Genomic DNA, 72,089 nt, shown 5'->3' on the forward strand with positions numbered 1-72,089 from the left:
TTATTCAACTTTTATATTGCAGGTGCGCTTGCAGCACAAATCTGGGTTGTGCTGATCTTCTACGCACAATTTGGGAACTCCTGAGTGGCAAGAGTGGGAGTTTGGTCTGACAGCTCAAGGGACACCATTGTTCAGTATTGAATTTTTAATTATCTTCTTTTGAGCAAAGTTAAGCTTTGCTGCTTGCTGTTCTTCTAAAAATAAATACCTGCAACCAAATTTACCACGTCACGACATTTTGCCTCTGCTCTTAGTGCTCCTGGTGAGCCTCAGATAAGAGCTTACTAGTGTGCAAACATCATGCTTGTTTGAAACCACTGACTGATGTAGACTCGCTGACATCCAGCATTCCAATGAAACGCTGGATGTCCACAGGTCTTTCTTGAACAATGCAAGCGGGAAAAGAACCATACAATCGTATCGTATTGGGGGCATTCTAGAGAGTGTTTTTTTTTTGTATGTTTTACAGATTAAAAAAAAAAAAACCGTAAAAGCTACATTTACGCGGTCTGTGCACGTGAGTTATATGACCAGGGCGGCATAGTATAAAAGGCTAATTTGTAATGATCAGTCAGCTTATTCCAGAGATGTGCCAGTCTTCTTTCAGAAAACTAGATGGAGGTTCATTCTAGCATAGTTTTATCTCGCGAATCTGAATATCCCGTTCGTTTTCCACAAAGATATAACTAAACGTGAGAAAACAAAAAAAACATCCTACCAATAGTGACATCGTAAGAAGACCTTTCGGCCGCCAAGCGTGTCGCTTAAGGGCCGCGCGTCCAATCTCAAATTTTCTAGGTATATCCTCCCGCATTGGCGCCAGTCGCGACACATTTTTCTGCCCTTTTAAAAAATAGCACGTGCGTGCATAGCTTTGATAGGTGCTGAAGATGCATGAGCAAAGATTTCGAAAGCCACTTTTGTGACGTCGCTCTCCAGGGAAGTGCTTTCACAGCGCTTTAAAAATGACTCTATGCAGCCTCGATTCATAAAATTACCAAATAATTTTGATATTTGAGATTCTGGAGGTCATATGAAGAAGATTTAAAAGTGTTTTCTCAAATACAAAACCGCTTCAGCCTCTCTCTAAGTATAGTATGTTCCTAAAATTTTTAATCAGTGAAAATAGACCCATGGTTCCAATTAGAAACTTGCTAAGCATCATCAAACACACTAAATCAACTTTCTTCGTGAAGATATAAAACAAGAGCAGCATTTTATGGCATTCTAAAAAAATGGTCAATTTGGACGCGTTTCCAGACTTTGGTTTCTTACCAGAGCGCATCTTTGCACCTGCGGTCCTGCTGCCCGGTGGCCACAGTGCGAAGCCGCCCCTCGCCTCCCTCGTAGGATGGAGGGAAGCAAGGCGCACGTGCGTTGCGTGTCTAGGGGGAACAGGACCTTGGGCGCAGAGATGAGCTCTGATAAGAAACTGAAACCTAGAAACTCGTCCAAATAAAGCGTTTTTACAGCACACGTAAAAGGCTACCCCTGCATTATATCCTTCTAAAAAGAGTTGATTTTGTGGTTTTCAATAACTCAGCAAGTTTCTAATTGAAACCATATTTTCATTTTCACTAATTTAAAAGTTAATTAACAAATAGTATTTAATTATCTGACTGATTGTTACGATTAGGTCCCTGTACGCCTGGCCTTATAACTCGCCTGCACAAACCGCATTAATTTAGCTTTCACGACCTTTCTAAACATATATGTAAAGCTTAAAACTAAATCGCCCTGTACAACAGTGAAGAGGCGAAACCAGCATGTTGGAGCCATATGGCTCCACCGTGCTGGTATCGCCTTTTCGCTGGTATAGGTTGTCCCATATTACGTTATGCATGTATGGTTCCACATGGTTCCACCATATTCCACTACGCTGGTATAGGATGTCCCATAATACGACACGCTTGTATGGTTCCGCCTACCTGTATCGTTCCGCCTTAATCCACTATACTGGATCCGCCGATTCGCTTGTATAGGATGTCCCATATTACGGTTACGCTTGTATGGGCCTTTTCCGTCATCTTTCCAACATCGAAATTTTCCAACAGGGTTACAGGGATTTGTAAACGGCTTTCACTTTTTTCTTTATATAAAAGTTATATGAAAAAAGTGCTCTTCCTAAATTAAGCCGCACCACTGTATGTACAATAGCGTGTAACGTTTATGTATGTTCTCAACAAAAGAAAAGGATGCATTAAAAAAAGGCAAATCATTTTGTTTCCTCTCTGCTAGAGCTTCTTTCGCGTACACGCGAAATGTAGGTGTCTACGTCTAAAAGACTGGAATTGACATTTCCTGCAGGGCTGGAAGGCCTGACTCAGTTTGGCTAGCAGCTTGAAACCTATGGGAACCTGGGGAACTGAACCACAAGAGTGAGGGTGATACCCACCTTGCACTTCCTGAATGATGGCACCATGAGGAAGGGGGAGCTGCCCTAAAGTGAATGCAATAGCAGGTGGGTCGTTCCAGTGAACCCCTATTCAGATGATACCAAGCAGAAAATTATTAATAAATGTGTTATTAAAAACATGGAATCTGAATGGCACGGACAAGAAGGAGGAGATCAACACAGCGCTGTGTTGTGTTCATATCCTCTGTACCCATATTCTTCATGATTTCTTTTCAATAATTGGCTACTAACTAGCCCAATCATCAGCACTAGTCAATAAAAGTATGCTGCTATTTATTAGTATGCATTAACACCGTGCTTGCAGTTGAATCCTACAGTCATTTATTAATAAACAAAAGCGAGGGTGCAAGCTAGCTAAACAGGCTAAACACATAATTTATTAAAGACGGGTTTTCTGAAGGATGACACAAGCGCAGAGAAGTATCAAACACAGCTGAGTATTAATGGGCAAAAAATGAATAGGCGACCCCCCCCCCCCCAAAAAAAAAAAAACGTAGGGGAAGACATGAAGTCAGTCTTTACAATTTTTCGTCTGCATGCCAACGTTTTACAAAGGAAATTCCTTCCTGGGCCTTACAGCGTTTTACTGTTCACAACCCCTGACATACCCAAGGACAGTGAACATAAAAGAGCAACCTACTAACATTTCGGTAGATGTGATTGAACAAACAACAGGGAATGCCTTGAGCTTTCAACCTAGGAAATAAAAAAATATGCACAACATCAAGATTTGAAAGAACAGACGGACGCATCACACCTGTTTCTCACAAAAATATAGGCCAAGAAACTTCTTCCACTCGATGGCAAAACACAGGGAAGGCACTAATAGATTTCTAGGTTTCATCATTGTTAGTGATTCTTTCAGTATACACTTGTGGTCACTCTCTTTAGTCAAAATTATTTCATCATCATCATTCATTAAATCATCATCACAGTTGTGTTCTTTAAAGGTGTACGGAAACAAAAATTGGAATATTCAAATTTCGTTCGGAAGTGAGTCAAGCACGACGGATAATAACCGTAAATGATAATCGCACGTTTGTATTTTGAACGACAGGCTATATTTTTCGTTCCAAGCGGTGCACTCGAGCAAGCGCTCGAAGAGAAGCGAACGGAGAGCGCGATGCGTCATGCGTTCGTGGAGTAGCAAGGTAGGGGTGGTTATGAGCTTTGCCCTTGGTGGCGTTGTCAGCGTTGTGGTGGTGTCAATAACGTCAGCGCGTTACAACCGAGCCGTTCGAAGTACTCGTGGCTTGACGAGCGCGTGGCTGGCCAACGTGGGCTGGCCCAGGGAACACATAGCTTCCACAACACTGTCGGCTTAGGGCTGAACGGGATGGGGAAAGCAACTTTTGTTCGAGTTTTGAGCGACGGGCTAATTTTTTAGGGGGAGAATGGCTGTTTCCGGTTGCACGAACGGGGGTCCGAGAATGAGGGGAGTCCTTCCTTTCCATCTTCTTGGACCGTTTGGTACAATGTGCGATTTGTGAGTTGAGCCAGGAGGAAAGCTAAGAAAGAAAATGTTGAAATTCCAAAGGGCGGCGCTGCTCCGAAGGAGTCTGCTACGTCACGGCTACGTAGCAAGTTCCTCAGTGTTGCTAGATTACCTCCCAAATAGGCTCCGCATGCATCCACCAGGTGCACATTGAGAGATCGTTTATTTAGCTTTAAAATTAGTTGTCTTGTGCCTTTTAACGGAAGACTGGTCTTTTTGAGGTTAGGGTGCAACATGCAACACATTCAAGCTAGAAAATGAGCGCTGAAATTTCGTTTCCCTAGCCCTCTAAGGCGACACAATTATTACATTAGTTCACGTGTTTTGACACAGCTGAATACAGATCCTTATTTTTCTGCAACATTTATACTAATTTCAATCGGTCCTTAACGCAGGGCTTTGTCGCATGAAGTGTTCTATGAGTCGAGCGAGAATTTCTAGCGGTCCTTGGGACATGTCGTGCTGTAGACTTATGTATTACTGGCTTTTCTTTGTTACTTTGTGGGATATGGCAAGCGGTATTGAATTTGTTGCAGGTCCCAGCTGCACCAAGCGAGTAGACTCACTGTCAAAGACCGCAAGCCGCTATCTTCAAGCCGCGCATAGTGCTCTATGAGGTGAGCAATCATGTTTGGCAGTCTTTGGTACATGCAGTGCTGGGGGTTTATGTAAAACTGGCCTTGTCCGTTTGATCCAGTTTTACTTCAGAAAAAAGTGGACCTCTATAGTGGGATGGTGCACGGCTGCATGCACATGCACCCGGTATTTATTATATTTATATATACATAAATACAAAGCTTTCTATTTTGATTCAAACAAAGTTTAAAAAAAACTAAAAAAAACGGCGTGAGTGTTACTTGGATGTTGACTTCAATGTGTGTTTGTGGGGCTCAGAGGACATTGCATAAGGGGAAAACCCTTAGCACTATGTTATTCAAAACTAATTAACCAAAATTCTTAATAATGGTTTTATGCGGTATGTTTCAATTCTAGTTTCAAAGGCAATGAATATTAAAGACTAGCACAATTGACACAATTTGCGAATGGCAACAAGTTTCGAAATATTCAGTGCTAAAAATCTGCCTTTTCGTCGCCCAATTCCAAAATCTTGCGTTCAAAAGGCCTCAGGATGTCGTGCGGACGTGGTTGCTTCGGCCGCACCTTCACTATCCTGGAAGTATGACGCCGATGCTTCCGCCAAGGACACACTGTCGAGATAGTGACGACGTACCCGGTATGACTAGGTCATTCTTCTGCCCATTATTAACGGCACGAAATCTTGAGCTCAAGCTGAGCACGGTTTTTGCATCCGACATTAAAAACGCAAAAGTTGGACAATGAATATCTCCAAGCCGCTTGGCTTTTTGTGAATGGTTTAAACAGGGATAGCCTTTGATATTGACTGGCTTTTAAGACTGCCGTTGCAACATGGTCCATAATGCCATGAATTACAAAGCTAACAGATTTTGGTCAATTAGTCAACGTACTGTGACAGTTATTCTCTTTACTAATGTTCCCCGAGTCCCACCAACACGCAGTGAAGAAGACATCGACAGAACTCTCACGGCCTTTTTTTAAAATTTTGTCAGCTTTCAAATAGAATGCTGTGCAAAGTGTATACACGTAAAAGAACTTGTAGAATGTAATCATGCACATAATTGTTACTAAACTTTGCTTTTCACCCAATTAAGTATTGCATTTGTCATTGCAACCTTCCAAACAAAAGCAAAGCATCCAGTTTGGTACTCAAAGTGTATTCTATTCGGCAATAAATCAACGGACTACTACTTGGTTCGCCTTTGGCTTCAATGTGAAAATAATATGCATGCGAATCATGGATTTTGGCTTAAAATGGATAGTAATTTGAGCTTATTAACTTTTCAGTTGAATGTCATAGTTTCTGCACCTCTCTCCAAGCCCGTGAATTCTGGGTCCATTTACATGAAGTCATCCAGCAGCCGCAGATTACCTTTTGGGCCACCGAGATTGCTCTTCTCTTGACGCAGACAGCTCGTATATTTTGTCAGAACACCTTTGTCTGTCACGGATTCGAGGGGTGCATTGAGGTCAAACGCAACAATGTATCATAGATAGCTGTAGAAATATATTATCACGAGCACCTTTTAATGTGTAATCACCCCCTCCACCGTTCAAAACCGCAGCCGTCAACCTCGACACGCTGTATGCTGGATTTTTGCTGCACCGGTTGGTGTTCGGACGGGGGAGTTCATATGGCCAGCGACTGTACTTAAAATGTACCCCTTGAAAATTAATTTCTACAGCTAGATGCGAAACATTTTTATGTTGGCTGTTTTCTGTAACCTTCATCTTTGGGTTTTTCAGTGTAGAGGAGAAGGCAAAAAAATTAACATTGGCCAAGGGACAAAAATGAGCATGTACCGTTATGGTCAGTCGGCAGCCCTATACGGTTCATAAATGCAGGGTCGCGAGGTGAGAAGGGTGCGTCTGTGGCAAACATAGATTGTAGCACCTAAGCTCGCCGCCTTCTGTTGGTGTTTGTCCCTTTTTTTTAAACTTGACTTCCCTTGGCTATGTTCGCTGATATCGAAAAGAACCCAATATCGCACCCAATGAACGCTGTCGACCGATGACACCGCCTGACAAAGCGTGTCTGCCCAAACGTCCCTGCTTTTTGCCTTCTACTTCTTTTAGACATTGTTTCTCATGTGTGCATTTGTTGGTGGCCTCTTACCCACGCAATAACATCAAATGTACGCAGGAAACCTGCTGTCAGAAGAAAGAAAACCGGCCGCTGTAGAAGTTAAAAGTGAGAGCAAAGCAAAAAATCACACATTGCGAAAATAAACCAATGATGCGTCGGATTTTTCCGTGGCTTTTTTTTTATCTCCAAACCTGTCAGCTCCTTTCTAACAATAAATGTAACAAGATACTAAGTCTCGCAGCGTATCATAATACATCGCAAAAGTATTTCACTACTGAAACACAAATAGATGTCGGAAATGCTTTTCGGTACAGAAATAGAGATACTCACAAGTGCCCCTAAGATACTTGCAACATGCAATACTTGCATGTTGTGATGTTGCCCCGATTGTAATTCTCCATTCGTTTTACATTGCTGCAGACGCCGGTTACTTGTTCCAACATAAGCACTGTATGCCTGTGTGGAGGCTTATGCTCATGGCCTTAACTGCAGCGAATAATAGCAGTTGACAAGAGCAAACATGTTTTGGCCTTCTACGTTAAAATATGTTTTGCTTTATCCTTTTACCTAACGCAGGGGGAGAACACCCCACCGGCGCCATGTGTCCTCTACAACAAGCAAGAGCTGGACGATGCAGACTTTCTTCACCTTGTTGAGGATCGTGAGCGCTTGTTCTCCGTTTTTAATGCAGAAGAGGGGCTGTGCATGTTGTTGGCAGCGTATTGGCTTTTCAGCATCCAGTACGAATGCGAGGCCTCCAACACACTGGTTGCTCCGGAGAGGATTTTCCTTGGCTTGAGCGACACCAATCCAAGGACAGGCGTAATTAAATTTTGAACAAAGTTTTCAGAAAGGTATGTGGTTGAAGAGATGTTTTGTGAGCCGTTTTAAAAGTGTATAATCCACTTTTCACGCCATTATTATCAGCTTAATTTTTATTTTGCATCCAGAACGAATGATAGAAGGTTTTATGGAGGCATGTTTTCTTTTTCTTTGTTTAAATGATGGGCACTTTCTGTGATAACTAATGCTGACCTCCTGTAGACGAGGTGCTTAGAATTTAGCTGTACGAGTTCCTTATCCATAGTCGTCTTTCAGAACTTTATAATTTTTTTTGTACGTGAGCAAGAGGATAGCGTCTTCTACTGAAACGTTTAGGTTTTTGCCATAGAGTGCAAGTTCGTTCTGTAATATTTTTTATTACATGTTTGGAGATATCATTCTTTATTTCATGGAATGGCATACATTGTATTTTCCATTTCGCAAGGTTCAATAAATGTTCAATTTAACACATTCTAATTGATGTCATAATGAGCTTCACCTAATGAAATACTGCTGTGGTTCAGTCAAGGGCTAAACTACCCCCCTCTACCCTGCTTCCGATTAGTAAACAGATGCGCGTAGGAGACAAGTAATAAGCGAAGCGTGTTGCCTGCAATCCTCTGAGACAAAGAAAACATGTCACTTGACCTCCAAACAGGAAAGCTTCACATGCTTCGTTTGTGGCAGACCATCATGTTCACAATGGTTCACCCGTGCAGTGCGATGCTTGGGGCCACTGCTTGCTCACTCAGAGTTCGAGAAAGGGGGGTGCCGTAGCACTTCCCAATTGCCCACGGGGTTATGATGTGGCTTGCAAGGAGCTCTTTTGTAATACTTCTTCATGAAGTGAGTTGTGTTTAGTGTGACTCATTATTTCTTTATCACATGCCTCGTATGTGGTGATGTGGCAATCCCTCTAAGTGAAAAAAGTGTAAATGTGTTCAGTAAACATGATAAGCTGTAAATCATATAATAATAATATAACAATATGCAATACCCTGTTGGAAAATTTCGATGATGGAAAGATGTTGGAAAAGGCTCCTACAAGCGTAACCGTAATACGGGACATCCTATACAAGCGAAAAGGCAGCTCCAGTATAGCGGATTAAGGCGGAACGATACAGGTAGGCGGAACCATACAAGCGTGTCGTATTATGGGACATCCTATACCGGCGTAGTGGATTATGGCGGAACCATGTAGGCGGACGGAACCATACATGCATAACGTAATATGGGACATCCTATACCAGCGAAAAGGCGATACCGGCATGGTGGAGCCATATGGCTCCAACATGGTGGTTTCGCCTTTTCACTGTTGTACAGGGCGATTTAGTTTTAAGCTTTACATATATGTTTAGAAAGGTCGTGAAAGCTAAATTAATTCGATTTGTGCAGGCCAGTTATATGGCCAGGCGTACATAGTATAGGGACCTAGTCGTAACGATCAGTCAGATAATTAAATACAATTTGTTAATTAACTTTTTAATTAGTGAAAATGAAAATATGGCTTCTATTAGAAACTTGCTGAGTCACTGAAAACCACAAAATCAACTCTTTTTAGAAGGATATAATGCAGGGGTAGCATTTTATGCGTTCTGTAAAAATGCTTTATTTGGACGAGTTTCTAGGTTTCAGTTTCTTATCAGAGCTGATCTTTGCGCCCACGGTCCTATTCCCCAGGGGCTTAGACGCGCAACACACGTGCGCCTTGCTTCCCTCCATCCTACGTGGGAGGCGAGGGGGCGGCTTCGCACTGCGGCCACCGGGCAGCAGGACCGTAGGTGCAAAGATGCGCTCTGGTAAGAAACCGAAGTCTGGAAACGCGTCCAAATTGACCATTTTTTTAGAACACCATAAAAGGCTGCTCTTGTCTTATATCTTCACAAAGAAAATTTATTTAGTGTGTTTTGATGATGCTTAGCAAGTTTCTAATTGGAACCATGGGTCTATTTTCACTGATTAAAAATTTCAGGAACATACTATACTTAGAGAGAGGCTGAAGCGGTTTTGTATTTGAGCAAATACTTTTAAATCTTCATTTGACCTCCAGAATCTCAAATATCAAAATTATTTGCTAATTTAATTAATCGAGGCTGCATACAGTCATTTTTAAAGCGCTGTGAAAGCACTTCCCTAGAGAGCGACGTCACAAGAGCAGCTTTCAAAATCTTTGTTCACGTATCTTCAGCGCCTATCAAAGCTATGCACGCACATGCTATTTTTTTAAAAGGGCAGAAAAATGTGTCACGACTGGTGCCAATGCGGGAGAATATACCTAGAAAACTTGCGATTGGACCCGCGGCCCTTAAGCGACACACGCTTGGCGGCCGAAGGGTCTTCTTACGATGTCACTATTGGTAGGATGTTTTTTTTGTGTTTTCTCACGGTTAGTTATATCTTTCTGGAAAACGAACGGGATATTCAGATTCGCGGGATAAAACTACGCTAGAATGAACTTCCATCTAGTTTTCTAAAAGAAGTCTGGCACATCTCTGTAATAAACCGACTGATCATTACAAATTAGCCTTTTATACTATGCCGCCCTGGCCATATAACTCACAAGCACAGACTGCGTAAATGTAGCTTTTACGGCTTTTTAAAAAAAAAATCTGTAAAATATACAAAAAAACACCCTGTAGAATGTCCCCCAATACGATACGATTGTATGGCTCCTTTCCCACTTGCATTGTTCAAGAAAGACTTGTGGATATCCAGCGTTTTATTGGAATGTCAGCGAGTCTCTACATCAGTGAGTGGTTTCAAACAAGCATGATGTTTGCACACCAGTAAGCTCTTATCCGAGGCTCACCAGGAGCACTAAGAGCAGAGGCAAAATGTCGTGACCTGGTAAGTTTGGTTGCAGGTATTTATTTTTAGAAGAACTGCATGCAGCAAACCTTAACTTTGCTCAAAAAAAGATAATTCAAAATGCAATACTGAACAATGGTGTCCCTTGAGCTGTCAGACCGAACTCCCACTTTTGCCACTCAGGAGTTCCTAACTTGTGCGTAGAGGATCAGCACAACCCAGATTTCTGCTGCAAGCGCACCTGCAATATAAAAGTTGAAAAAACATGAGATGAAATATGAGACGTTGACGATTCTCTGTAACGTGAAAATACAGTACAGATCTTGAAGAGGAAGATGGGAGGGTATGCCCCTCCTTTCCCTCCCCTCCTCCTCTTCTGCTCCCTTCCATTTAGGGGGAAATTTCCCTGAATTTAGCGGGAAAATTTCCCCACTGAATTTAGCGGGTTAAGTTTCCCACTAATTTTAGCGCGGAAATTGATGTCACATGACCTCAACACAAATGCAGTGTTTCCGCTAAAAGTAGCGGGGAAAATGACGTCGCATGACCGTGTCACGTCATCCATAAAAAAATTCAGTTTCTCAGCTAGACTTAGCGGAAATATTAACGTCACATGACCACAACATTAATTCAATTTCCTGCCAAGTTTAGTTGGGCGGTTACGCCGACAGCGACGCCGCGAAACGCGGAAACGGGTGCTAAGAGCTGCGCTAAAAACTAAATGCATCAGGTGAAATAAAGTGAACATTAGAGATACTGTAAGAAAAAGAAGAGAAATTAAGATACCGTTCTCAGATCCTTCCTTTTGTCCGTTCTCAAATGTTTTGATTTCAAGAAATGTTTATCTCTTTATTCATACCCAGAGAACCCCTCCCAGTTTCAGCATGAATGCAATAAATCAATGCAGACTAGACCTTGTAAACTATAATGCACGTGAAAATGAATGTTTGCCACATAGTCATGTATGAGTCGGTGGCTCAGATCTCTAAATACATTTGTATTGAGGAACATTCTTGAATAAAATTTCTGGGCTTCGAATTCAACAGTTTGTACTTCCATAAGGAACACTGTATGGCACTGATTTTTTTTTTGTGACACATCAGAAACAGCACAGCACTGTCATCCTTGCATACCTAACAATAATTTGTATTTTTTTTAGCATGCCATGTGCTATTCTAATGCTCATACAGCCTCCTTTAACAAAATTTCCTTTGTAGAGCTTTTTATTGGTTCTTATTTAGCTCGCACGACAGATTCGGTACCTTGAATTCTCACTCGGCATCAACAGTTTTATATATTAATGTAATAGCGAAAAACAAGATGTATGGACTTGAGTACGGCTCAACAAGCACAGATGTTGAGAAAAGTACTGAAGAAAACTCAAATGTCAAAATAAAAATAAGCTGGAATGTGGATACAATTATGGACAGGGTCATGAATACAGTTAGCAGATTCAATATGAAGAATATGTGTTAGACGCACACTCAAAGAAACCTGTTGCATCTATATTCATTCAAATTACTTTGCAGAACCCAGCGCTGCAGTCTCAGGTGGGAGTTCGCTGAATGAGTCTACTGAAAATGAGTGTAGACGGAACAAGCAGTTTGATCTGCGATAATGAGCATTACATAAGTGACATGTAATTATTACTGTTACAGTGCCGAATGTTCCAAACTGTCAGTCGCATCATTCTGTGAGTTCCCTCTGTACATTACAGGGTTTGGCTCTCTCGAATGCTTTGCGAGAAAAATGATGAACTGCAAATATCTAGAGTAGTTCTAGAAAAACTATTTCCAGAATCTTATCTCAGCATCGCAAATAATATAAAAAGTTTCTAAAGACAAGGTTAGTGCAGGAGTTGAATAAACTAAATACTTCGTTTTTCGAAACTATCTTGCCGTAGTAAACGTATGAAGTTCCCCTAGGTAGAGCTAGTCATTACGGATGATTGTGCCCATTGCGTACCATAAAAATTTAATTTGCGACCTACAATATTTACAAACCAAATAACTCTGAATAAGTGGACCACTTGGCATTAAAAATTGGCCTCACCATGACTGTCTGCCAACATCTACAGAATAATTTCCATGAGCCTATGTATTTCAAGAAAATATTTGGTGCGAGCTGCTTAAAACACAATAGCACTTTTTAACAAGTGCTGATTGTTGGGCAAGTTGGTACGGTACGTTAGAAAACATGATTGCGCTTTGAAGACGGGGACATAGGAAGTACAGACACCACAGATTGCTAACTTTCAACTAATGTAATTCAAGAATCTCAGCGCCGAGGAATAACACTTTTTTTTGAAGAGCAGAAGTAACAGAAAAAACAGACAGGTCTGTCTGTTTTTTCTGTTACTTCTGCTCTTCAAAAACAAACCCAGTCTCAGGGTAAACGACGAAATGGTTGACCTTCTAGTTGGACGCCATGGTACGTCCAGCTTATAATCATGTGTCATGCTGTTTTAGCTGCAATGGCTTCTAGTGTCAAAAGTGGTCCAGCTTAAAGAGACTAAAAGTATAGATGTTTATGAGTGGAGCCCTCACCTAGTCTGCAGCTACATTGCAAAATAGGACGTTCCAACCGGGATGTTTGCTGCCTGTAACCACACGACCAGCTTGTGCCCAGCGATTGTTCGAGCTGAATACATGTCCTCGACAGTGCCATTATTTGACAAGCATTTCTATGAATGTTAAACATGACTGACTTACAGAGAGACTCGGCCTCAACGACTAATGACTTGGGATACCTATCTGAATACTGATATATCAACTAAATGCAAAATAATTACCTGGCAAGCATTAAATTTTTCAAGAAGCTGGGTCGACTCCGCATTAAGTTGAAGGAGTCGATGCGTAATAGGACAATACAAACAAAAATATGCCTTAGAATTCCTTTTGCACCCCCAAAATGATGTGTTTTTGAAGGTACACTCTAAGAAAAAAGGGAGCGTGACTTGCTCCCTTAGGGGAGCAAATACGCTGACACAACCATCGCTCCCCTAGGGGAGCAACTGTAGCGGGAGCAACTGTTGCACCCCGTCCGTTAGTCCCTCACACTAGCACCCCCAGGACCAACTGTTAGGCCCTTGCACTTGGACCCCTGGGACTAACTGTTAGGCCCTTGCACTTGGACCCCTGGGACTAACTGTTGGACCCTTGCACTTGGACCCCTGGGACTAACTGTTACACCCTTTCAAATGAACCCCGAGGACCAACTGTTAAGCCCTTGCACTTGGACCCCTGGGACTAACTGTTAGGCCCTTGCACTTGGACCCCTGAGACTAACTGTTGCACCATTTCAATTGAACCCCGAGGACCAACTGTTGAGCCCTTGCACTAGGACCCGTGGGAGTAAATGTTAATCCAAGACATTTGGTCCCCGGGGACTAAATTTTAATCCTTTACATATGATCCCAAGGGACCAAATGCTTAGTCTCCTGGGACTAAATGTTCCCCTGTTTCGAACCGTGGTTAAAAGCGCTAAAAAGACGAACACAAGAGAGAATACAAACAAAGGAGCTTCTCTCTTGTGTTAATGCTTTTAGCACTTTTAGCCATGGTTCAAAACGTTCATCACCAACTAGCACAACAAGTACTTTTAGCTCCCCTAATGATGGACTCAATATTGCAGTGTTGGGAATGACATTGTGTGGTTCAAGACAAAAATAGCTTTATTTTTGCATAAACATGTGTTCGACATTTTAAACAATTAGTACATGGCGCAGCACTTCCCTTTAAACTAAGGCGAAAAAAATTGAGTATTACTTTTCCAGGAAACTGGACTTCATATATACCTTAAATCCTCATTTACTTCTTCTGCCACATGGCATACAGACGTTTAAAAAAAAAAGTCTAATTTCACATTTGGCAAAACAATAAAAGCATAAACTTGATAAAATGAGCGTGCTCGTCGAGTTATGGGATATTGAGGAAAGCAAGAAAATGGGACAGAAACGGGACGAGACATCTTTGCTGGTTTGTCCACAACTACAGCTTAGAAAGCTTAGAGAAGCCTCCCCCTTCATCCCACTTCGAGGTCAGTTCCTTCATTCCCTTCCCTTCCCCCCCCCCCTCCCCCCTCCCCCGCACCCCGCCTATCATTACCTATCTTTCTGAAGCAGGCTGTCGCCACGGCTACCGCGGTAGCTGTGGGCCAAACATGTTCCTTCCTCCTCATCCTCCCCTCCTTTCCCCTATCTCCTTGGGTATCCGCTGCGATGGTTGTCGTAGATGGACCAGCAGTAAATGTGTTTGCTGCCAGTTGGAAAGATGTCTCGTCCCATTTTTGTACCACATTTTGTTGCTTTATTCAATATCCCAGGAAAAGCATGTGGAAGGTATTCTTGAAATAAACTGAGCACCAGCTTAGCCATTGATTATGCCAATTGCCATCAGCACAAGGGGGCTGGCCACGAGCCCACTGTCAACTCCTATCATATGGGACAAGAGTTGAAACGTTCTGGTCGCCTTTGGAGGAAATTCCATATTCAACGCCCAATACAGCGCAGTCATTGTGCTCACTGCAGCCAGAAGAGTTGGTTCTGCGATTTGCAGCTCATCAACAGACACAACAGGTGAGGTGGCATCATAGATGCTGCTGCCTTCGTAGCCCACAGCTGGATATGTTGGAAGTTCTGCAGGGTCCTAAAAAAAGTGTAGAAACTAGACAAAATTATGTTAAGAGGCGCTGAAGTTCATAAAATTCTTGAGATTGCAGTTTTCTTTTTAACTACAGCCCTTAGACTGATTTTATAAAATTAACACGCAGATTGCATCCCCACATGCCTTACATGAGATGGCATTCTGGCCATGACACCAAAACACAAAACATCCCACAGTGAAATGTGTGCTGTTGCATACCTTCATTACCATCCTACTACATTTAATTATTGCTCTAGAAGGTCAGCTGTCATTATAAGTCGAAAGGACGAGGATGAAAGAGAAAGAAGTACACAAAAGAAGCGCTTGTGGTCACTCTCCCTCGTTTTTGCTCTTGGCGCTTGTGTTTATAATGAATAAACATATAAGCAACTAGCCTAACAGAGAATTTTTGGGCAGCTGCTGCATACCAAGCACATCCATTTGCATCACTACAACCTTGTAGATTTCCACTTCCTCAGAACAAACATTTTTCTCCCCATGAAAACATATGCTTGTTTAACAAAGATATTAAATTCCAAAAAAGCAAGAAATAAAGCATACAACATTACGTAAATACATTCTTAAGAGGGTACTCCACCAATTTTTCGAGCTACCCAGACTAATAACTTATTCTAAATACCCAGGCTTTGCTCTTCCAGGCCCGCTACTCAGTTTCTTTAAACTCAGCATAGCTATTGAGAAAATGCATAATCAGTTGATGCCAAAATCAACATTCAAGGTTCTGCGTGCTTACCAGTGGCGTGACGTCACGGGCGATAAGACTTAGATTGAGCCAGCACATTAGGAAACAGGCTGTGCCGCAACTTTTTAGTGAAGGCTGGAGTAAGCTTCCCTAGCCTTCATTTCACGCCATAAAATGTCTTGTAACCAGTAAGAAACCAGTTTTACTGCCTTCCCCTCTTTTACACACACACATACACAGCATCAAGTTTTAAACTTCAATAAGAAGATTAAGCGCAAAAAGAGAAAACTATTTAAAGCTTGTGAAATCCTGCCCCACCTTTTTTACTCAAACAGTGATTGTATGCAGAGGGCGAAGTGAAGAGGTTGCTCAGAAGAGCTTTTTCAGAATATAAGGTAAACTTGACGTTGGTTCAAGTCCCAAGTGATTCAATGCACTAGAGGGGCATTCGGGGCGAGAAGTGACCAAGAAGGGTAGCCAGCGCGTCGACCGGCCTGATACTAGCTAATTCATCACAACCAAACTCAGGGGAAGCAATTTTCGAACCCTCCCTTGGCTGCAACTCCCTTGATCCCTTCCGCAAAATAATCTAGAGTTAAGCTAGAGATGTGGTGTCAGTCCATCACTTTACTAACTTTCTTATATACAAATTATTTATCAACTAGCAAGTAGTCTTTATTTTAAAAGCACCACAAGGTGCAGAAGCCCTTTTAACTTTTATTTACCAGATTCTTGCTCCACAAACCCAAAGCCGGGGACGGCTTGTTGTCGTCAGAGCGCTTAGGAAACTTGGGCTTTTCTGGAGAAATGATTGGAGGATACAATCTGTTTTGACTCCACCGCACTGCTAAGTACTGTGAAACTGCTAGTAAACATTGAGGTACAAACTAAAAATCTCTGGACTCCTGTCAATCCATTATGTTTGCTACCGCACCGGCAATATCCAGCCACGAAAGTCGCCCAACAGGAGAGCCACAGAGTGCTTGGCGGCATCCGTTTTGCTGGAATCGCGAATGTAACGCAATATCCCGAGATAGCCCACTCAAAACTGAGGGCACATTAGGTGAAAATAGGGGGTGAGCTAACCTTCAGTGTGCAAAATTTAGCCCACCTTAAGAAATGGAGATTCATGCAGAAAATAAGGATGGGCTATATTTCAGGGGATGGGTCTTCTCTCGGGATATTAGGCTTCAAAGCTATGAAAGAGTATTAATGTCCTGTTCCAATTACATTGCTAATTGTTAAAAAGCAACTCCATTCCATTTTTACGACTACTGGGTTACAATTAATTTAACTAAGTCGGCGACCCCGAAACACGAGATATAATTTTTCCGGTGGTGTGTATAGTATTGTAAATATCAGATGTCAAAGTTTCGTGTGGGCGACTTGGCGAAGCCAAAACTAGCAGCGTAGCACGTTGCCAACACTTATAATGAGATGCCGTCGACGCTGTGACGCAATTGTCATCCAGCGGTCCCGCTGTACGCATGACCGGCTCAGTTGCACGAGGATTTGCAAGACATAGAGTAAGCTGCTCATTTCTTTTTCTCTTCCTGCTCCGCTTCATAAATGAACATCAAATGCAGTAAGTGTTAGTATGTATTTATAAAGTTTCCGCTTGTAAAGCGACTGCTATGAATAATAGGACACGTGCAGTGCAGGTGCAGCGCGGCTGTATCGGTATAATTGTGTGTTGCTCGCGAACAAAAAGAAGGAAGAATGGGAGACAGATGCTGTTCACAAGCAGACACATGAAGGCTGGGTGCCTTCATGTGTGCTCATGAAGGCACCCTAGTGCAGGGGTGGAACTTCTAAAATGTACTTGGGAGCAGCTGAAACAGCTGTTTTGTAGGAGGTTGGGGAGCAGCTAAAACTATGTTCTAGAGCAGGCTCGGAGCAACTCAGATCAGTTTTCACTGCACTTCAGCTTGTGCCTTAGACAAGCACGGGAGAAATTTCAATTGTGCTTAGCAGCATAAATGAACATGAGTAGTTAGAGACCTAGGTAAATGGGATAACAGTGTAACAGATGCGAAAACTTGAAACTTTGTGAGCCCTAATGAGAACCAAAAAGCAAGTACCATATGTTTCTGAAGATAGTGTCGTTGGTAATTTCTGAGTGGCTTTCAGCTGCTCAAAATGCAAACCAGCACTGCTTATCGCACAACCCACAAGTGCTCTACAAAATAATTATATGTGCGAACCACGTGACGTGCGTAAGCAACGGACGTGCAGTTGCACGGAGGAACAGGGCAACGAATTTTGAGTCTATCCTATTGTGCAACTCAATATCGAAGCAGCAGGCTACGATTAACAGAGTTATCGTATTTGAAGCGATAAGCATGAGCAAGGTTAAAGTATGCCGAGCAGATCTACCGCTCGCGTGAGGGCTGCTGGCCCGCAAGGTTTCGGATCGGACCGCATTTCAATTCTATCAAATCATGATTTATCTTGCGGGAATGCAGGTTCCAAGTTCTAACAATGAAGTACTAAAAGGAATTGTTTGCTCATTTGTTTTCGACTGGCTGACGTCCGGATCTTGGGCCGCAGAGCCTCCGGCAATCTGACGCTCAACGACTCGACCTCACCTCGGCCGACTCTCTTAACCACTTATGGTTCAAGAATAACAATCCAGTCGCAGGTTGTGTAGCGCTAAGAATGCGAGTTTTTTCACGCGCTTCCGACTCGGGATACACAGGAAGAATAAATAGTACAAAAGATTGCAAGGCCGACCAAGCTAAACACGCTCATTGTTGCCAATCGAGTCGATAAAAACCGAAACCAAGACAAAATACTATTTTTTTGAAGCATGTTTTGTGATTTAGCGCATAATGGCGCAAGGTATTGGTTGTGGCACAGTTTCTGCAACATGGCGCAGGATGGCGCTGACAAATGCGTCTGGCGCAAAATGGCACAAATGGCGCAGCCATGCCACCCCAGTAGTGTACGCTTGTTAGAGTTGCTGCGGCCGACAGTCGAACGGCGCTTGTTTATATCGGTGAAATTGTGCGAGTCTCACATACACACAACACTGTTAGCGCGAACACGACATCGGCACATTTTTGCATTTTACTTCGAAAGAGTATTGGCGACTACGAAATTTTATCACCTATATTATAGACCTAAATAAGCTATTTCCGTTGCAATAAAAAGTTTTGATGATATCACTTGGTTTCTAAGACAAAAACTGGAATAACCGGCGATCACTTGTTCGCGCTAACAGTGTCGTGCTCTACTTCAACTTTGTCGTAATTGTTTCGGACTTACGTACTATGCATACTATGTAACTCCAAAACACCTAGGAAAATTCTTAAAGTATGTGATAAGTGTAGGACGCCTATGGAAACATCTTGAAATACGTAAAATTTGTGGCACCTAAACAGTCGCTGATTGATGGCAGGTAGCCAGCTAACCTGCTTGTGAGCAGCATCTGTCTCCTATTTTTTTCTTTGCTGTGCGCAAGCAACTAACAAATAATAGAGCCATGCTGCACACGCTGCGCTGGCACTGAACACGTCCTATTATTCATAACAGTCGAATTCGCTCTTAGACCAGCAGGTTTATAAATACACACTAACACTTATTGTATTTGGTGCACATACACGAAGCAGAGCGGTAAAATAAAAAAGAAATGTGCTGCTTAATTAGTCTTAAAAGTTCTCGTGTGACGGAGTCAGTCGTGGCTACCACGGGATCACAATTACGTCACGGCGTAAACGCGCAGTTCATTATCAGTGATGTCAATGTGCTACGCCGCTAGTTTTAGCTTTGCCGTGTCGCCGACATAAACCTTTGACATCTGATATCTTCAAAGCTATAAACACTACCGAAAAACAAATCATATCTCGTGTATCATGATCACCAACTCCATCATATCCCCAAAATTGAAAAATGAAGTAAGGTTGCTGTTGAAGGGGCAAGCAGGTCTCCAAAACTTACACTTGGCCGGAGGAATGCCACACTCCTTTCCTTGACCAGAGCTGGCAGTGCACACAGTGCGGCCTTGGTCAACATTTCTGCAATAACAAAAGCCACAAAGACAATTAGTACAAAATCAAACAAGAAATGAGGCTGCAGAAATTTCGAAAGTCGAACAGTGTAAAAAAGTTCCCTTGTTAAAATTAAATTACAAAATCCTGGCTGTTTCCTGTGCACACATCAATCAAATTGAAATGTGGAAATGCAAAACTGTTCAGTCATATTAGCTTAGACACCAAAGATACTATTCGCTTCTTTGTGCGACACAATAAACCCTTATGTCAGGACATTGCATATCAAAGTTTTCACTGCAGTTACATATATATTTTTATAACAAATAGATCAAATCGAAACCAAGGCACTCATGCAGTATGGTGGGGTGCCACACCTTTCCAAAAGATGATAACCAGAAGTGCAATCACTAGCGCTCTGCAAATGTCTACACCAAAAAAAAAAAAAAAGATTTTGTGGTTAGAACGCTGGAAGTCACGTGAATTGCTCCACTCCTCATGGTCCCATGCTCCCCAAAACCACAAGTAAGCCTTTCCATGTGCCATCCTAAGAGACAAAATTTTGTTCCATTTGCTTTGCCGCACTGGAAGCTTTTTTGTGCTTTTTCGTAAAAGTTAAGATGTACTGGATGTTGTCAGTAGCTGCCGTAAGAAACCTACTTTTAAAGGGATACTACAACGAAATTTCGGCGCTCATTTTTTTGTCTATATGTGTTCAAAAGAGCAGTATCACATGGAACATACCAATATCTTGTTAAAAAAGTCTCGAAAAGGAATTTTAAAACGAATTAAACGATTAGCAATGAGCACCTGGTGGATGTCGCTAACGCCTCATTTCTAATGCTCGTCTAGGAACCTTGACAGCTAGTGACAGAGGTTGTCTCGACTCCGGCCACGACGAGAGAAGGGGGGCAGGAGGAACTCCCCTCTTCTCGAGAATCCCTTTTGTGTGTCGCAGAAGTCGCTATTGTCCCCCTAGAAGATTATAGAAGATTAACCCGTCACTCAAAATTCGTACAAAAGCAGCCGCTTCGGTGGCTGGAACGACTAGGCCATCCTCTCGACGTCAGCCTCGCCGTAGCTTTGCTCGTCCTGAGACGACCTACGTCACAATTGCATTGGATGTCACGTGCTCTAAGCTGGGCCTTCTCCGAGCGCTTGCCAGAGTGGGCCGTTTATAACGAAAAATACAGCCACCAGGATCAAAATACAAACGTGCGATTGTCATTTACGGATATTGTGGATCATATTCAACCTATTTTTGAACACGACGGGAATATTTCAAATTTCGTTGAAGTATCCCTTTAAAGGCCATCAATATGACAAAAATATGTTTAATACAAAATGTAACACCAATCACCGGAGGAAAGTGAATGTCATTTTCATAATGCTGGACGATGTGGTGGCAAGATAAATGTATTGCCAGTGTGAGAAGTGTACATGAGTGACTGCATTAAATCTGATAGTACAGCCTTGATTTAGATGCTGAACTGACCAACCAAGAGCTTTCAGAACAAAGTTTTAGAATGCTCGCAAAGGTAAGATTGTAGCATGAAAAATTCAGACAGGTAGGTCGCGTAGTCGTTGCCCAGTCTCCAAACTGAAAATGTTTGCTGGCTTGCAAATCCAAGAGATATGGCATATTTACAACTTGTTGATTAGGTCCGTTAAGGCGGGTGCGTTGGACTACTTGAATTGGAGCCTGGCCAGTTTGGCTGCTGCCGGGAGACGGGCAGAAAACTTAAAAGACTCGGGACGGCTGGTACCTGTTACTCGACACTTGAATTTGAATGGCTCTGCAGCACGCTCCAGAGAAATTTCAGGGAGCGGTATAAAACCAGTGCTGTTGCATTTGCATCCATCCTGTCACAATATGGCACAGACTCAAATATGACAGTGATTGAATGGTTGCATAAGCTGGCTGTAGCTTGAGGGGATTTTTATCACAAGATACGGGTGACTCAATGAAAAATCTAAGGCCAAGTAGATCGGCTTAACTGAAATTCCAATAAGAGCAGAGGCTGGATTCACAAAACGATCTCACAATGAAAAAAGTCTCTACAACGAAACTTGAGAACAAATCCGTATTCACCAAACAAAATTGTCGTAAAATTTGTGTGATGTGCGATGAAGTCCTACAACAACCTCCAAGGTGTCTTACTAACTTTTTAGTCAACATGGCTGCACGTCAATTGGATACCTTGCCGTGATCCCGCGACAACCGAAGAGTTTAAGGTACAAGCGAGGGCCATTTGTTTTGCATGTTATCGTGCGTTCCGGTTTCAAGCAGCAAGAGAAGAGAAAGGAGGATGCAAAAATACGCTCTCAGGACATAGCTCAGGATTCAGCCTAGCAACCAAATTTGTCCTACAAGGCCTAGAAGGGTGAGACGGCTAGACGCGCCATAGTGAATCAGTGGAAGGGGCCGCCCGTATGACTCTTGAGCGGAGCTGGTGGACCGTTCTCGTATGGATAGCGTGATATTGATTTGGTGATTAGAAGTGTCCCCTCCATCGCTCGGTAGTGATTTTCTAAAAAGGTGGACTGCGGTGGCGTCCCGGGTAATGTGTGTTGGTAGTGGACGCATTCGCAAAGTGGTATTAGGGTCCAGCACATTGGATGCGTCGTTTCATTCGACATAGAGCTCAAATAAATGCCGTACAGATTTCTTTTGAAGCATGTAGTATGTAGAAACGGGCAGGCAGGTCGAGCATTCATCCTTGCGTTACGACTCCACAATCCATGTTATGTCTGGTGGGCAGATTTGTGAGCATTTTGCGCGACTCCCTTTTTCAAATTGTTGAATTAACAGCGCAAATACGACAGGAAGGAGAGATAAGGGAGACAGGATAGAGCGCTGAACTAACAACTGACGTTTAATAAAAAGAGAAAGAGGATGAAGAACCGAAGAATGCTTTTAAAACATGCATAATGAAAACCCGCAAAAACATATGCTATGGTTTGAGTTGCCTGAAAATGAATTGCTAAGAATACCAAGCTTTAAGCTTGTCGCTTAAATGACTTGTTGAAATCGATTGAGTCCTGGGACGACGTGAATAGAAATTAAGGTAGAAAAAAGAAAGAGGAAGTTTACGTTTAAAATATTCACCGAATCTAAGGACCGTTAAAGATCGCGACTTAAAAAGTAAAGTTCTTTTTGTGACAAGGCCACGGACGGCGCGCTTACGCAGGCATCCCCACAGGACAGAATAACCTGTGCCTCGTAGAGCTCGCGAGTTCGTCGTTCCCCTAAACGTTTCAGGATTTTTGTTTTCCTGAACAAGGCGGAGCACTGGCAGTCCCTGACATGTATGGCAAAGTGGCCTGATGGCGACGACTTTAGTGACACGGCATGTTCTCTTAGACGATCGTTGACACACCTTCCTGTCTGACCCACATACACTTTCCCACAAGTAAACGGTACTTCGTAAACGACCGCACATTGGCATTCGACGTATCTTTGTTGATGTTGAACTCGCGGAGTTCGACATCAACAAAGATACGTCGAATGCCAATGTGCGGTCGTTTACGAAGTACCGTTTGTTGATGTCGAACTCGCGGAGTTCGACATCAACAAAGATACGTCGAATGCCAATGTGCGGTCGTTTACGAAGTACCGTTTACTTGTGGGAAAGTGTATGTGGGTCAGACAGGAAGGTGTGTCAACGATCGTCTAAGAGAACATGCCGTGTCACTAAAGTCGTCGCCATCAGGCCACTTTGTTATACATGTCAGGGACTGCCAGTGCTCCGCCTTGTTCAGGAAAAAAAAATCCTGAAACGTTTAGGGGAACGACGAACTTGCGAGCTCTACGAGGCACAGGTTGTTCTGTCCTGTGGGGATGCCTGCGTAAGCGCGCCGTCCGTGGCCTTGTCACAAAAAGAACTTTACTTTTTAAGTCGCGATCTTTAACGGTCCTTAGATTCAGTGAATATTTTAAACGTAAACTTCCTCTTTCTTTTTTCTACCGGAATTTCTATTCACGTCGTCCCAGGACTCAATCGATTTCAACAAGTCATTTAAGCGACCAGCTTAAAGCTTGGTATTCTTAGCAATTCATTTTCAGGCAACTCAAGCTATAGCATATGTTTTTGCAGGTTTTCATTATGCATGTTTTAAAAGCATTCTTCGGTTCTTCATCCTCTTTCTCTTTTTATTAAACGTCAGTTGTTAGTTCAGCGCTCCATCCTGTCTCCCTTATCTCTCCTTCCTGTCGTATTTGCGCTGTTAATTCAACAATATGATTAACCAACTAGCCCACCAGATGATCGTGATGCAGTCCCTTTTTCAATATCGCCTACGTCCTTTTAGATCCACGAGTTCTTGAAAAACTATGTGAAAATTTGTTTCCTTGCGCATGACTAAGTAAGCAAATGCGGCCCGTCTCCTTTTGCTTTAATGTCATTTGATGGCGCCAGTGACAAATCTTTTCTTGGCCTCGATAAAACTGAACATTCGAGACCGTTTCCCCTTCGGTAGGTACCGGCATCATACTGCATGAGCACAGTAAACAAACAAGCATAATGAGACGAGCATGCCGCGACTGGCGCCGCCTCTGTTTTTCTCGAAATGCTTGTCTGCACCAGCACGGTAAGCCTCCTGATTGGCTGTTTGGGACGCTCAAGATGCCATCACCATAGCAACAGTCTGCTCTTGCGGTGTTCAGAGACTGGCGAGATGCCGGAAGTTGTAGTTTTCCTGAACGAAAACGGCGCCTTCCTCCTCTCCCCTAAGAATGCGTCTGTGAATACCGATTTCGCCTCTTACAATGCTCGTAACTTACAAATTTCTTAGCTAAGATGTCGTAATATAAGACATTTTTTTTGTAAATCTGGCCTCAGGTAGCAGAATTGTGTAGACCAATCAGTATTCCTCTTCTTCGTTCTTAAAACTCGCACGTAGCGACATTGAGCACTGCAGTTTCCTGCAATCCATATCCCTTCTGTCCACCTTGACTACTTTGATCAATTCCTACCATCAGATGGACCGTCGTCGTCCATGGCAATCCTGCGGTCCAGGTCTTCAAAAAATTCGCCGAGATGGCGTTTCCCTCTAGGAGCCTCCAGGATCCGGAGGCTGCTCCTTGCCAGGGCGGCTGTGAGGCTGTCCTGGATTGATTTTCCTGTAGCAGCAGTGAACTCCTGCTGCAGCTAGAGGACCAAAGCAAACCAAATACAGTCAACACAATGGCACTCTTCCTCTCTGGCACCCAAGTTTTCAATCTCAATAGTACTCACGATGGTACCAAGCTGATACGCTGGGTACATAGAGAGGACAGCGGCGACAGTCGGGTGCTCCGTCGTCACCCAGAGTCGCCGTGAGGCGAACGTTCTCGCCATGGCGTCGGCCACATAAACCATGTTGGGCCTGGTTTTGCAGAGTTCTCTTTGCATTTCTAGCACATGGCCGTCCACGCTTTCTCTGTCCTCTCCATCCGCTGGGAGCACCACATTCTGCAATATAATTAATGGAAGTACAGAATTTGTGTCAAACTTCACTTGATAATATAATTTAAAATAATATTTCTCAAACAATCCTTCATACCGTGCCAGGCCTGATCACGCGTTTTGGGCAAGGAGTCCTCGGCACCCTCTGCTGCTTCGGTCGCGCTGGTGCCTCTTCCTCGCCCTCTTCCGCAGCTCGCTCCTGATCCCGGAGCTTCTTGCGCTCCCGTTTTGCTTTGAAACGCAAGGCAACGTGCCAAGAGTCCTGCGTGCACAAGCAAAAAAAGAATCTCAAACAGCTGCAGAAATAATAGTGCTGAAAAAACAATAATAAAATAAACTTAAAATATACAGCACACATGGTTCACGCTAAAACTTGAAACCGAAACTGTATAACAGGCCTCCTTTCGTCTGCCATTTTCGCCGACTACCGCGCCCTCCATTCGGGACTCCAACTATATAGACCATTCCATTTAGCACTCTCTGGGCAGCACCATTTTGTTCCACAGGAGCGCCCTCTCCATACATCCGGGAAATTCAGCAGGTTCGGCGGGGTAAAATGAGAGAGAGGGCACGTGCCCGACTCCGCTAGCAGATGACAAACCGGGAGGTTGCCATTCTCCATCTTTGGGCTGTACCAGCGGGCTGTACGGAACATCAAACTCTCGCTCGTGGCTGCTGTTGTGAAGTGGTTCGCATTCTTAGAATAGTTATGGCTACTACAAAATCAGCCTATGGCTCTATGTGGTTCTATTTCGGTAAATGATCAACTAGCATATCTTTTTTCTGTTACTTAAGTAGCAGTTGAGTAAGCCGGCAGTACTACCTTCAACTACTCCGTGTATTGCGGCAGGAGAGCATGTTTTTATTTATCATTTCGGACTTCCACTCATGGCCGTTAAAGGCCTGCAACAGTACGAACTTTGTATAGTAAAAAAGGTACAGCAACCGGATTTACTTTTCGCCAGAGACCGGCTAATCTGACACAGTTTTCCTTTTTTTTTTATTTGCACATAGGTAACAGCGCAGTTTGACCCTGTTAGTCTTTTTATCTAGCATAGTATTACACGATAACTGGCAAACCAAAATCTGCGCATCTGCACTTTAAATTTCCAAAATGACGCTATTTTAAACAGAGTTTGCATGCCAGCCGGATGATAGGTACAGCCCACTCGGCGGAGCAGACGTCATGCGGGGTGAGAGGGGGAGGGCATTTTCTCTCTCTATTACCGTCTCTGCTATGACCCTAATTGAACGGTCTATAGGTGGCGCCACCGATTTCCAAAATGGTGGACATAGGGAGGGTTGGAGATGCTAGGTGGGTGCAGTTGCCGAGATTTGCTGGTATTCTGGGTTTACTAGGCGACACAAAGTAATACCGCTTCTAGGAGGTAGAACTAGACAAACAAGGGCACATGTTCCCATGTGGGAAAAAAATCAGCGATCGGCCCTTACGTTGCTATATTTGCCTTATTGCCAACGAGCGCAGAGTGATCCTGTTGACAGCTTCTAAGATCCTATACTGCTTCTGGTATTTTGTGATCTGGATCCCTCTCTTTTTGAAGCATGCGACAACACAGTGGTGCCACGTTAAGGCTCCTTGCTCAGCCAACGTATGTGGCCATGTGGTGGAGCGCGGTGGACGAGGCGAGATTCTATGCAAGGGGTGGCCAAGCTGCGGCTCTTCGCGTGTTAAAATGTAGCTCGCGGCTCCCCCCCCCCCCCCCCCTGCCACTTTCCTGCCTCCCTTTCGGTCACACGAGCACTTCTCCCCAAAAAGATATTGAACGCGTTTTAAATCGAAAGACAGGTTGCAGTTTGGTAGTATTGTGCTACTCCTACCTTACGTACAGCTAGGCTGCTTTTGACTCGGATAGATTGAAAGTAGTTTGAGTTTCGTTTATTGCTCTAAACAAAATATAGCCTCTCCCCTCCCCCGCGGTTCTTGGAAGTTTCGAGGTTTTGTTTGCGGCTCTTAGGCTGCCAACCTGGCCACCCCTGCTCTATGCTATCGTGTACGCAAGGAGCGAAATGGCGAAGCTTCGAATTGTTGAAAAACAAACTTTTGCACTGTTACCTGCATTATAATTGTCCGCAAGGAACAAAATTTTTCCCTTTCTCATCACGCCTATGCCTCCAAGACCACCAATACAGTCAAACCCGTGTATAACGAACAGCAGGAAACGATACAACAAGTTTGATATAGCAAGTAGTTCAATATAGCAAAAACCATTTACAACGAACTTCCACAATGCGTTCGTTATAAGGCGAGAGCTTCTCTTTCTTTCTCATCTTTTCGCTTCTGCCTTGTAACGACGCGTTGAATTTTTTCTTTTTTCTTTGCATGCGATTAGATTTTTTTTTACCTTATCTTTTCTTCTGAATCGCTTCTCTTCGTGGGCAACCGCTTTGGGCTGAAAATATTTTTTTTTCTCTGCGTGCGTGCAGTTTTTTTGTTTTCTTTTAGCTTTCTCTCCTTCTGAATTGCTTCACTTCGCTCAACTTTGTTCGGGGCTTGAGCTTTAGGAACTTTCTTTCCTACTTTTTTTTATTTTTGTTTGGGGAGGGGGGAGGAAGAGGCTAGAAGACGATTGTTTGCGCGTTTTTGGGAGCCTTCCTGGAGGGAAAAGTTTGATATAGCTAGGGTTCGGAGTTTTCAGTTTAAAACTATAAAAGTATGCCGAATCCATTTTCTAAAATTCAGTTTTAACCGGAAAAGGTCAGTCGAACCGCAGAGCCGTGGCGAGAAAGTGGAGTGACAGTGTCTATCGAAACGTGTCCAGATGTATGGGATACACGAATGTCATCACAATGTTTTGGTTTAATGTGCGCATCATCGATTGGAACATGAATTACGAAATGCCCCATGACTTCGCCATGCACGAACGTGTTTCCAAACTCGTTGTAAGGTAGACTGACTTGATGCTAGCTCTGCATGTTGTATTGTGCCTCAAAACGTCGCACCGTGTCTCTTTTGAAGGTCACAATCGGTTCATTGTCCAATTTTGGCTCAGGCAGCGGTTCATCTCCTCAGCCTGCCAGTGTCAGCGTTGAGAGTGCATTCTCGAAGCTCAGGGTCATATTACCAAAAAACAAAGAGTGCAGATCAAGGAGGAGGACCTGGGAAAGTACATGTGCGTGTACTATAATAAGATCACATAATCCTGATGTACAGAAGGTGAAGGAAGTTTCATGTTTTTTGGGCATAGGCTTCATATCTGACTTGTTTGTACTTCTGTGTTGTTTTTTTTCCTTGTTTCTTTCACAGTTGCACACATTTGCCAAATAAAGGGTCCATTTCTCTTTCACTGTATCTGTGCCGTTATTCTTTGAGTGATCACAAATATCAGAGCTACGTACAAGGATCATCGGATCCGGTGTCCGTTGGTGTTTATTTTATACTTGCCGAAAAGAAACGATAAACTTTTTAGGCAGAGGTATACGCCGAAAAAAAACGAAAATTCAATTTTAAAATAAACACCAAAAAAAGTATGCCGAATTTTGAAAAAAATAGAAACCGAAAACGCGGAACCCTATATATAGCCAATCTGTTGTTCGTTATAAGAAGTACTTTTTACGTGCATTTTTATTTAAATTTTTCGTGAGCTAGATATTGACAATAACTCGCTGTACGTGGGTTCGTTCTAAACGGGTTTCACTGTAGTTTTGGATTCGCTGCGTACGTCATGCTATTGATAAACAACTCCCTATTAAACAAAAGAAAAACAATGGCGGAGGTGGTTCATCCTTAACATTGTGTTGAAATAATCTCCTGGAAATAAAAATGTCAGACTGGTGATTACAGATTGTGTGAACAATATATGAAGACAACAAGTTTAGATGGATATTTTTGAAAACTGCCTCGCACAAGTGAACGTTTGGTGAAAGTTAAACTGTATCACCACAAACCGCGAACGATTTTGCTACTGTACGACGAACTCAAAAGATTTCTGTGTCCTCTCCATCGGCTGGGAGCACCACATCCTGCAATGTAATAGATGGAGGTACAGAACTTATGAAAAACTCCACCTATTACTATAATTTAAAATAATTTTTATTCTCTGGACTGCTATCAATCTCCAGGAAATTGGGACTATCCTTATCAATACCTTGGTATTATGAATATCAAGACATTGATAATAAATCTATACCTTGCAATTTTCAAATGTGAGAAATTCCGCAATTTATTTTCAGGACTGTTTCTTTCAAACCTACACATGTTCCGCACACCACTTGATTCAACTGAAAAGAGGAATGACAACAATAGAGATAGTTTTGGAGCCCACGAGTTGTTTTGTCGAAGGGTATGCACTTGGGCTAGGTGGTGATCCATACTTCCGAGGGGAAAAGCGCTAAAAACAATGGACCCGTAAAAAAAACATTTTGTCACCACACTCACTGCTGCATGGCTTGTTTTTTTTTCCGCTTGTTGATGAACTTAATGAATATAAGTATGGCACTTTCTCTCGCATTTAGGTCGAAAGAGGATAAAAAGATTGAAAAATTCCATGTAAGCAGTATTTGTTCCATTGGCCAGAGCCCTTCATATTTGAAGAATGCATATCCTTTTGCATTCCAGTCACTAGGCACGTTTCGTTCACCTTGGAACACAGCAACCAATAATGCGATTTACATTCAGAAATGGTTCGGTGCAAGACAAGGTCCCAAACAAATACGCCTTGGTTGCGGGCGGAGCAGCCGGAGGACACTTGCTAGAGTGCTTCCTGTTTCCGCTGCAAGAGGGCGAGCAGTGAGCTGGAGATGTGTAAAGTTCAATTGAAGTCGTGAAAAAGCTAATACATTCAAATAAAATAGTATTCATTCAACATAGTGAAAAACAGCATAAAAAAGGCGGGACACAAAGTAGAAGACAGACACAGGGCATACGCTGACTAACAACCGAAGGTTTACTGGAACTTCCACGCGGGCACAGTGACACGCGCAAGTACATGCTCTTCTTTTTCTTTCAACCCAAAAAATGCAAACAAAAAAAAAATTGGAAAAATAGTGTGAGAAGACAATAAAAATCTACAGCGGAACAAGAAAATTTTTGGCCTGAATCATGCGATCGCACCACGATTCTAACCATATCGGGAGGTTGTGATACGTGCAACAAAAAAAAATTGTACAATTTTTTATTTCTTTTTACAATGGCACGAGAACACAATAAGCTCATGGGCTGTGTTCACACCGCGTTCAGGACACTATAGCAAAGACCTTCACAACTGAGCAATTGTAGTTCCCTGTTTGTCAGATGCACTGACGCGACACTGATGCAGTGATCGTGATCTGGTCTACAGGCAAGTATATGTGCCGCTTCCTTGATCTCTCTCTCCAGCTTGCTCCTCTTGCATCCCACCACCCGGGTGTTGTCCAACGCAGGGGAACACGCCCATACTCCCTCCAGTGTATAGGTAAATGTGAAACATGGCCACTGCCGAGCGAGCTGCGTGCACGTGCAGTCACTCGTTCAAACAATGACCGGTCTTTCCAAAGTAGACCCTACCACAGCTCAGAGGAATCTCGTAGACGACCCCTTGATACAAGGCTCAAACTGCTTGGCATGCCTTGTATCAGAACAACCATTCCTAGGTTTGGTCCCGCTTGACATCACGCACAGTTTGGACAGCTTGCAGGGGGCCGTGAAGACAACGTCGATGTTGAATTTCGCTCTTACATGCTTCAGATTATGCGAGATTCTGTGAACATAGGGCAGCACCTCAAACTTGTTTAGCCTTTTCCTAGTTGCCATGTCGGGATTTTTCATCTACTTAAGCGGGGATTCAGTCACTCCTCTCAGCAGAAAGGAAGAAAAACCCTAAAGTTCCAGGCAAAGTAGCTGACGGTCGAAGTTCTCACGTACGGCGTGAGCATAGGACTTCTGTAAAGCCGAGCAGAGGCATAGGTTGGCGATACCCCATTTTTCTAGTTTAGAGTGCCCAGAGTCAAAAGGTTAAAATCGTCTTTTTGGTTCGCGGCGAGCACATCTAACAGATGTGATCGGAACCATTGAAGGACAAACGTAAGCCCAAGAACTGCAAGAAACAATCCGCCAGCAACTCCAGCGTCAAACGTAAGTGGCTCGAGCACCGTTCAAAAACTTGTCAAACAGACCGAGCGACTGAGTCCAGGCGAGTTGTAGAGGGTATGCTAACGAATACGACCAAGTCATCCACATATCTACAGATCTTAACAACAGGGACGTCGGTCAAAGCATGTGAAACAATGCGGTCGAACTTAATAACAGGAACCAACGTCCCTGTTGTTAAGATCTGCACATATGTGGATGACTTGGTCGTATTCGTTAGCATACCCTCTGCAACTCGCCTGGACTCATTCACTCAGTCTGTTTGACAAGTTTTCGTACGGTGCTCGAGCCACTTACGTTTCGCGCTAGAGTTGCCGGTGGACTGTTTCTTGCAGTTCTTGGATTTACGTTTGTCCTTCAATGGTTCTGATCACATCTGTTGTATGTGCTCGCCGCAAACCAAAAAGACCATTTTAACTTTTAAACTCGGGGCACTCTAAATTAGTAAAATTGGACATCGCCAACCTATGCCTTCGCTCGGCTTTACAAAAGTCCTGCGCCCACGCTGTACGTGAGAGCTTCGACCGTCAGCTACTTTGCCTGGAACTTTCGGGTTTTCCTTCCTTCCTGGTGAGAGGGGTGGCTGAATCCCTGCTTGAGATGAGGAAAAATCCCGACACAGCAACTATTAAAAGGCTAAACAAGTTTGAAGTGCTGCCCTATGTTCACAGAATCTTGCATAATCTGAAGCACGTAAGAGCGAAATTCAACGTCAACGTTGCCTTCACGGCCTCCTGCAAGCTGTCCACTGTGCGTGATGTCAAGCAAGACCAAACCTAAGAATGGTTCTTCTGATACAAGGCATGCCAAGCAGTTTGTGCCTTGTGTCAAGGAGGTCGTCTACGAGATTCCTTTGAGCTGTGGTAGGGTCTACTTTGGAAAGACCAGTCATTGTTTGAACGAGTGACTGCACGTGCAAGCGGCCTCGCTTGGCAGTGGCCACAGTTCACATATACCTATACACGGGAGGGAGTATGGGCGTTCCCCTGCGTTGGACAACACCCGGGTGGTGGGATGCAAGAGGGGCAAGCTGGAGAGAGAGATCATGGAAGCGGCATGAATGCTTGCCTGTAGACCAGAACACGATCACTGTATCAGTGTCGCGTCAGTGCATCTGACAAACAGGGAACTACAATTTTTCAATTGTGAACGTCCTTAGTATAGTGTCACACGCAATCCGTAAAGGTAAAAAATGCGTCCTGAACGCGGTGTGAACACAGTCCATGAGCTTATTGGGTTCCATGCCATTGTAAAAAAAAAAAAAAGTTCTACAAGTCTTTTTTTTATTAATTTTAGGACCATATCGGGGTGTTTCACAACGTCCCAATATGGTCCTAACTGTGGTGCAAATGCATCATTTGGGCCTAAGGTTTTCTTGTGCCGCTGTAGATTTTTCTTCTCTTCTCACATTCTTTTTTCAAATTTTCTTCTTTCTTTATTCACATTTACCTCTGTCGAAAGAAGAATTAGAGCATGTACTTGCACGGGCCACTGTGCTCGCGTGAAAGTTCCAGTAAACCTTCAATTGCTAGTCAATGTACCCCAGGTGGCGGGTTCGAATACCGACCGAGGTGCCCGCAATATGACGGAGGCTTATTGCAGAGGAGGCGCCGTGTAACCGAGCTTTCGGTTGCACGTCAAAAGATCCCCAGGTGGTCCAAATTAATCCTCAGCCCTCCGCTGGGGCGTGCCAGATGCCCGTCGTAGGTTTGGCACGTAAAACCCCCAAATTTGACTTTTGCTAGTCAGAGTATGTCCTGTGTCCATCTTCTACTTAGTGTCTAGTATTTTGTTTGCACTGTTTTTCACTATGTCATTCAACCAATCAGCCCAGCAAGCAACCCATTACAATATTTATTCACTCACGCATTTGGTTCCTGTGGTGTCCTCCAGGACGGGGAAATTTCTAATAAGCCCCTTGGCAGCCTCTGCATACAGCTTGTCTGGATACCTGTAGGAAAAAGAGCAGACGAAATTGCTGAGGAACATCAGTTATCATTCACGGAAAAAAAGTGCCAGACATTGGCACTACTGGTGCCCTTGGAACAAACCTGACGGCGGACACAATTCATTCAGGACCACTACCCCTCCCATCACCCAGTGTAACAGGCACTGTCAAGACGAGGAAATCTCGGCGCGCACCAAAACGACCAGTAGAATTCTCTCTAAGTTAGTTTTGGGGGCTCTTATAGAAAGAAAGTCAATTCAGCTCAAAATTAACTTACAGAGTGTACTGGCATAAATCGTGGTACAACCACTGAATTATGCGATTCCTGGATTTCAGGTTGAGTCCCTTCTTGTGCTTTGCCAATGATTGCTTGATGTCCAGCGGAACTTGGGGGAACCTGTACTCCGACAGGTCCCTCAGCGGAGCTCTAGATGGACCATGTTCTTCCTGATTGACGACATCCATGACCCTAGATATGCCACAATGATGAACATATAAGCCATATTGTCAAAATAGATACCTATACTCGGGGACAACTAGGAATGCAGGACGCGGGAAGAAAGAGAAAGCACACGGAAAGCTGAAGGCAGAGGAGAAACCTCCTCTCCCCTTTGGCCTTCATTGTGCTCTTTCTTTCTCCCCTTGCCATGCGTTCTTGAGTTGTCCCCGAGCATAATTGGTATATGCACCAATCCAGCTCATAAAAATGCCCCTGAAAGCCTCCACTGAAACATTTTAGCATAAAGGATTAAATCTCATCTGAAATAATTATGTCTGATGGCCTGAAAATTCTAACAAGTATAATTTGTAGCAGAAGTCTATCAACCCGCTTGGAGATGTCTCGCATAACCATTGAAAACCCCGACAGCTTCAGAATGTGCACGTGCTGTGCAGAGCATATGAAAACATGTGATAATGTTTCCTTCATAATCCCACCTTCCACTGCTTTTCAGAGGTCAAACATGCCTCTCCTTGGCAAGCTCTTTTAAAACTAGCCCTGCCATGAGCATCATGGCTTGAGCAAACTAGACCTCATCGCTTCAGTCTTGGTGAGCATTTTAACCCACCTGAACTGTGCCTCGTCCATCCTGATCTTGATGCGTGCTCTGTTCTCCAGAACAACATCTTCGGTCATGTCGACATCAGTGTCAAAGCCAGCATGGTAAATCTTAAAAACAAATAAATAACCAGCAGCTAATTAGCATGATGGTAAATAAGTTATATTCCATTTGCACAAGTGGGCCCATGGAACTCTTCATCTCTACTCTACAGATGCCACATTTTTGTTGCAGCCTCCTAATCATAAGTGTCCAAAGCAGACAATAGCAGCTGCCCTCCTGTTCTCCCTAATCAGCTTAGTTCATCTTCCTCATAAGCACCATATATTCTACCTTCAATCTTCCAGACTGCAAATTGTTTTCAAATTCTATTCCAATTTATCTCTTCCCCGCACTTTAAAACCTGCCAAACCTACAAGGTTGAAAGCACAACGGTTAATGGAGCTTAAGCTTTGTGAAAGTCTACTAAATTGTTCTGCCCTAATTAAAACAAAATAAAGTAACAACTATGCTACTGAAGCATAACTGAATAAAAGTGGATATTGCCTACAAATTATTAGGCCACTGGAAACATTGCCAATATGTTCGTCGGCCATTTGCTTGAGAATTGCAGCCACCTTTGTGTGATTGAAAGTGTAGCTCAATGCTGCCCGGGTTTAAAGATTCCCCAGATGAGGTAATCAGCACTACACGAGGGGCGTTCAAAAAGAGTCCGACCTGAATTTATTCCGTAGAAAAAAATTAAGTGCTGACAATGTCCTGTAGGGGAAAGGTGGGGGGAACATTAATGCACATGCGTGAATTTTGTCACGTCTGGAGAGAGCGTGAGTCGCTGGCAGTCAGCCTCTGAGGGAAAAAATGTAGTCAGTGCTCGTCATTTTCCTGATCTCACTGACAATTGGTGGATCGCGCCCTCCCTACTTGTTCTCTGCAGCGCAAGTGAAGCCACCAGACGGCCATCTTGCTCGGATAGGATTTGCGGTTTTGCTAGACTTTTGCTGCTGTTTGCCAGCATGCTATAGACACGTTTTCTACTCGTTCGTCGTCATTCGCCGAAGAAGCTTTTAAGACTCTGCGTACCGTGGAGACTCGCCGTTGTGAACACGTGGAAAATTTTACGAAAGCGCAGTGTCGCAGGAAAAAGGCACAACTCGTTGAAAGCAAGTTTTGCCGGTCTCGCGGCAGGATTAAAGCTCCCTTGGCACGCCGAAGTGCTGCCTCTGTGTCTTCGCACGCTTGGATACTGACCAAGAACCGACGTCATGTGAATGTGTTTTGCGAGTGCAATGTGCGTGAAGCCGTATGTGCCTCTGAATCAGTGTCTCACTTTACTCTGACGACTGTATACTTGCGGCCCTTGTGGTCCAGAAACGAGATTAATCCAGCATCCACTGGCGATAGAAGAGGGGGGCCAGGTACGTCTTTTTTTTTCGTCCTTAGATGATTTACACAATACCGTGCACAACAGCTCCTCATCACTGATCAGTGCTGGCTCATTATCAACCTACTTAATTGCACTTGACGTTTGAGCGTGGCTCGCCTAATTGTAATTGGTCAACAGATTGCATACGACCATATCGGCCGCACTTGAAAGATTTTCATTCTCTCCGTCTTGTACTTTTGCCTTCGAAAATCCTCCTTGCTCCACAACGTTGCCCTATTCATGCTCCCACAAAATCCATTAGAGCAGATTTGGAACACAGCCATGGTTAATAGTACATAGGAGCAATTGCAAATCCACCCCCCCCCCCCCCCTTTATTGATAGCAACTCCTGGAAGCCGCTGGACGATCCAGAACTCCGTGGCTGATATATATATGATCTAAAGCAGTAGTTCTCAAATGGGGGTTCGCGGACCCCCATTTGAGACCCTAAAGGGTCTCAAATGGGGGTCCGCGAACCCCCATTTGAGACCCTAAAGGGTCCCAAATGGGGGAGACGGACCCTTTAGGGTCCGCGAACCCCCATTTGACCCGCCTTCGCCCCCCTTCGCGGACCCTCGAAGGCATTCTAGGGGTTCGCATTCATCAGTCAAGCCCGGCAATAAAAGTTTTTTTTCCAGGTCGAGAAGAAATGTTTCAGTTTTTGGGCGAGTTTCCTCGTGTGCATGCCAGTAAGAAAGGTCTACTTTACACAAGCCCTTACTGAAATATATTTATTCAATTATTATTATAGTTACCCTATACCTTCCCCCTCCCCTCACCCCGAACGGGGTCCTCCATCATCTCCGCCGATCCACAAGGGGTCCGCGAAACATCAATGGTTGAGAACCACTGATCTAAAGGCACCTACGAGCGACACACCTTCAGAACTTTGGTGTGGTGTCGATTCTTGATCGGTATCCAAGCGTGCAAACGCACAAAGATGCAGCACTCGGCGTACCAAGGAAGCTTTGCTCAATTTACTGGTGCAAAAAAGTAGAGACCAACGACACTTGCTTTCGACGAGTTGTGGCTTTTTCCTGCTGCACTGCGCTTCCGTAAAATTTTCCACGTGTTCACAATGGCAAGTCTCAACGGTACACAGGGTCTCAAAAAACTTCTTTGGCGAACGACAACGAACGAGTAGAAAACGTGTCTATAGCATGCTGGAAAACCACAGCGGAACGCTACCAAAACCGCAAATCGTCTCCCGGCAGGATGGCCGTCCGGTAACCTCACTTGCAGGAGCGGGAAGCGCAATCCAGCAATTGTCATTGAGACCAGTGCCCCAGCCCCCTCAACAAATCTGGTAGTACGAATAGAGGTAGATTTTATCCAATTTACGAATGCTGCATTGGATGTAATGCAGTAATAATTCACATTTCTTTTGTATTTATATCATGGTATCATATGTAAAGCGAAACCTAGGTTGCATAGGTTACATAGGACGTAACCAATTTTATGTCAAGTTCCGTCAGACATAAATTTAATTTTCATTTTGGGTACCGTCGGATGTAACTTTAATTTTTATTTTGGGTTCCGTCAGACGTAAAGCTAGACACTGTGATTGTAAAAACGAGTTCATCCAAGCTGTGGCGTAGCTTAGTGGGAAGATGTCTGCCTCATACGCAGTGGACCAAGGTTCGATTCCCAATGTGGGCTTACTTTATTTATTTTTTTCTTGGAACATTTTGTTTTGTTTAGGCATTTGGCGATATTTACATTTAATTTTTACAATTAACACAATAAATAAAAAAATGCTGTCGACGAAATTTCGCTAAACAAAATGGTATGAGACTCTCTTTCCGCGGGTCCATGGGGGACAGCGGGACTTGGTTTGCCGGCTGGACGCCGCGAAGCGGGGCCAAGTGGGTTAATAAGTTTTGTAATTAGCGGCCGCATACTGTCGCCGCGAAGCGGCGTGAACGCAGGTGGGTTAACGAGCTTCCCAGTGATACACGCGCCGTCCGACTTTCTTTCGAAAGGCACTTCTTGGCGCGAGTGGAGTGCCGTCGGACGGCACTGTAGACACAGCCAAAATAAAAAAAAAATCGAAAAGCATAATTGTACAACACACACAACACTGATCGCACAAAAAAGGAAGATCCATGTGCTTACCAGAATGTGGCTTGTGTTAAGATCGAATCCCTGAAAGAGTTCTTTTTGCGCAAGGCTACTAATTAGATCGGGTCGCTTCCGCTCTCCTCCCACATTAACCACCACCTTGTGTGCGCCGTAGACCACCAAGCACTCGATTACGTCCATTGCGCGAAGTCTTCAACATGCCAATCACGACGAAAGTGACAAACTCTGTGACTCCGCAATCCGACATCCGCAATCCGTACAAAGGGAACTTCATCTCTCTCCCGGATTCTGGCTCCCACAATGCACACAAGTATTTGACGCGCACAGGAACACAGAATGCTAAGCTCCAGTCTTTCCATCCTTTCCACCAGCGGGTCCGATACGTGGGAACCACTCTCTCCCGACTCTGGCTCGCACAACGCGCACATGAGTAGGCAGTAGACCCGTAGACCAGTATTACAGAGAGAGGGCGAGAGAAGGTGTTTGGAAAGAAAGAGATAGTTCTGTAGACCGGTAGACTCACTGATGGGAGTCGTGCTAACTATCTTTGGGTGAGAGGGGTGGGAGTGAAAGATCAGTAGAAAGAAGTGAGATTAGGTAGAGGTCCGGGAGTGGTCACAGAGGTGCGGGCGGAAAGCGCCCGTGGAGGGCCGAAGGCACAGGCGAGTCGCGACACAGAGTTCACGGGCACACACGGGCGGGCGCAGGCGTAACAGGGGCGACAGGAGGCCAGCGCGGGAGCACGGCGGAGGCACGTGATCACTCCGGGAGTGGGGCAGGGTCAGCCGAGTCAGTCACGGACACAGCAGAAGGCAAGGGCGGAAGGGGCACGGCGGAGGCACGTGATCACTCCGGGAGTGGGCCAGAATCAGCCGAGTCAGTCACGCAATGGGAATACAAGGCATTAGCGCCTTTAGTCTCCTTTCCACCAGCAACAGCGTGCGTAAAAATTACGAAAAAAAAAAAGTGTGTGTGTGTGTGTGTGAGGGGGGGGGAGGGAAAAGAAAGGGGTAGGTTTTTAGGTTTGGATTGGCCTGGATTGTTACTTGTTGCAGATAATGTTTTTTTTTTTATCATCTTTGTTGGTTATAGAAATTCACAGTTTCCAATATTTTTTTTATTACCATGTGTTGACAAAATAACGTGTATTTACAATACTGTATTTACGTATATAAACACCGAGAGACTCGCACATCAGTGCACCACATCACCGATATAATCCAAAGGCTGACAAGCCAAAACCGAAACCGAGCCGAGCTGAGCTGAACAGCCCTCCGCAGCGCGCAAGAACCTTTTTGGCAGCGCGGGTGTTTGCGGGGTGCTTTTGTTTTTCTTTCTAAAAATGGTAATAAGGCATTGCCCCAGGTGTCCTTACTTTTCCGACCAATTTACTAAAGTCCTTAACCATATTGGCTTTGTGCATGGTGCTGAAAACAACTTCTCAATCTTGTGTGGAATCGACGGATGCCCGAGCAGCTACAAGCTGTTCTCGTCATACCGAACTCATATTTATCGATGTCACAAGCAAGTGCTTCGTGAGACTGGAAGCAACTTAAGCACCGAAAAGACAGATGAGGACGCTCAGAACTTTCGAGACGACGGCAGTGATGCCGACATGGCACAAGCTCCAGACACGGACACAATGGGTGCTTCATCGGAAAGCAACGAGGAGTTCCTGGATTTTTTAGGAGAAGCCCGAGGCGCGATCTGGAACTTTTTTTTTAATGTGACCGAGAACTGCAAGCTGCCCCACACTGTAGCAGAAAAGGTGTTCAGCGATCTGCAACTCGTCTTTGAACAGATAATGAAGGCGTTTGCTAACGAAATGGCATCCAAGCTTGATCTGTCCGCCATGTCTCCCGATGTGCTCTCGCTGCTCAGATGTTCGTTCCTGCCGGACCTCTTCAAAGGAATCCAGAGCAGACATCTGCGGGAGCAGTATGCCAAAGCACATTCCCCCTATGTAGAACCAAGGAAGTGTGAACTCGGTTCCCATGGTGACAAATATCACTATGTGCCACTACCAAGAGTCCTTGAAAAGCTCTGCGAGGTGCCCGACATTGCTGCCCAGCTCATGACACGACAAGCGCGCTGCGACGACCCTAAGGTGTACAGAGACTACACGGATGGTCTTCTGTTCCAAAGCATCAAGGACCTCATCCCCGATGGCACCCAGTACACCATCTTCATCCTGCTGTACAGTGTCGAGGTTGAAATTTGCAACCCATTAGGGGCAAAGCGTGGGGTGCATAAACTGCTGGCAGTTTATTTTACCCTGCTAAACCTCCATGCGAAACACAGGTCCCAGCTGAGATTTATTCACTTGGTGCTTCTTGCCAAGTATGATGACGTCCAGACCTATGGCCTGGAGAAGGTTCTGAGCCCGTTGATTGAGGATATCAACGAACTAGGAATGTGTGGAGTGAGGTTCATTGACAGAGGGCAAGTACAGAATGCACAGGTCTTCGTGTTTTGTGTTTGCGGTGACAACCTTTCCATGAATCGACTTGGAGGATTCACGTGCTGCTTTAGTCGAGGCAGGGTGTGCCGCTTCTGTATGGCATCTTCTAAACGTCTGCCAGAGCTAACCACAGAGGACTTTTGTACTATACGTACAGCTCAGGCCCATGAGGGACACCTGCAGGCCGTCTCTCTCAACCCCAAGGCCAACAAGAAACTGTATGGCGTGAATGAACGCTCTCCCATGCTGGAAGTGCCATATTTTGATGTGACGCGACAACTTCCCCCAGACCTCATGCACGACATTTTGGAAGGGGGCTTTGAGTGTGTGCTTCGGCCGGTTCTAAATGCGCTCATCGAGGATGATGTATTGTCGTACAGTGATTTGGACCGCATCACTTCGTTTCAGTATGGGGCAAACGACAGCAAAAACAAACCTGTTGCGATTAACAGGTCCTTCTTGACTCGCAAAGCAAGCCTGAAAGGCACCGCAACTGAGAAGTGGTGTCTTCTCAGGCTCATGAGCATAATCCTTGGTGACCTGGTGCCAGAAGAGAATGCTGACTGGGAATTATACCTTCAGTTCCGTGAAATTGTAGACATCTGCTTTGCAACAGTCATTCCCAGTGAATACCTTCCCTACCTGGAAACGGCTGTGCAGGCTTTTCTTGTGGCGTTCGCAGAGCGATACGGAACTGCAGCTATAATTCCCAAGCTGCATTTTCTTGTTCACTATGCAAGGTTCATCCGTGAAGTTGGACCACTGCCACAGTTCTGGTCCATGCTGTTTGAGGCTAAGCACCAATACCTCAAGAGCCTTGCCTCGCGTATCAAAAACTTCCGGAATGTGACACTGACGTTGTCGAAACGACATCAACTGCTGCAAAGCCACCAGCTGAAGGATATGTCGTTGGCCGCTGAACTCGTGGCCTCGTCTGGCAAACCGGTCGAGCAGAATGCCCTGCCGGCCTGTGCTCAGGGTGTGCTACCATTGGATGCACACCAGGTGACACATGCAGCAGTGGACCACCGCAGCTACAGGTGTGGTGACATTCTTGTCAGAGCTGCACAGAATGATGGGCCAGAATTTTGGAGAGTTGAGGCTCTGTATGTTGCCTCAGGCAGACTGCTAATCTTGGTTGAGACATTGACCAATGAAGGGTTTGACAGACACAGGTTCTGCTACAATGTGGGTAGGTCTAGCCACCGAAAACTCGTGGAGGCTGAGGAGGACGACACCCTACACTGTGCTCTGGACTTGTACAACGGCAAGGAAGTTGTTGTCAAATGGGAGGTGGTTTAATATTTGTATGCTATTGTTGGTGCTAAAATTACTGTAAATATATGTGGCAGCGGTAATAAATATAAAGCATGAGCCATGGTCAATTGTCTTGTTTTTTTTTCACCACAGCAGTTCGGGGCTCTACAAAATCTCATCATGAGCCAACTCGCCTTGCGTACCGTAACATCCCGAGAAATATCCCACCTAAAATTGAGAGGATATTTGCGGAAAATCAGGAGTGGGCTAACCTCCGGTGTGCAATCAAGAAAGGTTAAAACAGTTCAATTTTTAAATAATGGGTTTCCGTCAAACTGTTATCGCGGCGAGGGGCAATGAAGCAAAGATGACTGTACTTCAGCCAGCAATGTTCGCTTATATCCAGCAATACCTAACTAGAAACATTTACGCCGAGGTCATACTTGTTCCCAACACTGAGGGGTGAGCTACATTTCGGTGCTTAAAAGAAAATTGCAAATCAAGCCAAAAATAGGTGTGGGTTACCTCTTGGGTGTGCGGTACGTCTCGGGATTTTCAGGTAAACTGGTCAAATAAGGCAACTCGTCGGAGTCTACCTTGTATGTAGGGAGGTCATTATGGTGGGAAACGGTGCTAGCCCATTCAGCCAACATTTGTTTCCTCACTGCATACACCTTTGAGCCACAACTTGAGTTGTTATTGATACATTTCCAAAGTGATAAAAACAATGTGTGATGGAATCCCTGCAGTGCCTAGAGAATATGTTAGGTACAACACCACATTGGGTTTTGTTCAATTTAGGACTTGGTGCTGGTGAGTGACATTATCAGAACATGCCACTTTCCAGGGTTGCTAAAACGGAACGGCAAGCACACCTGCAATTTGGAGCTTTAGGGTTCATGTTTCTTACATTCGGTGGCATATGTGAAGAGATCTGCAGTGCCCCTCAATCAAATAAAAACAGAAAGAGTAAGCATAGGGACGGACAGAACAGCACCTCTTTCGACTTTCAACACAAATAGCTTTATTAGGCACTGGCACCCAGCCCAAGAGACCCAAATGTTGGTGCCGGTGCCTAATAAAGCTATTTGAGTTGAAAGTCGAAAGAGGTGCTGTTCTGTCCGTCCCTATGTTTACTCTTTCTGTTTTTATTTAACTTCACAAACGCGCTCACATCGAACTAACCCTCAATTAAATTGCTCAAGCTGCACTTTTTGTGGCATTCAGATATTAGGAAGCAGGAATGATAACACAACTTAAGTGAACCCCTAGCAATCAATTCGGTAGCACTTGCCTTCAAAACTCACAAAAGTTTTAGAAGCACTCCAGAAGCTGCCTACATTCAACTAAATTTTTCTGGACCACTCATGACCTTTGATAAACTGTCTGCACTGAATAGTTTGTCTCACACACACACATCTCTGCTCTTTCTTAAACTAGAGATTGATAGCAAGAAGCTTTGCATCCACTTAAGTCTATCAGGATGCCAGGAGATCCAGCCAAGTCGTTGAGGGACAAGTCGTCAAAGGACAATTGCTCGAATGGGCCAATTTGTACAGGGCAACCTGTCGAAGGGCGATTCGTCGAAAGGGCTAACCTGTTGAAATGAGATTTGTCGAATTGTCCAGTACATGGTACAAGGTAAAGCTTGTTTCTTGCTACATTTGCCCCAAGTTTCATTTCCTTTCATTGCAAAGAGAATGTCCTGATCAGAGGGACTATGTTCGACAAATGTTTTGTTTCTCCTAAAAAGAAACGGAAGCGACGATATCGCGTCTGATTGGCTAGAACAGGGGTGACCAAGCTGCGGCTCGTGAGCCGCATGCAGCTCTTCGTGTATTAAAGTGCGGCTTGCAGCTCCACCCCCCTACCCCCCCCCCCCCTCCATACACACACACACACTCCCCGCCCTCCCTCCCGATCAGATGAGCACTTCCCCAAAAAGAGAAATGGAACGCAATTTAAATCGAAAGACAGGTTGCAGTTTGGTAGTCGTGTGCTACTGGTACCTTACGTACAGATGGACTGCTTTTGACTTGGATAGATTTATCTTTTATTGTTCTGGACAAGATTCCCCCCCACCCCCTCCCCCCTGCGGCTCTTGGAAGTTTCGTGGTTTTCTTTGCAACTCTTAGGCCGGGTCAGCCTGGCCACCCCTGGGCTAGAAGCTCAAATGACGAAAGACGGAACTTCTGTCATTTGGGCCTCTAACCAATCAGACGCAATATCGTCACTTCTGTCACTTCCCTTTCTTTTTAGGAGAAACGAAACATTTGTCGAACATAGCCCCCAAGGTTACCGAGTTGAAAGGGAACTCACAAGAGAGTGAAGACAGGACGAGACGATGAGACAAGTAGAGATCTGTGTCATCCCACCATTATATATTCTCCTTCTTACTTTCAACTTATTTTTGTTTAGTTGAATGCCTGTGGGAAGGAGATGTTTTTGTTGTTTCTCTTTCCTTCTCTTGTAATTGCGTGAGCTTTCTTCTTTTCTGTCGATTGTTGTTGAAATTTATATAATTTTACTTGTTATATAGATTTCTGCATAGTTTGGGGACAATGTGCATTGTCCAGTTTCTGTCCTCCTTCGGGTTTTGTTTATTATGAACAGTTTTCAGCTGCAGTCTTTTGAATTGTAGCTGGTTATGGGATGGTACGCCGCACCTGATAAGGGTCACCATCTAGCTCCTTCTACACTATTTGAGACAATCAAAGTTCGAGTTTGGTCTTATCTTGTTTGCTGGTGATGGAGTTTCTGCACATAAAATTGCTAACATGTGCCTGTGTTCTGAGATAGGAGCTAAATGCAATGCAGCGACTGAATGGCCCTTTAGACGAGTGGTGACAAGTTGGACTTTTCGACAAATTGCCCCTCAACGAGCACCCTACTTCGAATAGCCCGATTCAACCAATTGCTCTTCGACGAATTGGTTTTCGACGATTTGGCCTAGACCCCAGTGTCAGTGCAGGCCCACACCTCGATTTTTGCTTCCTATCGTGGTCACAAAGGAACAACCTTTATGTCAGGCTCGTGACCTTCACTATCTGTCTAGTCTTGTAGGCATGGGAATACCTTCAACTAGCACAGTGTATTGAAATTGTCTGAGAAGTAACTGCAACACCATCATCATTACATCGATCTGCATGATGCCTCCAATAAACTGTTTGTTTCCACTCAATGCAGCGACGTCTTGAGGATAAACCCAGGATGTAAAATAGAAGGAGGCAAATCGTCTTGAGTGCATCCAGTGATTGAGCCCTTGACCCGGCGCTTTGGAAGCCGAAACAGAGCCTCAGCGCCACAAAGGCTGCCAGTCAAACAAAAAAGAAACAGTATTTGCTGCGTTGGACTCTAGCAAGTTGTTTTGTGGAAAAATTTTAATAGCTAGTTTAGGGAAAAAAAGATTTTAAAATCATTTCATTAAGCTACATCAGTGATGTTTGACATTCAGATACTCGTTTCCATAATACAACTAAAATATCCAAGAAGAAGATGTGGGGGTCCCATTTGAAATGTCTCCTTAATTGGTTGACAAACCTTCCATGACATAAGCGATGATGCAAAGTCTACCCGTGAGAAAGATGTAGTTCAACCTGAGACATCAACTCCAGAAAAAACTAAGGAATGAATGCTTCACCGAATATGAAAAGGTGGTGCATGTTTACATCATGCTGTCTATCAGATCAAAAAAAGTTTATTTATAAAGGTGAGATGGGATGATTACGGATGAATGGAGAGGGAGAGGGTGTGGTTAGATGAGGTGTGTGAAGTTCACTGCGTTAAGGTAGGTGGGTGAAGAGTCCAGGATCTCGATCCTGCGTGGGCCCCCCCGTCTTTGCTTGGAGTTACCCAGTCCTGATACATTTGAAGTCGTGCATTTTGCGGAATGATGAGGAGTGCGTCGTGCCTTTGTGGCTTGTTTACCTTGCATTCATAGACTAGATGTTTACATGTAGCCGGGGTTTCGCATGTCGTGCAGTTAAGGTTGAGACCAGGGTCGTCTTCGTCGTGCAATCTGTAAATATTCCTTTTCTGCACAGGTGTTAGGCCTGTGTTGGTGGCAATGCATCACAGGCATACCTTCCCCCACCTTGAGTAATGGGATTAAAGAGGGAAACCTCCGCACATCTTTGATCGCCGATAGATAGAGATGTCGTTTCGGGGCCAATACACCATAGGAGAACAGTGTAACCCACCTCACTGGGGGTGAAAACTGGTGTCACTCAGTTCAATGAATGACGTTTCCCCGACAGTTAATTTCCCTGACACGCGATGTTTCATCGACAGCTTCTTTTTTGCGACATAGCCTTGGAAATATACTATTCGGTGGCATTCATACCGCGAGCATGTGAAGAGGGCTTCGGGGGCCTCATTTAACGAAACGGCGGCACACTCCCTCATTATTAAACCCAGTTTGCTTAATGATTGGCGGTTCAGACTAGGTGCGGTGCGATAACTCGAGCATGAGATTAAATTGAAACTCCCCGAGCCAGTGGCATCACCAGGAGGGGTAGAGGGAGGGAGGGAGGGGGGGGGGGGGGGGGGGCGACAGTTCCGGGTGCTGCGCTCGGGGGAGCTAGGGGGGGGGGGGATGCAGCTGGGCAGTGAAGAGGGGGGGTGGTGCAATGACAAAGAATTATGCACCGGGTGCCACTGACCTCAGCAACGCCACTGAACCGAGCGTAGTGAAGCTAAGCAAGGGGTCACCGTGCGAAATAGCGGTCTGTTTGGTAGTCTACCTTACCGCTACGAACCCGAAGGGCGCCCTACTACGGCGCCGGTATCCGAGAGTACGCTATCGATGAAACGATAGGGACCCGTGTCTCCGTGTTTGTATCGACACACGAGCTTTCTGGGCGCTTACAAAACGCCACTCATTTGTTACTTCGTTCACTCCACGTCCGTGTTCAAATTCAAGCGGCTACTGCGACACCGTTTCCAGAGCTGCTTGTCGCCGCACGGTCATAGCCAAGGAAACAAAACACTCTGCCCTTCCGCGCTTGCGCCCCGGTGACCGCGCCGATGTCCATCTGCAGCGCCGAGAGGTTTGTGTGTCAACTGACAGCAAAATCGGGACTGGCCGTCCGCGATCCATTCCGCGCGACTCCGCGCTCCATCGGCGCGCGATTGCTGCCGTCGCGTGGACGAGGCATAGCTCGGTCGCAATACATCGAACTGGCAGCAAGGTGTATCTCCATGCCGGCGTTCTTCGACGCGCGTCCGCGACAGATCAGATGGTTCAACTTTCCGTGCACCGTCTTAAAAACAGAGTGATCGAGTCAGCCGGTAAGGAAAAGTTTGAAATCGTGAAAAGCACTTCGCCGTCTCCTCCGCAATACTAAAACTTAAGCACCATAAAAAATTCCGTCGTGTGAGTAGATCGTTTCAATTTCAATTTCGTTTATTTTGCAGAGAATGGAGGGACTCAGACAAAAAGCTGTTAATAGCAGCTTGATGGGATCTGAGAGTCCCGCCCAGATAGTCGGCCGGTCATTGGATGTAATCGATAGATATAATTTGCACTCGCACGCCATTCGACGTACCAATATATTTGAACAAAATTTCAGCGGTTTCAGCGATTGCCAGTTTCTTTAGCACTTCAATCGACGACCGCGCTGGGCCGCAAACCACAGAACGAATGATAAATTAGTTGGGGCAATGGTGCGAGCATTTCGCATTTCGGGGACCATGTGGTGAAGATGCACCCTCGTCTGGCGAGAGCAACTGCTGCTTATGCTCCTCCCCACTTCTCAATTAGTCCCAGTCGACCGCGGTTGGTCCCCCAGTTTTGCACACGGCACATAGTTCCAACCAGATGGTCCCCGCGAGGTGCAAATGGGAACTCAAGGGTCCAAATGCTGTCGTTGCTCCCCAGAGGCTCGATTTTTTCTTAGAGTGTAAGGTACACAATGTTCTTGATTTAGAAAGTGCCTCAGCTGTACAAATGCATATGCAATAAGGGCACTTGCCAAGCCTATTCTACTCAGCTCTGTGCAGGTTAAGCTAAGTTAGAGTATAGAAGTACACGCTCACTGACACCATCAGAAAGGCAGGGAGAAGTCTCCGTTGTTCCACCTCCAGCCCGTCTGCTACCTTCGATGATGGTTCAGCGCCTGAGGAGCCTGGAGCGAGCACATCTGTCCAAAGCGGGGTGAAAAGCACAAGCACGTGCTGGAGGACGCCCAGCCATTCTCTTTTGGTCATCGGCTATACTACATATTTTTAGTAAGACATATTTTTAAGTGAGCAAAAGTACTGCAAATATGCAGTCCACCTTAAAGATAACAACAGTTGCCATTCACCATTTTCCAAATAAGTGCTCCCACCCATCGGAACATCTACACATGTGATGTGTGAGTAGGTTCAGGACTGAGAGGCTAGAAAACGAAGCACTCACAAGGCTTGTCTGGCCCTTCCAACCACGCGGGTACATTCGTTGAAAGTTCCCGATTTGTAGACAAAATGATTTAGAATGAGCAAATCTTCTCTACGCCCGAGGGAGAACATTGAATTGCGATTCCCCCATATTGTGCGAACCATCCTTCAAACTGCGGTACCACCTGCAAATGAACTATGTTGTGCTGCGGCACGCGTCCATGCTGCCTGCTTCAGAGGAAAACCACTGTTCGTGTTGAAGACGACATCCCACAGTGTACAGGCAACAATGTTTAACGAACTAAATCAAAATTGATATCATTCAATAGACACAGATAGGCTCACAAAGTGTCGACGCCATGATTTTTGTTGGTTTTACTCTTGCATACAAACAAAAGTGACTTCCTCTCTCCTCCGATGTACAGTAAAACCCCCTTATCTTGGTGGCCGCTATTTCTTCTCGAATCGGTCACAGAGGACATAATCGCAGCCACTGAATTCCGCAAAATTAAAGGCCGCGAAAATTAAAGGTTCGCCAACATTAAGGGGTTTTCTGTTCTTCTGAGTGTCACATGATGTTAACATTTCAAGGAGGCTGAAGGTATTGCTTTAAGAAAAAATTGACCTATGAAAAAAAATGCCCTTCTCCAGGTTAAGCACGCGAGGTTCTTTTGCACTACCTATAAGGCGGCAAGTTTGTTTCGGCAGAGATTTTGGTAAAACGGAGTCACAAAAGCAGCTATACTTGGCGTCAAACAGCACTGTTTGTTGCGAGAGCATATGTGGTTTATTGTTGCATCCCATTTGCATGATCTAGAGGAACTAGGGCTGACAGAGTTGGAGCACTCCAAATATTAACAGCCGACTGTAGAAGCATTGAGAGATGCACACATGCGAACTGTGCATTTCTTAAAGGTGGATTCGAGCAAAGGTAAAAACAATATCTATACTTACGGCGGCCATACTTGCCTTTCCCAAGCACGACCACTTTTCCCTCGGTTGCACCATCCAGTAAGAAGCACCAGCAACACGCCCATGAGACGCCGCCGACTCCTGGATTGAATGACGACCTGCCTGAGGTCTTGGAACGAGATCCGGAACACTGCTTTAGGTCAGATGTTGTATCTGGTGAGGCAGGGACTAAAAGTAAAAATTAACAAATTTATCTGAAGCGCTACATTCCCATAGGATGGCAGTATTTCTTTTAGTCTAGTGATGCGCTTTAATCAAACACAAATGGTTGGTTTATATAATGAACCAGGAGCCCCTATTTTGCTTAAGTGTAACGCAGTGTCTAACGTTACGTCCGACGGAACCCGAAATAAAAATTAAAGTGACGCCCAACGTAACTGTCAAGCATTCGAGTTCCGTTCGACGTAACCCAAAAGAGAAATTAAAGTTACCGTATTTACTTGAAAATAGGTCGAACCCTATTTGTTGGACCCACCGAGAATAAAAAAAAATTCAAATATAGGTCGACCTTTGTTTTTTTATTTTTACGAACAGGGGAAATTTTGGGAAAAAGAAACGAACCTTTATTTACATCACTGTCAGCTAAATCACGGGGCGATGCCAAAAACCTTATCACTGTCAGAACTTCTGGACATGTCATCGTCGTTCGAAGCTTCGTCAGCTTGGTAGACACCCCTCACAAATTCGCAACAATACTTCACTGACACCGTTGTAAAATGACAAGAAGAAACGAAAGAAGGTGCAAAACGACGAAAGACAAACTACAAAGACGCAAGCAAAGTCGCCGTGTCGCCATGAGCAACACGCGAGCCGAGCGTTGGCCGAGCCGCCCCAAGCAACAAACAAAAATAACCTCCGTTTTTTTGTTGTTGTTTTTTTTGGTGCGCGTTTGCGAGGATGGAGGGCGAAATGCGTGGCGCATCGCGTTCCTCTCCTTCCATGTTGCCCAGCAAGGGGAACGCTATTGGCTAGAGGCGCGATGGCGAAACCCGACGCCCGAGTCACCAGACGAGGACAAAAACACTTCTATTGCCGAGCACTTTGGCCAAGCTTGGGCCATCGAAAATCTGGTTGGCCATAGTACACTTGCCAGCGATGGCCCATTCACAACGTGCGGCTTGGCTAACGCTCCGACGATATAAGGCACGGTTTGCATGTTTCTGTTAAGATTAGTGAGCAGGTACTTACTTGCTTGATCTTAATATTTACCTGTAAGATGTGTTTGATTTATTGCTCGTGAAGCTTTCTTTCTTTGCCACTCTGTGTCCCCTCTCTACTGACCATACAGTATCTGTTAAACCGATAACATTGAATGATAAAGTGCGAGTTTAATTACATTTTTTTTTTAGTTTGAAGTTAGTAATTATCAAATTGTTCGTAGAGGCGGCCGCGCAGCCCTCTATGGAGGCGTTATTATGTTGAACACTACATTTTTCTTTTAATCAACCTGTCGAATTGCGGAAGAAACACTGATGAAAAAGAATCCGAAGTGCGAAATATTATTAGTACGCTTTCGGATTTTTACTTTGTCTATGACCCACTCGTGGTGTACCATTTTTAATCAAAAGTATCACTCTTCTGAAGATATCATCTCTTGAGCGTGCAGGATAGAACTATGTCTATTCGGTCTGTTTTTTTAGATCGTGTCATCACAATCCACATGTGGACTACAAGGGCGGGTCACCTGATTTTGCAACTTTTACCGTTGCGCTCACTGTATTGCAGGTTAAACAAATGACTGATAGCAGCAAGAAAGGAGCTATATTTAAGATCGTTAACTAGCTATCCACGTGCGCAGAAATCTTTTCGCAATTAATGATTCGGGCGAAATTGGCTCGCATTTTGCAGCAAAACAACTTTAATACAAACAAATATTGTTGCGTTAGAATCATTCTGCGTGTTTTCAAATGGGCTTGAGGCCAAACAACAGTAGACTCTGACAAGTAATGAGTTAATTGGTTTGCGTTACAGTATCATACAGTGCTTGTATAAGGTATGGGCTAAATAGAGCGTGTTTCCGGAAACGAGGACAAAAGGACCCCTGCGAAGGCTACACATCACACAGACGCACGTAAGGGTGTCTTAAAACTGGCACCAATGTCAAAAAAGGAAACCTGATGTAACAGTCCGGTTGCTTTATTACCTAGCCTCTTCTACGTGCGATGCGTGACGGCGCACGGGCGTTGCGCGTTTTGAACATGGGGGTTGCAGTTCTTGCGCAGCCAGATGCGTTCGTTCCGGTAATAGACCGAAACCCAGAAACGCCTCCAAATTTATCATTTTCGAGGAACGTCGTAAAATGCTGCGTGTGCCATAGAACATTTTAATGTAGGTGTATCAAGTAGTTTTCGCTTTTGCACAGCAATATTCCAATTAAAGCCCAACCTTTAAATGAATAATTAACACATTATTTACTGAAAATGTATTACTTACCCAAATATATTGAAAGTTTATCACTTTCCGTAATGGTTCCTTTGGCACAGACAGCTACGGGATCAACGTTTTCTGTGCGATGCTTAGTTTTCGCAGGAGCGATTTTGCTACCCTTTCCGGAAACAGCCTGTTTATTTTTTTCATAAAAAAATAAAATGCCACATACTTTCAAGTGGCACACACTACAGTTTTTGACAATTGAATACCAAACTGGGTCCTATAAAATTATGAACATGCACACAAATATAGTTTTATATATTTTAACCTTTGCCCGATTTCCACCCGTTGCGTCGTTTTAAGGTTTATAATCATTTTGGCACGCGCAATAACTGGAAGTGTTAATTATTTGGTGGAAGGTATGGTGACTGAAAACCTTAAATATTATGCTTCCAACACGTGATCGACTTGGCAAAGTAGCTATGCAGATAACAACCTAGAAATAGTTATATATATCATGTTTGTTTCGGCGTGTCGAATGAACTATTATTGTTTCCCTTTCGAGCTGCAATTTATAGAAACAAACACTCCCGCGAATATTGGAGAAAACAAACGAAATTCAAGTATATAACACTTAAAAGTTTTTGTTGGCATGATTTATAAAGCTTTTTTGAAACGGTCAGCGAGGCTGATGGCGGTAATATGCTAAACCATTTTAAAGGACAAATCGCGGTTTAACGACGCAGTTGTTTTATTTGCTATTGCGAGCAGCATACATCCAACATGAAAGGCTGCACGTAGATCGTGGCCGCGCAGAACGACGGCTGGACGAATCTGTGACAAAAGCGCAAACCGCACGGAAAAAAAACATGGACAAAGTAAAAGTGCACAGAGGACAAGCGCTGACTTTAAACTGAATATTTAAAACACAACTAGGAAGTCGCTTAAGCTTCGCCTTTAATAGTGGAACGCGACAGGGTTATAGGGTTCCGTTCGCATCGCCTTCTCAATCGCTTCTCAGGCTGTTCCTGCCAGTGAGCAGGAAATGTAGCGGACATGGCCAGTCAGTAGCGTGTCTGGCTTGCAAGCGAAGGGTCGTGGGTGCGAATTCTGTCAAAAAATCTTCAAATCTACATTTTACTCTATAAAACGAAATCATTCGAGACATGCGGCGACCTTTTATTCGCACTACACGTCATGTGTTTTAATCACTTTTATTAGACGTGTCACGTCAAGTTTCAGGTGAGCGTTGAAGGTTGTTTTGATATTTTCGCGCGAAGTGATGCGGCTGTGACATCATGACCCTATCGACCAATCAAGATTTTCCCGTCACGATGCCACCGACGCGAACACTGGCTTTTACGCGACACGAGCTCCTTAACGCCACGCCTTAGAAAAAGCAAGATCGGCAAAAAACCAACGCGTCTCACATCCATGCTCGGCCGACGTGCATATTAAAAAGTTGTCAAAGTTCCCGACACTTACCGTTGGCGTAGAACCTTGCTTCATACAAGATATGCCTTGAAAGGCAATATTTCTGCTGTGTAAATGTAGCGACGTCTGCCTGACGCACTTTCTCTCGCCCTTGTTAATCGCATATTCTTCTAACACTACCCCAGTCATTCGGTTTCGGTCCTTGCCAGCAATGTCAACATTTTTTGAGGATGGGCCGTCACCCAAAGCCACCGACAGCACGTGCTTAGTGTTTCCAATGTGGATCCTATTTAATTTTCAGTTAAGAGTTAGCAATTGTCCTGCGCGCACTTTTACTCTGTCTTCGTTTCTTGGGCGCTGCTTGCCCTTTTGTCATCATGAACCAACTAGCCCACATCGCCTATCTAAATCAGTGAGCCGGTGTACTGGAGGGAATCTCGAAAAACGCTGAATGTGATGTGAAGACATCTTCACTACCTTACTAGGTGAAGATGGATGGGCACATGTGCATCAATAGACGACCATAAGCCCTCAACAAGACCCAAGAAGCTGGACAGAGGACTGAAAAAGTTAAGTGCTAAAAGAGTTATTTCTGCGCTCTGAACTTCTCTAAGGACCACACGTAGCCCGTAGCAACCAATGCTTTCAGCGAAAATAAACTAGTGCACGTCAGCCAGATGTAAGATATCGTCTTTTCTAAAGGCGACCCGGCCTGTTTACTTCCGAAGCTTAGTTATGATATTAGAATTGAGAGCTCTTCGACACCCTTCAGGAGAGCACAATTCAAGCCTGTCCAGGACCGGGCAGAGCCAGCTAGATGGTATTGTCTGGCCTGGGACTACAAGTATAGACTAAATTCTGCAAAAGTACAGCCTTTCAAGGGGATCCGGTAAGCTTACTGAAGCCTTTAAAAAGTAACGGTGGTTCTCATTTTCAAAAATATCCGATTATAACCTTAAAGTCAGTCACACCGGTCACGTCAGTTGCATCGCCAATTTAGCAAAGCGCATGATTATCAATCACCTTTTGTGGTATCTGGAGAATACAAACGCACTTCGAGAAATCGACATTTCCCCCGTGACTACAACGACCGAAGACTTAATATTCTTATTTATATAAACTTTTTTTGCAGCAATCATGCTTACTAAATATATTTTCATTTATAACGTGTTTGTTTCTCGTAAATTAACGTTTTTATACAGCAGGCAATTGAATGCGATAACAAAGTTCAAGAGAGGTATTAAATGCGCTTGCTATCTCATTGACATCAATAAGAAACAAAATCGGCAGTAATGGAAAGCCCTGAGGCACGCCGCTTTTAAATGGAAGAAATGACAACGATTAAAATAATGTGAATCATCTTTATTGTGATTTAAATCTGCACCGAAATGCTAGACCAATAAAATGTTTAGCATGTTTGCCTAGATCATCTACATTGCTCTGCATACAAGAAATATTAATTTATTTGAGTGCTCAACGCTAAAATCCACTTCCATTAGTCAGCCATTTCGCCAGAAACACGCCGTTTCGTATTCCTCACTGCAGCCGTGAAAAAGCCGCAGTTATTAAACATTTTAGTGAAGAACCCCGAGACTGACGTCTTGACAGACGATGTCAAGGAAGAGAAGGAGAACGTCTCAAACACAACTAAACCTTTATTGAGGACAAAACCTTTCATATAGGGTTGAAAACGAAGGAAAGAAAGGGAAGCCTTCTTCACATCACCTCTCTCATCAGAAGAGACGACACCGCACCTCTAACAATGGAGTCATAGCAACTGACGAGACCAAAGGTGTTACGAAATTAAAAAAAAAGAACACGCAAGGAAACGACAAACTGAACTACACACTTCACTAAGGAAGTTAGCTATAAAGCTACACAAAAAAGTTTTTTTAAAGCTAACAATACTACTAAAGGTTTTGAAAGCGCTTCCATTCCGCTTCTAAAGACAGATAGCGCTTGTCCACTGGATTCCCAGGCTTCGTTATCGCGATTGACTCGTTCAGCAGTCGCTTGAGGTCGTTTCTTCGCGTTACATTTGTGGTAGTCGAGTTTCATAATGGCATGCAATTCCTTCATTCCTGAATATGCTTGGATACCTCGAATATGGATATTTGTTTTCGACACATCGCTTATGTTCGGCTAGTCTATCATTAAAACAACGCTTCGTTTTACCTATATAACATAAATCGGAATCAGAAGGTATATTAACGTAAATTTGATTATATTGACAAATTTGCTTCAGCTGTCTTGAGATCACATCACTCCTTGAACATCACGTCATGCAAAGTCTAATGATAGCTTAGACCAAAAATGAAAGGCCACAATTTTCAGTTCCATTCTCTAGTTCGCGGGCTACACATGCTGTAAAAGCTAATATTTTACGTGGCTGAGACTATCTCTATGTGCGTTCTATACAAGGATTTAATTTTTCCATATTGTTTATTATGACGCGACGAAATATGTGAATGACAGAGCATGCTAAATATAAATTTTGCTTGATTAAAGCCTTTTTGAAAGCTTTAAAACAAGCCTCTCTCGACATATGCTTTGTACAGTATATATATGTATACATATTTATATTTTTTTGTGCGGAGTAGGCGCCAGGTGCGGTATACGCACCGAGTGCGGGCTGTGTTCGAAAATTGCTATGAGATGTTTTTGTTTATTTCTAATTGAGATTTCCCACCGCGAACTGTACACCGAATGCTGATTATAGTTTGAAAACTACCTACCTCTGGTGTCTTATTTCAATTTCAAGTGTTTATTTTAGCCTGCCGTTTGTCGTAAATGAAATGCCAGAAACGCCTGTAGCAACTTCTGTTTAAGAGGGAGAGATAAACAGAGGGAGATAAAAGACGGAATATATTGGAGAGATTAATTCCAGCCTTGACGTTGTCTTACACTGAGAACGCAGAAGAGTGATTGTGTTTGTCAGGTTACGTTACCACGTTGGCTTGAAATTAAACACACTTGTGGCTAAAGTATCCTTCATCACGTAGGTAGCATAGTCTTACCAAAACCAGTCAACACAAAAATTTACAAATTCACACACTAATGATGTTTGGACATTTTTATTAGTCATTTTGCACAATTCAACTTTAGACTATTTTCCACCATCTTGACAATATAATCAAGAAAATCTTGAGTAAGAGATTGAAAAAAGTTACATTCGTTTAGCTTTCATAAACAAAAGCTTACTTTGGCGTTACTCTTGCCAAAAGACGAAGATAGTGGCGTTAACTATATTTAAACTACTCCATTCTTGAGGCATTAAGGGATACTCCGTTCGATTTTTCTTACTTGTGCCTTTTGACTTAATGTCATTAACGACGCTCAAGTTGATGTGGCCAATCATCACCAGTTTCCTAATTGAGCGAAGTTGACTTTTAAGGCCATACACATAAAAAAGTTCATGGTGTTTTCGTCAGTGTTGGTTCTTGCAGCTGGTGTCTGATATCTGATATTTGTATGTACCGCAGAGTAGGTCGTAAATGAAATCGCAGCAGGTGGTACTTTCTCCAAGCTGGTCTTCGGGAACGGCGACACTGCATGCATCTTCTGCGAAATTCGAAGGTATATGTTAGACACCCTCCTTGAATCTATTTAAAAGACGTAAACCGCGGTTGTTTTATCCCCTTTAGAAATAATAGTTGCATGATTCGTGTAAATAGAGTCTTCACGTCCTCTAAATATGCGGCGTTACACTCACACATCTCCCAGAACAAAGGAAAGTAAAAAAAAAAAGTCAGCCTCACATAAACAAAGTTAGTGAAGGCATCAAACTGCATTCACGTCTTTATTCCCATCTGTTCCCCCTTTCTCTGCTGAATAACCTACTAAAAGTAGTTCATTGGACGAATCAAAATGTGCGCCTTTTATGTTCTTTCGTGATTTGTATTATGCTTGCCCTTTATTTTACAACACTGTTTTTATATTAATGATTGTGTTCGGTAGTAGCAGCACTGTTAAGGTAAAGAATTGTGTATTCGGTTTTCGCCCCCCCCCCCCATCCCCCACCCAAAATATTTATAGCAGTGTTACAAAAAAAAACTTTAATGAGTTGCACTGCTTAAATGACAACCGAAAACAATATTTAATGGTTCCTAAGAAATTTTCACTGCAGGGATGTCTTAGGTATATTATATTATGCTATAAATGGGGCCACTGTTGGGGAGACAATCGTAAAGAAAACGCAACCTTAGGCAAGACGCTAAAGAGCAAAATCGTAATTTTAGCATAGTTACGTTTGTGAGCAAAAAGGGAGATGTCACTTCATAAGCGCGCTCTGGTTTGCCGTGATAGCGCCCCAACGGTGACGTGGGTGTGATGCCGCGGGATGTCGTCGCTCTCCTGTTCTTTGAGCCCGCTGCCTGCAGCGATCGTATTCCCAATTGTTGTCGCTCTCAGTCCAGTGTAAAGGTTTGTTTGTCTTATCGTTGGAAAACCTACCCGTTATGCGTTTCTGAACCTGTGTTCTCACGTGATTTGACTCCTCGGAGTAACTTGGGTCCAATAGTGTCCGCAGCGAATACGGCAACACACCGTTGTGGTATTTATTTATATATGGGTTTTTGTCCGGTGAGGTGGCGCTTTAATCTGCTTCCATTAAGTGACCGTCTATACGTCTACAAGGAAACTGCAATACTGGGGTAAATCAAGTCAGAAATACAGTGCATTATAATTACATTGCGAACTAATCTTCTTACAAAAGTTGGTAATCACGTAGAATTAGAATACTACCCAACAGGATGTACTTTAAAAGTTCCTTATTTTCTACACTGACGAAATTTCTCGTCATCCTAAGAATAAGGGACTTTGCACTTCTATGCGGCACCTTTTATGTTCCCCTGTGCATAATGTGGCTCTTAATGTTGGTCAGCTGTGCGCAAACGGTTGTGGTTTATGCTTTGTTATTCACACGAGTTGGCAAAAACCCTACTGAAAAACCCAGTATATCTTTTTCGTATCTTGATTAAAGAACTGGAAATCTGTTTCTGAAAGCTCGAAATCCAGATTGCAGACAAAAAAATAATTTCTAAAACCTAAGTACAGAGAGAATGCAGATAGATTTCTAGTTCCATAATCCAGATAACAAAAAATTATACTGAGTTTTTCGGTAGGGAAGGTAGGGAGTAAGGTGCTTATTTTCTTTATGTGTCTCATTGGTTTTATAAAACTAAGCCAGCGTTATAGAATTATTTAGAAAAAGTGTTCGTTTTAGTACAATTCATAAATTAAAATTGAAAATTGTTTCAAAATTACAAAAATTGCCATAATTCAATTAATGTAATTTAATATCTACTAAAATTTGTAAATTACTGATGGACAACATTCACCAGTCACAGAAGTGAATGAAATTGATATATAAACTAGTTCTCGCCCCATTTTATCACTCCACTACATACTGGAGTGAGTGGTCATAACTGCATAGAGATGGTCGCTGCTGTGGTCGTGGCTTTCAAAAGCGTATGAAGTGGCTGTGTGCTTTTCATTGTCGTCTGTACACCTTTCAAAAAAACACTCGACCCTAGGGGCAACAAACCATTTTCGAGCCCAGTCACTGAGTTTGAGGCTAGACTCTCACAGGCGTCCCTCCTAACCCTAACCGAGTGGACTGTGATTTCAATATGCGCAGCCCGCGTAGGCGTAGTTTCAAACGCTGCTGGCGGCTAAATTCTCGTCTTTTCCCGCTATATTTTGTTTCATGGTACATGTATTTTCCCGAGGACATTGAGAAAGCATTGTACCACATTTAAAAGAAAAAGCAAAAAAAAAAAAGATATAAACTATTTTTGTTGGGTACGCGCGCGACAGAACGAATGCGACTGGAATGTATAGTTCTAGTTATTTGTGTTTTTTTCTTACGATAAGTTTTGACGGCGCCGCGGGATTCGCCGCATGTGAAACGTCAAAGCGCTTTGCTGTCAAAAATAAATTGCAACAGAAGAGGGTCGAAAGGCATGCATTTTTCACGCTCACAGATAACGTGTTTACCGATGGACAGGACACGGACGTACAATTGAGGAAGTGTTAACATTCGAACAATATATCGTACGTACAACACGATGCAGCGTTATCCGAAAAAAATGCATTTGAGAAAGATCTCAAATAACACAGTCACAGTCGACGACAGTCACATCTAGACGATCGGACGGAATTCGAGAATTCGAGATGACTTCGTTTTGGGGCACGTTTTGGGGAGAGCTTCCTTTTTTCACAACCGCACGAAAGCAGAAGAACGAACGCGACTGACCCGTTTTCTCACCCCAACTCGGACAACTATTTTTGGAGACGACTGAGGATTCTACGCCGATTATCTGTAAGAGGGGGGAGAACAATGTTCGTAAATTCGCGTCGAGGGTCGTTCGACGTCCTTCACCTTCTTCGTTTCCCGTAAATGTAAAGCAGAAAACTTGAATGACAGGCACTTACCAGCCTTATTTTTCACAATGGAAGATAAGACAAAAAGGGTAAGCATCGCGCATAAAAAAATGAGTGGAATCTTTCAAGAGGGGCGAGGAAACGTCGAATGCAAAACTGGAAAAACCTAGGTAGAGAACCGCGCTGAGCGGCTCTTCACAGTCCGAGAAAGTGGCAGAAAATGTTAAGCTGATAGAGGGCGCGAGACTCGCACCAGCCGCATCAGCATCAGCAACATGGCGGCGGCCGAGGAGCATTTTTTGGAAAGGTGTATAGTGTAGAAGGGTACGCGAGGGCTGTACCACGATGTGTGGTGTGTTGCACGGTGCTCAGCTTAGCTGACATTTCTTTAAAGAGCATACTACAGCCGGTCCGGCCTATGCCGGGATTGCGAAAACTAAATAATTTTGTACGGCTTCTCGTCTTTATTAGCGCAACTGAAGCGACTAAAAAGGTAAAATCTTCGTTCCTGTAGGGATACTTTTGTCCTGCCAATGCAGTATTTTAAGTAACCGATATTTCAAAGTTTCGCTCTCCGCCTACCGAATACTCTTGCTGCATGTCGGGTCGTCCAAGTGGCGCCGCGGTGTGGTTTCTTAGGAAAAATGCCGCGGCAGCACTTGTTTTGCGCACACCGTTTAGAATGCATATAAAATATTGATTCAAAAACACAAGCCCGTTTCGCGTGATACTGTGTACGTTTTGTCTGTCGTCAAGTGGCTCGGGACGTTCAGTATGACAAATTCACTCAGCTGACCTGCACACTAACTCCTCTCACATGAAGGCTTATATACAGAGCGTGTAATTTTATTTTGAACTTATTTATTAAAAATAGTCATAAAAGGTACACAAGCCGGTTTGTGTAGGTGAATCATACGGTCAGGGGTACATAATCTAAGGGCTGACCATTACAAGTTTCATAATTACCTAAGATTTGTTCAATAAAATAAATAATAAAAATAAACCAATGGTTACAAGCACAAACTTGCTGCGCCTCATCAAAACCAGTAAACAAAACGTTCTAATGGTTTGGTGGAAATAAGAAGCGCGGATGTGTGCCTAACTAATTACCTGTTGTGCAACGTACAAAATGCTAGTGGTTCAAACCACACTGATAAAATATTATGCTCCGCGTTTTTGCACCGCGAGCCTTGCGCCTGTTGCAAGACTTGTAACTTGAAGGCACCTCCGCGATTTTTTCTTAAATTTTCTGATTTCGTGGTTTGCGATGGCGATCACCAAGATTTAATTAAAAACATAAGGTCATTTTCACTAATTTAAATTGTTAATTAAGAAACAATTTGTAATTATCACTATTAATATAGCACACAGCATCTCCCCCCCCCCCCCCCCCCCCCCCGCCCCGTAAAATGACCCCCTAGCCGAATAACTCACGTGCAGTGACCGAAGTAGTGTACTTTTCGCGGTATACTCTAAAGTAATAGGTTGGAATTAAAATATAATCCTGTATATAAAGATTGTTTCGCATATTCCATGCAGCGCAGATACTGAAAGCAAACCCATATGTTAAAAAGTGGTCGTACCATTGACGTAGATGCTCCTGCCGACTGCGCATTTGTTCACATCCAGGAAAGATATGTACAGAGGAAGCGTGATATTTTCTGGAATATACGGGTTGAGAAGTGCGTATTTTATATTTACCATACAGGCTGTTTTCTTTTTCTTTTTTTTCTAGTTCACCATATTTTTGTTAACGAATCCGTGAAAGCTACACTTATGCTGTTCTGCAGATCAGTTATAGGGCCAGAGGGACGTAGCATATGGGCTAATCGGAACGATCAGTCGGCTAATTAAGCAACATTCGGTAATTAACCTTTTAATCAGTAAACATGGACATAAAGTTCTAATTATGTATTTTCTGAGCGTTATCGAGAAACACAAATCAGTTTTCAGAGAGACGCTTAGCGCATGAGAAGCGCAGCAGTGCTCTAAAGTTAGCGCTCGTGCTGCATGAGGAAGGCTACCGGTGCGACAAGGCGCGCGAGCGATTTCTTCGTCTCTTATCGAATCCTCAACTTTGTAACTTTTGCACCAGTGGCAGACATAACGCACTACTGCGCTTCCCGCGCGCTCAAGCTATATAAACATATATATATGTATTGGTTTCTGATGACGCTCAGCACGTTTCTAACTGGAACCACATGTCTAATTATACTAATTAAAATGTTAATTAAAATTTTTTAATTAGCAGACTGATCCTTACAATTAGTCACAAATACTATGTCCCCCTGACCGTATAGCTCACCTTCAGAAACCGCATAAATGTAGCTTTCACGGCTTTTTTTTAACATATCTGGAAAGATTAAAGAAAATCAGCCTGTATATTAGGTGAGCCCAAAGCAAAAAACTCACTCAGAAATAAAATGCACCGTATATGGTGGATTTTCTACTAAATATAAGCATTATCCAGATACGTCTGAATAAACTCATTTATTTTAATGTATGTTAGATGTTCAGCTAACGCTAGTATTGTATAGCAAATTAAAGCATACAGCAACCACATTAAACCCAATCCCCTCTAATGCTGTTTAAGGTTAAATGGTTGACAGGCACTGTGCTCTTTCTATCCTCCCATCAGAGCAAGCAATTTCGTGTGCTTGCTCTGATGCCCTTCCCGATGCATAAGACACTTAATTTTTTTGTGTCCCTTCAATAACATGCTCAAACGGACTCATTTTGGTTGACCTACTTTCAGTGAGGGTACATTGCGGGACACTCTTGAAGCAAAAATATAATCGGCTTTTTTTTTTACTTATATATATTGGCAGGCACCAGACTCTACCGCTTAAGCAAGTGCACCCAACGAAAATATTTCACCCAATAAAAGTCTCAACGACAACGTTCTCATTCCAAGAAGAAGAAAAAAAAAACAAAAAAGAAAACGACAATCGCGTATTGGAAGTAGCAGTTTCGCGCTGTGTACACTGGATCCCACGATTAACTTGAAGTCCTATCGCAGCCGACGCTGCAGCTCAAGGGAGTGAATCAAGATGAGCGAAAAGTGCATAGCCACGTCATTTGATGTCTTTGTAGGGTTGCTATAATAATATTAATACATTTATTTCCATCGATTGTGATGGTGGAACCCGTGGAAAAAAGCTGCGATATGCAGCTTGACTGGTCCTCGGGTCCCTACAATGGTCAACAGCAACGGAACGGAAATAAAAAAAAAAAAAATGATAAAAAAAGATACACACAAAAAGTAACAATTGAAAGATACATAACTACGCACTTGCCTGTTTTTTTTAAGCAAATAGACTAACATAAAAAGCAACAATTAAAATTTACAAAACTATGCACTCTTGCCTAATAATGAAACAAAATAAAACAGAAAATAGAAATCAGGTACAAATCAGTTGCAAAAATACAAACGCAATTCTTTAGAAGTTTTAGAGTCAAAATATACACCATGAATATAAAAATTATTTAGCAAGCGTGGCACGGCAAATTTAAGCATTTTGAGACCATAGTTCGTTCGCTGAGTGACCATTTTCCACTTCTCCGTTCCGCGAGTGGGGTATGCTGGTGAATTTTCCTGTAAACCTGCAAGGTTTACTAAAAAACATGAGCCCCTTATTCTTTCCCTCCTGAAACTAGCACATAGTCTATAATCGTACAAGTTGTAAATAGTAATTATCTTAAAATTTCTAAATAGATCAGAAGTGTGACCATCATAAGGGACATTACATATGCTTCTTAATATTTTTTTTTGTAACAAAAACAGTTTTTCCATATCGGTTAGTGTCGATGAGCCCCATACTAGATGGCAGTATATTAAGTGAGAGTAAAATAGAGAGTTGTAAACTAACAATTTAACATTCGTGGGCAACAAAGAACGGTTGCGATTTAGGATCCCAATTACTCGGCATAATTTTGGAATAAGATAATTTATTTGACAATCCCAAGACATGTTCTCATTAAAAATACGCAAAGAGTTTTGAAGGAACTAACTATTTCAATTGGATAAGAATTTAAACTCAGTGATCCAGATAAAAACACAGACTTGTTTTTCGGACGAAAAATTATTGCTTTTGTTTTATTAATGTTTACCTTTAAAGAGTTACAATCGCCCCAGGATTTTATCATTGATAAAGTGTGGTGGGCCATATCTATTAAGTCATCACCTGGTTCGGAAGAAAAAAATATGCTAGTATCATCCGGGTAGTTAACAAATTTTGCTTCCCTGTTAACGTTAACAATGTCGTTTACGTATAAGTTAAAAAGAAAGGGTCCCAAAATACTTCACGAGCTAAACCAATTACACAGGCAAAAAAAGCGCAACGATGTCCTTTTGCAGCTTCTTCCTTGGCTCCAGCGGATCAAAGCGTCGGCTGTTCTTGGACTTACGAGAAAAGCCGAAGCGGTTCTGAATTTTAGTAGAAACACTCAAATCGTCTTCGTTTGTCAATTTGGTGCACGGAGGTTGCAGAAAATCATTTTCAGAGTACCGCTGACGTCACGCTCCTTCCGAAGACCGCTACTTCATATCCAGAGTTTTCGGAATCTCCGCTCTCTCGCATCTTCAGCGCCTACAAAAACTATGCCCAAATCCTTTTGCTATATTCAAAAAAGGTCAAAAGAAGAATTGATGACTGGTTTCAGTGCGGAGGAATATGCCTGGTAAGCTTGCAATTTCACCCGTTGCCCATACGAGCGAGCCGCGCTTGGCGGCCGAAAGATCTCGGTATGACGTAGCAACTTGTCGGAGGTTTTTCGTGTTTTCTGGCGTTTAGTTTTATCGTCGTAAAAAAAAAAAAACCTGATATCCAGATTCACGGGATAAAATACTCTAGAATTCATCTGTAACACATTTCTTAGAATCATCTAATAAGCTTCCATGTAAAGAGAATCCGAGTATAGACAATTGCAAACACGGCGCCCCGACTTGTGCCCCATCTGTGCAAGCACGCGCAGCTCGCTCCTAAACATAGCTTTGGCAAGCTTGACATTGCACGGGCTTGTTCGCACGCGCAGAGACATGGCGGTGGCCAGTGGCCTTGCTTGCAGTCGACTCTAGTATTCGAAAATACAGAAGCACCTTGGTTGTTGTGTGCTTCAAGTTTTAAACTTTAAGTGGCGTAGACACTAACGATAACCGAACCAAGCAGACCGATTAAAATAACTCTGATGTACTTGGTTTTACTCAAAAACTACCTAGAGGTTCATAATCGGCGAATACTCACGGCCCTCGGGATGAATGTTTATCACATTCTTGGCAGTATATCCTTCAGTGGACCCTAGCGTCACCCGCTCCTTACTAAAGAAAAGTCAGGTATATTAAAACATGAATGAAATAATGAAATGATATTCCTCCGTAGTGTGAAACAGGAAAGTTGCAGTTTTTACAAACGTCAGCGTTTATCCAATAAAAATAACGTTTTTCGCTTTTAAATTTGGATATGGCAAGGTGCGTATTCATTACAGTGTCCTAATTAAAGTTATACTATTTTTTTACATTTCAGACAGCATATCTATTTAATTCAACGGGACAATGCAATATTTTTATATTTATTCATAATAATGCCTTGGTGGTAATACCTGATCTTACATTCCTGACAAAATTTGCAGTTTCATTAATTGTGTAATAAGAGTAAAACTAAACACGACAACAATGCTGGCGACAGCGAAATTTCAGTACTGTTTCATGATCACAAGATAGAACTTTCATTAACTAGTCAGTTCCTTTGTATCAGCTGAAGTTTTAGTTGAAATATTCCTTACTCGTTACAAGCTTCTAAATTTGTTTTTTTAGAAACAGATTAGTAATATAAAGGATATTGTACGGAATCGCTTTTCCCACCCAAGCATTGAGCGTCGTCGCCATTGCGCATGCGCTTAATGATCGCGTTTTGGGTTTTGGGTGCGCATACAATTTTTGAAAATTATTGTGAGAGCTAAACACCCAAAATATAACTTCCATTGCTCTCGCGATGCACGATAAATTTGGAAAGACAGGGTATCATTGGCGTGTGTCAATCCCCCCCCCCCTCCCCCTCCGCTCTTTCCCCTCTGTATTATGGGGATTGGAAGTGATTTTTTTCAGAAGATGGTAGCAATTCTCATTCTTAAAGGCGGAATCCCCTTAGTATGCTAGAATGAATCTTGATTAAAAAATATCTATACCGAAATCCTTGAAAAGAAGACACAACATTGATGACACCCTTATTTTCTTCTTCTGGTCTCAGGCGAAGGGACACCATTTACATGAATTGGGAATTCCGATGACTTAAACAATAAAACGGCTATACTTTGTTCGCTCCTCTGCAAACTGCTCACCTGAAGCCTATAAGTCACAGGGTGAGTTGAGGCAAACACAAAGTTGGTGTTGTGTAGATTCCTCAAAAAATAAAACGAGGAACTGTAGCTCGTTACTCAGACAGAAAGTAAAAGTATCACGTTACCTCTTACTTGTCTCCACAGCAAACTAAATTTATTTCTTTGTCGCAAAAAAACAAACTATTTAGCCGCGAGGAGCCTGCCACTAACAGTGTGCTACTTATTCGCGTGTTAGAGAGATCAACGCAACACAGGATTGACTTACGCCGATTTGTCTTCTCCGTACTGAGCAAAGGTTTGATATTGTCCATCCCTTTCCGACTTCAAGTGATTGTGCCTTAAACACTTGGATGTGCCAAATGCCGGGTCCTTCTCATAGTTTCTGTACAGCACGTACCAGGTCTGAGCTAGCGGGAACGCCTGTACGCGTAGGTGGCCGTTTCAATAACGAACCCATGATTCAGTTCTCGGAAGAAATAACCTTCCTGCTGTAGGCTCGTTAGGACACAATATAACGATGTTTTGCTCACATAAAATTAGAAAAGAGGCGGTACATGGCGAGATCAGAACAGCTTTCGCCGAATAGACGTCAATGTACAGGGCGTTTCATTCTTAATCCGAGCAGAGTTAGTACTACAAGAAAATACTTCCTGAAAAATTTATGCAGGTGAGTTATACAACCAGGGGGCATAGTATCGAATTCCAATACTTAACATAAGCCGAATACCCATCTAGGCGTTCTTAATAAATTCGTAATTGGAAGAAACGAACATATGGTTCTTCTTAAAAACATGCTGAGCGTCATCTAAAACACCTAAATCAAATTTTTAACAGCTTGAAGTACGTGGGAAGCGAGTGGGTGCACCAAAGTCACCTATCGAGCAACAGGCGCCAAGCTGGCGCTGGAAAAACGCGGATTATCAGATTATCATCGGAGTCTTTCTGCCACTAGCATCAGGCCAGTTTGGTGCCACCCCCCCCCCCCCCCCCCGCAATTCCCACGTGCCTCAAATCGTTCTAGTATTGAATAATTGGTAGTTTTAGAAGACGCTCCCGAAATTTCTAATTTTAACCTTTTGTTTATTTGAACTAATGAAGAAGTTAATTCGAATAGTTCAGTTAATTATCACACTTATCGTGAGGATTAGCCATCTACATTATGTCCCCCTGGCAACATAACTTACCTGCACAAACAGCATTAGTTTACCATTCACGGATGTTTTGAAATAAAGCAGGTGGTATTGAAATCAAGAGCTCCATATTTTTTACACGAATGTACTTCAAGTTGTCGACTCCTTAGTCATCTTACTGCACCCGAAACACATTAACTGCTAGAACTTTTATTTAATAAAGGTGACCTCAATTCAATTTACAGCGTCAATTTAGGAATACCAAATACCAGGCTGAAGTTGACCGAGCTGGTACATAATGCAAAATTATACGGTCAGCTAGAACGATAAGCACAAAACACACGCAGTTGATAGTCAGCAGCGTGTATGTCTCTGTTTCTCCATGCCTGTGCTTTGTCCGTATTGTTCTAGCTGACCGTTTACTTTTGCATTAGGAATACGATTAGTGCAACAAGTAACTAACTATGTGCTCATGGGCGAAGCAAATTTCGTTACAAATAGTTTAATGAATATTCACTTCAATTTATTTCCTATTAACCAGCGAGAAACTGCGTGTACCTCCACATACCTTTGATACGTCTTGGTAAGTTTGGAGCCTAGGATTAAGCTCCGGGTAATTCGGCGTTGCGCTACATCCCAGAAGAATCTGGAGGGCGGTCAAAGTAAAGACAGGCGACATCGTAATACCCCTTAAAACGCTGCGAAGTGTATAACGCCATGGGGCTGTGGCTCTTTTTATAGCTAATGTCTAAAGGGAACTTGTAATTTAATTTTGTTTGATGCGCACCTGGAGTTTATTGTAGTGTGTTTCCGGTCGCAATGAAAACAACTCGATATATTAAAATGACAGCCACCAGACATGTTATTCATATTGGTAACATCACTCCGAAAGCTGTTCCCCTATGTCTCTGTGAACGATATAAATATATATATATAAAAGAAAAAAACAACAAAAAACGTAGCCTGTAGAACGACCCGCATGGTAGCCGGTAAACTTGGGACTCACGCTCCTAGAGGATTACAACTTTGGTGTTTGCCTCCTGCTTCGTCAGTAAATGACTGATGGACAAGCTTTTTCTTTAAATGCATTGGTAAATCAAGATAACGTTGCCAGGACAATTTCAGTTAGTTACCTGGAGAACAACCGATAAATTTGAGTTACAATGTCGAGTGACTGGTCAGCAAACGCTTCTGGCTTGGCGGTATTTCTTGGTCTGCTTCTGCCTCTCTCTAAATTCTGTTCTCTAATCCGCGATTAAAATTGCTCTCTGCTGATGGTGGTACAGCGCAAGTCGAAATTTAAGTACAGCTCCCAATATTCTGACAAAAATATAATTGAGTTTCGTGCGCTAAATGATTACAAATCACTTTTGCGAAAACTACTTAGCGCACAGAGAAAAAAAATGTATATCCTGTAATAGCTTATGCCAAAGGGCCCAATAATAAAAATTACTCGCGTTAATTATTATTAAGTCATTGTCAACATCAGTAATACTGTTTTAATTATTAAAACGCCACCCCCAATCCCCAACTTTTGTGAGTCCGTCCGTGCATTCTCCGCATACTTTAGGGGGGAAATAGAAGTCACGGTTCAAACCGTAACGTGACATAGACACAAAATGGGGAAATTTGGTGTCACATTACATATATGTCAATCTAGTTTGCTCCTAAATTTAGCAAAAAATGCACGTCTTGTGACCTGATCCTCAATTTAGTTTCTCCTCTAAATTTAGCGGGGAAATCATCATCACATTACTTAGGTGATGCTGCCACTATATTTAGTGGGGAAGTTGACATCACATGGGGGACTCACAGACTAATGCAGTTTTCCCCGCTAAATTTAACGGCAGAAATTGACGTTACGTGAGCTGATACCATGTGACCTATACAACAATTTAGTTTTCTCGCTAAATTTAGCTAAATTTGCGTCTCGAGACATTCAATTCTCTTTCCCTATCCCACTCTTTCGTTCCCATGTTTTATCTCTCCATTCATCCCTTCTGTGTCACAGGTCCTCTTGCACGAACGTTCACCGCTTGGAAGCTCCAGGCTGACTGAACTGCACCGCGATTTATGCACGTCGGACTCTACTTTTTGCAGAAGCTCTGGGTACTGTCTGTCTGCATGCTGGCCTGTGCCGGTCAGTCCCTCCTGAGTTCCCACCGAAGGATATTTTGGAACAAGGCCCCTCAGCTGTAGGTGTGAAATGCGCTAAATCCCCTGTAAACAAGACTTAGGTACGTATGTAGATGGCGGACCTTACCGCCCCTTTTCCCTACTATTTTTCTACTTTCCAACCAATTAAGAAATAAGATGACATAAGCTAGCGCGTAAACACTTCATAAGCCGGCGGGAGCGAGGGGCTTTACCGGTCTCCACCGTCAAACGTTAACGCCAACCCGTGGAATGCCAAAGAGAAACACCAAGCGAGGAAAAAAACACCGTATTGAAAATAACCCTTCAGCCCTTCAAATTCCATGAGCCGAACACACCCCTCGGCACTTCAAACCATTTTTGCCCTCCAACTCCTCAGATCCTTCAGACCCTTCAGCCCTTGTGACCCCCACAGCCTTTCAACCCTAGACACCCAAAAGACTGTGAACTATAGACCAAAATCTACGTTCTTTAAAACGCCATTCGGATTTTATTTTATCTATTGAGTTTTACAGTCAGAAAGGCAATAAAATCCAACGTATACTTAAACATGGGCGCAAACAGCTGTAGACAGAACGCTGTTAAAAAAATACACAAATCTACGAATAAAGACAAATAAAACATGTCCCGTCTTTTAGCATTACATCCATTGTACCGTTTTCGTTCACAAACGGGAACTGTACCATAAAACAACGAAGAAAAGGTGAACAGAACATGCCCCGTCTTTCGGCATTACGCCCAATGTATTGTTTTCGTTCACAAACAGGAACTGTGGCGTAGAAACAAAAATTGGCTATTTAATAATGAGTGTCGATTTTCTCTCTGACTATAAAGCAGCCAAAGCGCGCCAAAAAGTCCTCATTTGAATCAAACTTTATCAAACCACGAGAGCACATCACTACGCGAACCGCAGCATGCAGCTTGCGGAGGACGACAGCCCCAACATCATGCCACTGAAGCGAGTGGAACCTGCTCTTGTGTCGCTCGTTTGAAAACGCATTGAGTACGGCGTGCTCCGCCTTCAAGTCTTCAGCCGCTGTTTTTCCAACGTAGTATGCATTCAATCCACCAGTTGCATGAGACCGCACTGTGCATATGCACATCTCACCTGCAGAGCGAACTCGCGCGCTCGCTCTGCAGAACAACAGCTGCCCTTGGGCTCCGACGAATTGCCTTTTTTTGCCATCTTACGCTACCTAACACCCACATGCTGGATACAAGAAGCTAAGCGGCTACCCCAATAAGATTTTCGGAGCCTCCAAAACAATTTGTAGCTCCGTTTAGAACTTGGACCCCCCCCCCCCCCCCCTCTCCCCTAACCTAACCTAACTTAACCTAACCTAACCTAACAGGAGGGGCACCGAGTGCAGTAACTTAGCAAGGAACTTTTTCGCTAGGGGGGGGGGGGGGGAGGGGTGGAGCGGAGTGGGCAAATGTGGTTGGGACGTCCATAGATTTGGGTACGAGGGGGGGGGGGGGGTTCAAGATGCATGTCTATATTCGCTTCGTTCGATTTACCTGCAGCTCCTGCACCGTTTCACAAATGCGTTGTGTGGTGTACTTCCGGTCGTGTATGAATGCACACACCGGAACTACACTGCCCTACGCTTTTCTGCAGCGGTGCAGGAGGTGCAAGTCAACCAAACGAACCTATTGTAGGCCTGTTTCTTTCGGTCGGATTGCACGAGCGCGTCATGAGGATGGTAGCGTCTCAGAGACGTGACCAGAAAGTCGGCGCTCTAGCGTCTGTTAGAGCATGATGTAAAATCGAATGCAAGCATCTGTCAGCGTCTGACTAGGCGCGCTAAGAGTGACTGGAAAAATAGTAAATAAACAAAAATATACAAGTGGTGGCCTCAGCGTTCTGCGGAAACGTTAAGCGTGCATTCCTTTCCGCTCCTTTGTTTTTATTTTTTATAGCGTCCGTGATCTACTCACAGAAGCATGATGGCATGCAAAGTAAACGAGACCTAAAAATATTATCTTGTGCTCGTCAGTAGCGCTACTAAATATAGGGAGTCACAAAAGGAAATTTACACGGTCTTTTTTACCGCAAAAATAAACTAGGCATCGCAGAACGCTCATTCTCCGCCCAAAGGTAGCGCGACAGTTCACAACCAGATGCCAAAGTTTCAGCCCAATCCGATAACTTAATCAAAAGTTAGAACTGATTTTCTGAAACTTTCAATGGGAAAATGTCGACCGATGGAGTTTTCGAACACATGGGTGTCTATGGCACCAGAAACCGAAAACGGGCGAAAATGGGCTCAATTTTCCCATTGAAATTTTCAGAAAATCACTTATAACTTTTGGTGTCGAACCTATCGAATGTTCTTCAAATTGTTGTTTGTACACGACTGCATAGATTTTTTTAACAAAGAATTAACACTGCCCAGCATGGCTTCATAAAGGGCACATCGGTAGAAACAAACCTTTGCCAGTTTATGCAGTTTTACTCTCCAACCTTATAAAACAAGAAACAAGTTAATGTAATTTATATAGACATGACGAAAACGGTCAATATGGGCAATCATGAATTGTTTTTAGTTAAGATGTCTGAATAATGGCGTAATGAGAGGTCCAATTGTTTAGAAGTTATTTGTCGGGGGGCGCGAATTTCGCACGGATTCAAGGAGTCATGTCTCCCCCATACGTTGCTACTTCTGGTGTGCCTCAAAGATCAAATCTTGATCCCCTTTTATACATATTTTTTCCAACGATCGTTTAGACTGTATAATGTTTTCTCAGATGTCGCAGTATTCTGACGGCATAAAGAAATTCCACGAAATGGAGACCCCTGGAGATTGCTTGAAATTACAAAGTGATATTAATCAGGTCAACGCGCGGTGATCAAAGCATTGTCTTTTCTTATATTCAAGAAACACCAACGTCATGACATTTAGCCAAAAATATTTTGTGCATACGTATTCTAACATGCTGAACCAGTGTAAAATAGAACGAAAATCAGAATTTCGTGATCTCGTTGTGTTATGGGATTCAACCCTTCGAATGTAAGGACATGTCACTGCTCCGGTAACTTCATCATTGTGGATACTTGGCATAATGTGCACAATTACACGAGACTTTAAAAACCCGCGCACTGCAATAGTACTGAATAACTGTTTAACTGCTACGTCCGCTTGAGATTGGAATTTGCATCAACTACGCGGTATTCATTGGCTTTGTCTAGACTAGAGCGCATTGAAGGCGTGCAGAGATGCGTTATTCGTTTGCTTTACGATAGACACCTCGTTGAAAAGTTTACTATGATTATAACTGGCTACTTTGTAAATTGAAATTGACCACCCTTGCTGAGAGATGAGATGTTCGGGATTCGTTATTTTTCCATAAAGTATTGAACAACGAAGTAGCTTGCCCAGGTCTGCTAACCGATATAGGTATTCGCGTACCGTCCCGCTCCTCGAGATATACTGAACGTTTTAGTGTTCCCATACATTCCAACCTCTCCCCAGGTGGCACGCCAGAGGAATGCCCAACTTCGGCAAAGGTCTGGCAAACATAAGGTCCCAACTTTGGCGCAGTTAGGTTTTTGCACCATGGCACTCATCAGTGCCAAAGTACGGTGCCTAACTATAGCCTTAGTTGGGCGA

General features: G+C 43.5%; 3 protein-coding genes across 3 annotated transcripts; 1 reads left to right on the plus strand and 2 right to left on the minus strand.

Moving 5' to 3' along the window:
- Positions 1–14,478: 14,478 nt before the first annotated feature.
- On the minus strand, positions 14,479–38,249 carry LOC120836911. Its single transcript, XM_040206013.3, has 9 exons — positions 37,636–38,249; positions 34,107–34,207; positions 33,317–33,508; positions 32,958–33,042; positions 25,104–25,268; positions 24,797–25,012; positions 24,535–24,709; positions 19,510–19,586; positions 14,479–14,870 (listed from the first exon to the last, which is right to left on the minus strand). The coding sequence occupies exons 1-9, from the start codon at positions 37,780–37,782 to the stop codon at positions 14,592–14,594; spliced, it is 1,437 nt and encodes a 478-aa protein (XP_040061947.1). The 5' UTR covers positions 37,783–38,249; the 3' UTR covers positions 14,479–14,591.
- Positions 38,250–39,217: 968 nt separating this feature from the next.
- On the plus strand, positions 39,218–41,365 carry LOC120836811. The gene has a single exon (XM_040205889.1). The coding sequence runs from the start codon at positions 39,218–39,220 to the stop codon at positions 41,363–41,365; it is 2,148 nt and encodes a 715-aa protein (XP_040061823.1).
- Positions 41,366–55,901: 14,536 nt separating this feature from the next.
- On the minus strand, positions 55,902–67,003 carry LOC120836820. The gene is made up of 5 exons (XM_040205898.1): positions 66,893–67,003; positions 65,460–65,614; positions 64,102–64,175; positions 60,442–60,519; positions 55,902–56,035 (listed from the first exon to the last, which is right to left on the minus strand). Exons 1-5 carry the CDS (start codon positions 67,001–67,003, stop codon positions 55,902–55,904), a joined length of 552 nt encoding a protein of 183 aa, XP_040061832.1.
- Positions 67,004–72,089: the final 5,086 nt, after the last annotated feature.

The sequence above is a fragment of the Ixodes scapularis genome, unplaced genomic scaffold (genome assembly GCF_016920785.2).
Source record: "Ixodes scapularis isolate PalLabHiFi unplaced genomic scaffold, ASM1692078v2 PGA_scaffold2__306_contigs__length_199485367, whole genome shotgun sequence".
NCBI lineage: Eukaryota > Metazoa > Arthropoda > Arachnida > Ixodida > Ixodidae > Ixodes > Ixodes scapularis.

What these genes read in the sequence shown, in the direction of transcription:
- LOC120836811 (XM_040205889.1), top strand. Translation starts at nt 39,218, where the DNA reads ATGGCACAAGCTCCAGACACGGACACAATGGGTGCTTCATCGGAAAGC.
- LOC120836911 (XM_040206013.3), bottom strand. Translation starts at nt 37,782, where the DNA reads ATGGACGTAATCGAGTGCTTGGTGGTCTACGGCGCACACAAGGTGGTG. An exon ending in TTAACACAAGCCACATTCTG is followed by an intron (nt 34,208 to 37,635) that starts GTAAGCACATGG and finishes TTTGTTTTTAAG; the next exon opens with ATTTACCATGCTGGCTTTGA. An exon ending in GATTTATGCCAGTACACTCT is followed by an intron (nt 33,043 to 33,316) that starts GTAAGTTAATTT and finishes TTTTTCCTACAG; the next exon opens with GTATCCAGACAAGCTGTATG.
- LOC120836820 (XM_040205898.1), bottom strand. Translation starts at nt 67,003, where the DNA reads ATGTCGCCTGTCTTTACTTTGACCGCCCTCCAGATTCTTCTGGGATGT. An exon ending in TACGGAGAAGACAAATCGGC is followed by an intron (nt 64,176 to 65,459) that starts GTAAGTCAATCC and finishes ACTTTTCTTTAG; the next exon opens with TAAGGAGCGGGTGACGCTAG. An exon ending in AAACATTCATCCCGAGGGCC is followed by an intron (nt 60,520 to 64,101) that starts GTGAGTATTCGC and finishes CGTATATTCCAG; the next exon opens with AAAATATCACGCTTCCTCTG.